At 43.6% G+C, this 72089-nt stretch overlaps 1 long non-coding RNA gene across 1 annotated transcript; it reads right to left on the reverse strand.

Moving 5' to 3' along the window:
* Nucleotides 1–35366: 35366 nt before the first annotated feature.
* Nucleotides 35367–36998, reverse strand: LOC147971114 (uncharacterized). The gene is made up of 2 exons (XR_015603287.1): nt 36382–36998; nt 35367–36227 (listed from the first exon to the last, which is right to left on the reverse strand). It is a non-coding gene; the product is annotated as an uncharacterized LOC147971114 (long non-coding RNA).
* Between the last annotated feature and the right edge of the window lie 35091 nt (nt 36999–72089).

Here is a 72089-nt window from a genome sequence, read left to right on the forward strand (position 1 = left end):
ATCTTGCCATTGAGAAAAGCGCTCTTCACATCCATTTGATACAGAAGAATGTTATGATGATTTGCATAGGCCAGGAGTATGCGTATGGCTTCAAGCCTAGCCACAGGAGCAAATGTTTCATCGAAGTCAATCCATTCAACTTGAGTGTATCCTTGAGCAACGAGACGAGCTTTGTTTCTGACAACTTGACCATGCTCATCTTGCTTGTTGCGATATATCCATTTAGTGCCTATTATATTGTGCTTACGAGGATCGGGACGCTTAACCAGTTCCCATACATTATTCAGCTCAAACTGTTGAAGCTCTTCTTGCATAGCTTGAATCCATTCAGGTTCCATGAAGGCTTCATCAACTTTCTTGGGTTCAGATATTGAGACGAATGCGAAGTGCGCACAGAAATTTGCTAGCTGTGTTGCCCTTGAATGAGTGAGTGGACCAGGTGCATTAATGCTATCAATTATTCTCTCAATCTGTACTTCATTTGCAACACGAGGATGAACAGGACGAAGATTTTGCTCTTGCTGATCATTGTCATCGTTAGAAGGATTGTCTTCAGGCTGAGCATTGTCTTCAGGTTGATCAGGTGCGGAGATGATAAGTTCCTCTTCAGGCCGAGCTTCAAATGGTATGATTTCTCTAGTTCCCATAAGTTTGATTGATTCACTGGATGGAACTTCATCTAGCACATTTGGTAGGTGCTCTCTTTGCGAGCCGTTAGTCTCATAGAACCGCACATCCACAGTTTCAACCACTTTATAGTGAAATAGGTTGAAGACTCTGGAGGAGTTTGAATCCTTTCCATATCCAAGCATAAAACCTTCATGTGCTTTCGGTGCAAATTTTGAAGTGTGATGTGGATCCTTGATCCAGCACCTGGCACCAAATACTCTGAAGTAACTGACATTTGGCTTCTTGCTAGTAAGGAGCTCATAGGATTTCTTGTTCAGAAGCTTGTGAAGATAAACACGGTTGATGATATGGCATGCAGTATCAATGGCTTCAGGCCAGAACTTTCTTGTAGTCTTGTATTCATCAAGCATCGCCCGGGCCATCTCAATAAGTGTTCTATTCTTGCGTTCCACGACGCCATTCTGCTGCGGCATGTACGGAGCTGAGAATTCATGTGTGATGCCCAAAGTATCAAGATACGTATCTAGGCTAGTGTTCTTGAATTCAGTGCCATTGTCACTTCTGATGTGCTTGATCTTGATGCCATAGTTGTTCATGGCTCGATTGGCGAAGCGTCTGAAGACATCCTGCACTTCAGTCTTGTAGAGGATTATATGCACCCAAGTATATCTTGAATAATCATCAACAATGACAAAGCCGTAGAGACAAGCAGTAGTAGTAAGATTTGATTAATGAGTGGGACCGAAAAGGTCCATGTGGAGCAGTTCGAAGGGTTGAGTTGTTGTCATGATTGTCTTGGAGGGATGCTTGGCCCTCGTCATCTTTCCTGCTTCACAGGCACCGCATAAGTGATCCTTCTTGAACTTGACGCCCTCGATGCCTATGACATGCTTCTTTCTTGCAAGAGTGTGCAAGTTCCTCATGCCAGCATGCCCTAGCCTCCGATGCCAGAGCTAGCATTCTGAAGCTTTTGCTAGAAGACATACGCCAAGTTGTGGTCCTGCTGAGAAATCTACCACGTACAAATCATCTTCCCGATACCCTTCAAACACTAGAGACTTGTCAGATTCCATTAGAACAAGGAAACGATATTTTCCAAACATCACAATCATGTTTAAATCGCAAAGCATTGAGACAGACATTAAGTTGAAACCAAGGGATTCAACAAGCATGACTTTATCCATGTGTTGATCCCTTAAGATTGCAACTCTACCTAGACCCAATACCTTGCTTTTACCAGCGTCAGCAAATGTGATGTGACTTTTGTCAGATGGACGTAAGGTTGAGTCCATAAGAAGACTTCGCTTGCCAGTCATGTGATTAGTACACCCACTATCAATAATCCATTCTGAAGCAGCTGGTGTCGTACCCTACAGTGCAGATAGGGGGATAGGCTTCACAAAGAGAATTGTGAAGCATAAACATTTGACGAGGAAGTGGATTATGAAAGCTTAGATCGAGGTTAGGACTGATAGGGCAAGTAGCAAGCGACTCAGGAACAAAATACATAATAAGACCATTTGGGAATTTGATCTTGCGCCCTACAAGATGTTTAAGGTCCCCAGCAATAGCTTCAGACGATTTTGGTTTTCGGCTGGAGACCTTTCCCTGCAAAAGAGAGTTAAGCTTTCTTAGCCACCCACATCTTCAAGGGTGGCTTCGAAGCAATGAGTCTAAGTGCAGCATCTGAGAACTTTGGCTTTGGAGCCCTAGCAAAAAGTCTTGCAGGTGGACAATAGTAGTCATAAGAATAAGCAGAGTAGATCTTGGTCTTATGAACATGGCGGTTTGATGAAACGCGCTCATATTCATAGGCCTGAGTATGGCTTCCCTGCAAAACATTTGCATTAGTGCGACTCAGGTGAGTCCTTTGTCTGTATGAAGCCTTTGGACCATATGAAGCCTGTGGTCTGGGGTTTGTCTTCTTCACTTGTGGTGTCACGACGACATTCACAGGAAGATTCTCCAAACACCTTTTAGGCACCCAGACTTTCTTCATAGGCGGCCCATTCCTGCAGTTAGTACCAATATACCTGGCAAACACTTCACCATTCTGATTCTTAAACAGTTTATAGTTTGCATCAAAGGATTCATCAATAACAATGGGATTAGCACAAGTGAAGCCAGATAGGGTGGATGGATCCACTGAAGGTTTCTTTGCATCAACCCATGTGGTTTTGGGGTACTGCTCAGGTTTCCAGTAAGAGCCATCAGCATTCATTTTCCTTTCGAACCCAACACCCTCTTTCCTAGGGTTTCAGTTCAGGATCTGCCTTTTGAGAACATCACATAGTGTCTGATGCCCTTTGAGACTTTTGAACATCCCTGTTTCAAGCAATGTCTTCAACCTAGCATTCTCATTAGCAATAGATGTGGCATCCTCAGCAGAGGGGTTAGTTACCACATCAGTAGTTGAAGATATTGCAACAGTAGCAGTAGTAGAACATTCAGCAACAGAAGTAGCGTTATCACGCTCAATGCATTTAAGACATGGTGGTCCAAATCCTTCCTGAGCGGAACTGATCTGTTTGGCGCGAAGTGACTCATTTTCCTTTTGAAGATCTTCATGAGCCGCTCTCAATTTCTCAAGATCTTGCTTCGTTTGAAGATAATCATAGGAAAGCTTTTCATGAGTTGTTGAGAGCGTTTCATGACGACTTTCAAGTTCCTTGTACTTAACATGAAGATTTTTTATGTCTTCAATTAAGGACTGAGATCGAGTCATTTCAGCGTCTAACAAGTCATCGCTTTTGTCTAATAGTTTTTGAATATGTTCCATAGCTTTCTGTTGTTCAGTTGCAATTTTAGCAAGTGTTTTGTAGCTGGGTTTGGAACCACAATCAGAGTCATCTTCACTTGATGTTTGATAGTGAGTGGTGCGTGAGTTTACCTTGGCACCGTGTGCCATGAAGCAGTAGGTGGGAGTGGAGTTGTCCTTGTCATTAGCATCGGCATTGGTGACGAAGTTATTGTCTTCAGTGTTGAAGATGGACTTGGCAATGTAGGCTGTAGCCAGACTTGCAACGCTAGAATCGGACTCCTCCTCAGACTCCACCTCTGCCTCCTCAGAAGTAGACTCCTCCTCTGAATCCATTTCCTTGCCAACAAACGCGCGGGCCTTGCCAGTTGAGCTCTTCTTGTGTGATGAAGACCTTGAGGAAGACTTGGAAGAAGACTTTGAGTATTTCTTCTTCTTCTTATTCTTGTCGTCAGAATCATATTCCTTGCTCTTCTTCTTCTTGTTGTTCTCATTGTCCCACTGCGGACACTCAGAGATGTAGTGACCAGGTTTCTTGCACTTGTGGCATGTTCTCTTCTTGTTGTCATGAGCAGAAGCTTCATCATTTCTTGAGCTGGATCGTGAAGACTTTTTGAAGTCTTTCTTCTTGGTGAATCTCTGGAACTTCTTCACAAGCATAGCAAGCTCCTTTCCAATGTCTTCAGGATCATCAGAACTGCAGTCAGATTCTTCATCAGATGAGGAAACAGCTTTTGCCTTTAAGGCGCGAGTTCGCCCATAGTTGGGACCATAGATGTCTCTTTTCTCAGAAAGCTGAAACTCATGTGTGTTGAGCCTTTCAAGTATGTCAGACGTATCGAGTTTCTTGAAGTCAGGACGTTCTTGAATCATTAGGGCTAGGGTGTCAAACGAGGTGTCAAGTGATCTCCGGAGTGTCTTGACGATTTCATGCTTGGTGATCTCAGTAGCGCTGAGAGCTCGAAGCTCATTTGTGATGTCAGTGAGGCATTCAAACGTGAGCTGGACATTCTCATTGTCATTTCTCTTGAAGCGGTTGAAGAAGTTGCGAAGGACACTAATTCTTTGATCTCTCTGGGTTGAGACGCCTTCGTTGACCTTGGAGAGCCAGTCCCAGACTTCCTTGGATGTTTCCAGAGCACTCACACGGCCATACTGTCCTTTGGTCAGATGACCATAGATGATGTTCTTGGCAGTGGAATCCAGTTGAACGAACTTCTTGACATCAGCAGCGGTGACACCTTCTCCAGCCTTGGGAACGCCATTCTTGACAACATACCAGAGGTCGACATCAATGACTTCAAGATGCATGCACATATTATTCTTCCAGTAGGGATATTCAGTTCCATCAAAGACGGGGCACACAGCGGAGACTTTAATTATCCCTGCAGTTGACATAGCTAAAACTCCAGGTGGTTAAACCGAATCACATAGAACAAGGGAGTACCTTGCTCTGATACCAATTGAAAGTGCTAGTGATCGACTAGAGGGGGTGAATAGGCGATTTTTATGAAAGTCTTCAAAACATGGAAGTTTCGAAGACAAACGATAGAAATAAACTTATTACCATGCAGCGGAAGGTAAGCAAGCCATAGTCAAGTATTCAATGAAGTGAAAGCACAATGACTAATAGCAGCTAGGCAGTATAGATCAGGTAGGAAGATAGTGTGAAGCCAATCAGGACAATCAGTTACTCATTGAAGACAAAAGATAATGCAATCATACAATGACTTCACCAGGGCCAACAGTAAGTAAAGGAAAGGGAAGGATGAAACCAGTGACTCGTTGAAGACAATGATTTGTTGGACCAGTTCCAGTTGCTATAACAATTGTATGTCTGGTTAGGGAGGCTGAGATTCAACTCAGAAGACCGTGTCTTCACCTTATTCCCCTTGAGCTAAGGACACCCAGTCCTCGCTCAATCACTCTGGTAAGTCTTCAAGGTAGACTTCCAAACCTTCACAGACTTTGTTCACCGGCGATCCACAATGACTCTTGAATGCTCAGAACGCGACGCCTAACCGGCTGGAGGATTTACAGTCCTCAAGGGTAATAAGTCTTCAGATCACACAGACAAGAAGACTTAAGTGATGCCTAACACTCTTTGGCTCTGGGTGGTTAGGGCTTTATCCTCGCAAGGAATTCTCTCTCAAAGGATTCGAGGTGGGTTGCTCTCAAATGACAAAAGTCGTACACTAACTCTGAGCAGCCAACCGTTTATGGTTGTAGGCGGTGGGCTATTTATAGCCACTAGGCAACCCGACCTGATTTGTTCGAAATGACCCTAAGTCACTAAGGAACTGACACGTGTTCCAACGGCCTGATTTCAAACACACACAACAACTTTACTTGGGCTACAAGCAAAGCTGACTTATCCAACTCTGAATAAGATTTCCTCTCATGGTCTTCACTCGAAGACATAGGATTTTGGTTAAGCATCACTTCAGTCATTCTGACTGGTTCTCTTGGACCCCACTTAACATTACGGTGGTTCCTATGACTCAACAAAGAAAAAACAAAGAATGATGAAACTGCTAAGTCTTCGCGCTCCATAGTCTTCACGCAATGTCTTCTCTTGTCATAGTCTTCAATGTGAATGTCTTCACATACCACCTTTGACTTCAATGTCTTCATACATTTTTAGGGGTCATCTCTGGTAGGAAAACCGAATCAATGAGGGACTTCTACCTGTGTTATCCTGCAATTCTCACAAACACATTAGTCCCTCAACCAGGTTTGTCGTCAATACTCCAAAACCAACTAGTGGTGGCACTAGATGCACTTACAATTTGACTAAAAAAACATAGTATGACGACACATGGAATACGTACAGAAAATGGATAGGTATGGCATATACTCATATATGATGCTTAAACTAAGCAGATGGTGTAACAAAGTAGAAGTAATGCAAGAGGTCAGATGCAAAATATGTGCGACCAATACAACCTTGCCAAGTTAGAACATGCACCTTGATGGGTGAATAAGATAGGCCATCCTCCACCATGCCAAGTTTGTTAGCTAGTGGATCGTTCCGCAATATTCCTCTCGTGCGCCCATTCTCATATTCATTTTGATAATGTTCAATACCTGACATGCATGAAAACATAAAAACAAGTGAGATTATCTTTGTAATGCAGAAGTGATTCTAACCCAATACTTCCTCCCTGTAAACCCCTTTGTGCTATCTCTACAATTCATCTAAGAGGTGCCATGCATGCTGTAATTTGGTGTGTGCATTAATATAATGTGGCCTACTACTCAAAATATGAGAGCTCCAGAAGTGATGATACTTCACAGATGACAGCTTCAACATATAGTAAAGAAGAACAAGTTGACCTGACCTGTCAGATTCGAAATATACTAAGGGAGAATAACTCGACCTGACCAGTCGACCGCAAGAGAAGAGGATCATCTTAAAGAAGAGCAGAAGAGCAAGCAGATTGAAGATATTACAAGTCTTTATATACAATGTCGGTTGGGCACCCATGATGAACCAGAGCGCACAGAGAAATACTATTCCTTCCGGTCTCTCCATATGTGGCTCACATGCATTTCGAAACAAAGTAGGAACATTTAGCTGACCAATTAAACATCTCTCAGTTTTACTAATATCAGCATAATATCATATTTGAATTTGTAAAACTAAGTTTGTTTAGCTCGATGGCTGGAGCAGTGCTATTACGACACGAACCACGTAGGTTGATCGTGGTCATCATAAAATAGGGAAACCGTAAGCATGATGAGTATAGTGTTGACCGTGGCAGTGGGATGGCAGATCTGAAGCTGCAAACCGCGCAAACGGTAGTTAGCAACTGATATTTGCTTTGAAATAACAACTAAGATTTGGTATGAACAAGAAAGTACAGTCAACAAGCGAGAAAGAAATGCAATTCTATTGTCTCTCTATATGTCACGACATGCATTTGGAAACTCAAGTGGGACCTTTAGCTAACCAATTAAATGTGTCTGTTAACTAATATCAGTATCATATCACAATCATATTTGAACAACAAAGCTTTGGAATTTTGAGTGTTGTGTTGTTTAGCTTGAAGGGTGGAGTAATGCTAGTATGACAGAAAGCACCTACGCAGATCATAGTAGAGTAGATAAAAGGGGAAAACCCTAAGCATCAAGAGTAAAATCAGGAAAGTGGAACTAGCTGTACTAGTGGGTGGCGCACATGCTTTTCGAAATGAATATAGGAACATTAGGTGACCAATTAAACATTCTCTGTTTTAGTAATATGAGCATCATATCAGATTTGTATTTCAACATGTAAACTTTGGAATTATGAGTGGCATGTTGTTTCGCTGGATGTGTTGAGGTCTTGAGGAGCAGTGCTAGCACGACACGAAGCAGGGAAGCACCTACGATGATGGTAGTGAATATAAAGGGGGAAACCATAAGCTTTACGAGTATAGTGACCATGACATGGCGGATCTGAAGGTGCAAACCAGACAAAGCTACTTCGCAACCAATGTTTGCATTCAACTAGCCACTACAATTTGGTACGGACAAGAAAAGTACAGTAAACAATTTAAGATCTTTTTTCCGGGTGAGATCAATAACTTAAGCACATATGGAAGAGTACCACCTCTCTTGCGACGCCGTGTAGGCCCCTACTGATACGTTGAGGGTGCTGCGGGTGCGATGGCTGTCGGCGGCGAGGAAGAAGACATTAGGTGGAAGACGGCCGGGTTGGGGGATAAATCATGTTGTCGTGGACGAGGTGGTCGTATGAGCGGCCACGACAAAGTGGACGACGGCACTGATGAAGCGAGACGACGCGATGCAAGGATCTTGGTCTGGCGCCGTGGATGAGAGACGTCCATCTCTTGAAGTGGATGACGGGGTAGGGGTAGCGGCTCCGGCAAGGTGGAGGATGGGGTGGCGGACGGAGGAGGCTGGCCGCAGTGGGGAGGTTGTCGTGGCACCGATGATGTATGAATGGGGAAATGGAGGGGGAGCTTGGATCTCAAACTTTGGGACGCGCTTGTCTGAAATGTGGGAAAGTTACGAACTTATGCCCTGTTTAAAATTTCGGACATCATGTCGGTTGGGGATAGGACGGTAATCTCGCATCTCCCAAATATTTGCCGATAACGATTTCGGGCGAGGAGAGGGTGTTTTGCCACCCACGGTTGGCGCCCATGATGTATGAACGGGGATGACAGGTAGGGCAGTTGTGTCACGTTTGAGGGAAGTTACACATCTGCCCCTATTTAAAATATTAGCCTACATCGATTTCGGACGAGGAGAGTTTGTTTTGCCGCCCACCGTGGATGAATGGGGAAATGGAGGGAGAGACACATGTCTTTGGGACGAGCTTGAATCAAATGTGATTTGCCGCCCTTGTTTGGCGCCCACCGTGTCTGAATGGGCTCAAAGGCCGTCGTGTCACGTATGATTGAAGTTACTAGTCTACCCCTATCGACAACAGTGTAAATCCGGTCGATAAGGATGTCAACTGTCAGGGGTAGACGGTAATTTCCATCTCGCAAACACTTGCTTCGGGCAGCCCACAAATGATAGAGGGTGTTTAGCCGCTTCGTTCAAAACTTGGGAAAATTAGCATTCACGTTTGCCCTGGGCCCTGGCAACTAAATCCAAATCCAATTTTTATTCGATTACGAATATCCAAAGATAATTCTACGTTTTGTTATTTATTTATTCAAAACCACAACAAAGATTTATTCCACCTTTATATATGATTATGATTTAGAAATTTCGTGATCTTCAAATTCAGTAGGTTGGATACCCTTTGAGTCAAACAGTTATTTCATCCAATAGAATATGCTCACACGAAAAACAGTTCACCTTATGTCAATCACACAAGTACTGAGGATTACCTCGCCTAAAAAATTCGGATCATTACAACACATGGACAACATAGGGGGTCTTACAACATAATCCATTCAAAGACATGACACAACATGCAAGTACAATAATCTAATGACAATTTCAACTGCTCTCTAAAGAAGAACTGGGATTACCCTAGGCTTCAGATAGCAGAAGTAGCAGGACCTCCTCCGTCTTCGAATGAAACATTCTTACTTCCTCCAATTCTTGGGTTGCTTGCATAATGCGTGCAGCTAATTGCATAATTTCCAGCTTCAAGATTGAGATTACCTCATTCATGGCAGCCACACCATCTCTTTCTGCCTCTAGTAGAGCCTCAAGAAATATAATATCTGTGCTCAGACTGCTCTCCGGCGGTGTTGCCTCTGAACTGCTACCATCTGGTAACATGGATGGCACACTGCTTCCACAAATAGATTCTGGGGTTGTACATTGTGTCCTAGTGTGAATGGCATCCTGAAAGGTTTCCGCTGGAAATAAGTAAGAGATAGTTATCACATGATCCAGGCAGTAAGCTTACATGGTAAACGACATACGAATTATTGCCGAGCATGGAAAGATATATTTAAACAGCCGAAAAGAAATTAAAATGGTATGATGAAACTAGGGATGTAAGTGGCAAATAAACGACATCCGCCAGCCCCATCTAGTTAGTTTTTGCTAGCTCCCTGGTTCATTTTCCTTAAAAACAAAAACTCTTTTGACCTATCATACCAGTAGTGGACTTTAATCGAGATTAAACAGGACCTAGTTGACATCCCTAGTTGGAAGGGAGTGTACCACCGCTATATTTAAGTTGCCAAGGCATCTAAGCAGTTGAAATAATCTGAGAAAGCACTTAACAGTGTGGCCTCATATAAACTACGAAGACAGTCTTGTGATGAAGTTCAGAGGAAAAGTTAAGGACTCAAATGAACTAGGCATGCATTTCTTTACGATAGTACAACAGGCACTGCTGACATATTGGCCAACTCAGGTATAGCGTAACAAGTAACAAACAAGCATTCGAAGCAAGCAATACAGCAAAGTAGACAACTGAATTATTTGTTATTCTGTAGGATTACAGGTTGAGGGCACAAGCCAAGAAAGCAGCCCACACGCATTACATTTCACATGTACTAAAACACAATGGCTTACCATATGTTGCCGTGAAGCCTCACTACTGTTGCAATGTTCTTTGAAGATATCGTCAGCATCTCATGGTTGCAAATCTACTTGTTGTAGTTTATTCTGCACCCTCTATTTAGGTAAAATTAATTTTAATCGCATGCACTGGTTCGAACGGATCATCAATGGTTCATCTAAACTAATGAAAGAAGGGTGTGTGCATACACGACAATATATCTGCTTCCCTCTATTTTTATGCTTGTTCGAGGTGCCAGCCCCAAAAGAACAAATATTTTGCTTGATGGGGTTGGCAGCTCCATAATTAATAGAAGCATCAAATTGGTCATGCAACTTGGGGAGATCAAGAACACACAAAAAAGTAATGAACAGAGGCTCGTGGCAGTGATGTAGTAGCTACCATCAGAAAAGTAGGGTAAAACAAACAAAAACCAGCAGAACCACATGCTAGTTTGCTGATGTGTAATTAAGCATAGAGAACATGAAGCAGTCTAATGGAACCAACATGTGGCATCAGAACAACACCATTATCATAAATATAGCATGCAAGAAGTAAAATGTAGGCAGTGATATCTAGGAAGTACAGTAATACTTAGGACAAAACTAAAGCATGTTAACTATATGTGCACTGGTATGTAATTTAGCACATGTAACATGTTCACTACCAGAAGTATGGCCCTACAGGTGCAAGCAGAATAACACATCTCATGAAAACTGAATGATGCCCTGAAGAAATTCAAAGGTGCGGTGCTTATGCTAAGAAAGTGAACGTAGGCGCCGTCCGTTGGATAATAGTACCTGATTCTCGGTGGTGTATGGGTATCGTTGGCATACTTGATAGCTAAGGATCGTCGATGGTGCTCGTGTTGCGGTTGAGTTTGGGCCGGCTGTCGCTGTCGCTGAAGCGGCTCCGGTGCTACGGTTGCGGCGCCTGTCGACATACAAGAAAGCTCATCTATGGTAAGTGAACAGTTGCACGATAAAGAGAAAATCCAAAGGAGTATAGATCGAAATAACCTGATGAGGCTGCGGCGTCGGTAAAGCAGGGCCGGTGGAGTTGAATATGGCGTCCGTGGAGCGGGTCCGGTGTAGTGGACGAAGGCTTCGGCGGGCGCGTTATACAGTGCTTTCGGTGAGGCGGATCTGTTGCGGCAGACGAGGGCTTGTATGAAGGGCCAGTGAGGGGACAGACGAGGGAGTCAATGAAGGGCCTACACTGTGGTGGACGAGGGTGCTGGTTAAGCAGATCCGGTGTGGTTGGCCATGATGGCGGTCAAGGAGATCTGGAGCGGTGTACAAGCCAGTCGCTAAAGCGGCTCCGGTAAAGTGGTGAGTTGGCAATTGGGGGTTCCAAGGTGCGGAAGGTAGATCCGTCGGGGTGTGAGGTCCACCGCTGCGGCGGAGGACTAGATTCGGCGGCTTGCCGTGGTTGGGGGGCGGGTCGGGGAGGGGAAGGGGAGGGGCTCTGGGGAACAATGTTGGGGGCAAAGAAAGGAAAACAATGGAGTTACCAAAGCATCCCTTTTCCGTTCATGTGGCAGGGGTAAAACAGGAATATCGGAGGGCTAAACTTTCGAGCACGAGATATTTCGATGTGAGCGGGAAGTTTGAAATCTTTTGGCGCCTGAAATTATATTCTGCTCTTGTATGGCCGACTATGATATCATGGTCGAGAATTTGTTTGTTTTGGACGCAAAAAAAGTGCAGGTTTTGAAAATCAATGTCTCCAACTCGAAACTTAGAGTGTCCATTCAATTCAAATATGGATCATTGAGCTACTAGAAGCAAATACCATCATATGGTCCAATTCAAATGAAATTCCAAATGTGTTTATCCTAAATACGATGAAAAAAGCAAAAATGTGTATGTGTATGAATAAAGTGGATTATTATAAAGTTTGAACATGCCCGTATGTGTATATCTCTAGGTTTGATATATGAATTTGAAATCACGAAATCCCGGTTTAAAAATGTACCTCCGTTTAAATGAATTACAAAAGCTAATGATGGAGTCGAATTCCAAAATTCCAATCTTAGGTTTGTAATTCTGGTACATCAAAGTATATCACGCATGTTCAAAAGTATCGTTATCTCATAGTCCAAACTGTGAAACAAATTGATCAACCTTGAGTGCACACACTATCGACCATGTATATCTCAATTACGCTAAAGTCCCTCATATATAGACACCTCACTCCTTATCTGAAGCACCCCCCCCTCGTCGCCCAACCCCCCCCCCCACACACACACAGAGAAGTCGTTGTCTCCCCCAAACACCAACACACGAGCACATTAACACCCCTCTCTCTTCTAAAGTGTGGATCCCAATATAGGTCTCTATCACTTTATCTCTTGGGCATGCACACATCTCTTCCCCCACTCTCTAGCTAGGTCTCCCGGCATCTCTCTTTCACAAGCACACGCACTATGTAGAGTGTATCTTTCCCATACACATAAAACGTCGCCCCCAAATGTCTATCTCCCTAGTTATGTGGTTCTCGCACACTCACCTCACACACCACCCCCACTGCAAAACAAGCACACTTTGTCTCCTTGTGCACCACTCTCCTCTTTCTATCTCTCCCACATGCGGAGCCGCCCCAGCTCCTCCCTGTGTACATATATGTCGTGACTCTTTCCATAGCTCCATAATGTATCATCGTTCTCGATCTCGCACATTGTTCTCTACACCATCTATTCTAGATCTCTCATGAAGTCCCTATCACACACACGATGACTCGCTTCCCTTGCATCTCCGTACATAGGCCAATTTCAAATAACATCAACATTGTCTCCCTATCTATATGCCATTTATGCCCACAAACGCCCCCTCTCTCGCCCCCTCTCTTCCTCTCTCCCTCTCTCCGCCGCTAGCTCTCTCTCTCTCTCTCAGTCGCTCTCACACCCCTCTCCCACACACAATCGATGTCTCTTCCAAATAGTCTGCTCCCCCCGCCCGCACCCATGTTATCCCGCTACTACACATGTCACACCATTCCCCCTTCCCTTATACTAGGTTTACATCATTAGTGGTCTCTCTACTCCACATACACACACTCCCTCTCACACACAAACGCGCGCACAAACACACACAGATACGCACAAACACCCATTAATCTGGATCCTCATCTCTCCCCATGTCCGCATGTGTATCTCGCACACTCACTCTCTAATTATGTATATGTGTCTCCACGTTACACAACACAAAGCCCCATGTACATGTCTCTCTCTATCCTCCACACACATAGACACAAAGAATCTGTTATCATTGCCTCAGTCTCTATACATATCACACACGCACTCTCTCTCTCTCTCTCTCTCGCAAACACGCTCAACAAGGGTTTCCCCGTGAATAACTTACTGTCTATTCATCAACAGTCGTGGTAGTACGGCGAACACGAGACGTGAAAAAGAATAAATCTACACGTGCTTAGACCACCTAGTATGACTACTAGGACTAGATCAAGCCAAAAAGCGCGCCGCCGTCACCTCCTCCTTATCGGCAACGGGAAAACCTTTGTTTTACACAGTTTAGAAGTCATTGTGCTAAGGCCTCACATGCTGAGGCGTTGAATAGAATGTAGATGCTAGTTTACGGAAAGAAGTATCGATAATACGTTTGTATCTCCATACTTATATTTCTTCTATTATAAAAAACCGAGTTGGTGATGATGGTACGCGTGCCATCTTGCAATATGGACCGTCCGATCTATATCTGACTGATGGAAATTAACCTAAAAGATACCCGCACCCCTCTCCACATTTGCAGACAAGGCCTTCCCTCGTTCATCCTTATCTCAAACAACCTCATTTGTTGAGCAATTAAGAAAGGAAGCCTCTGGAACAAACTGGCCTAGTGGCCGCTGCCGGCGTCATCAACCCCCATGCCTCCGCTCAGTCCGACCACCAATCACCACGACGCCCCACTCCTCATCACCTTATCTCCTATTTACCGAGATATCATTAGTATTTACACATGGGATTACTCCCGCATGGGTCAATCACAACGAGTGTTTTTATAAAAAAATGCATCTTGATGTTCCGTGCAATGCACGGATCTTGCTAGTACTCCTACAGAAGACTAAGTTGGTGATGATGGTGTGTCTCCCATCCATCGTTTGTGGCCATTAGATCTACATCTAACGACTGTGAGGTAAGTTGTTGCCTTTTCTCACAAACATCCCACTTGTCTACCAATTTGCAGAAAAACCCATAATTAGTATCTTAAAACCAACCACATCCCTCCCTGACCTCACCAAAACAGCCTAAGGAATATATTCTAATTGAAACATAATATATCTCTAGTGATATATGTATATCAAAATTAGAGTGTTTTGTATCAAGTTTGTGAATAAGTATTATTCTAATTATGATTCGTTGCAACACACATGAGCATTGCTAGTATTTCCAACCATGCAAAAAAATTCCCTAGTTTTCCATAGTTTCGAGTTTTCCATCAAGATATTAATTAGTCACTCATGGTTGATATTTACTTTCAATCATGTACACATATGCACTATTGAACTAGCCTTGCTTATTGGGTTCCAACGCTTAACTTTCACTCCTACTTACATTATGTAGAGTATTTAACAAAAAACTACCACTTTCAACCAGCCCTAGGAAGAATCTATTGTACAAAAAATAGCAAAAACATACCCAAAATTTCTTAATCCATGCCAAAAACTACTACCTACCGATTAGGTTAGTTTAAACCCATTTATGACAGGGTTGGCCCACACGTCCCTGCTGACGAGGCAGCTTAAACCAACACATTTTGTTTGACCATTTACACGAGGGACCCATATCTGACCTTCTATCCTATTATTCCCCCTCAAATCATTATTTTTCCTGAACATTACTTCAAACAGTACTGACGCGTGTTCCTCGGTGGCACCGGTGATGAGCGAGTTGGCCGCCGCTCCACCGGACGGGCCGAACGCGGCGCTGGCCTCCACATGGGTTGGCAGGCTGGCCCGAGCATGACTCACGAGCGAGCAAGCTGCCGCGCTGGCCTTCGCTCAAGCCAGATGGCCGACCTTAGCGCGGCGCGCGCGAGCAAGCCGCCGCGCCGCCGTGCCAATCTAGCTTGCAAACATTGCAGACAAGCAGCTGGACGGAGCTATCTTGGCTAGCTAGTGGTCGCGAGCGCCGGACGGAGCTGGCATCCGGGCTGGCGCAAGATGGGCTCCGCATCGCCGGCGGTTTTGACCTTGCCTTCTGCCGGCAGCGGTAGCTGCGTCCTGTGGCCGAGGATGACTAGGTGGACGGGCCGGAGGTAGGAGGTCACTTGGGGATTTTTGTGCAGACTGACATGTAGGTCCCACAAGTCATAACGCCCGGTCAAATGGAAGGCATTAACTTAATGGGCGACATGGGCCCTGTTTGGATACTCTAAGTCAGAGGTTAGATTCTAACCCTGAACTAACTCTAACCAAAGTGGTGTTTGGATGGCAGGGTTAGATTGACAACAAATGTATCCAAACAGGGCCATGGGTTGAAACGTGCCTATAACGGCACTTTGTAGAGTAGTCGTTTCTTGGTAGGGCTGGTTGGTAAGAGCATGTACAATGGTTGATAAGGTAGTCTTATCTTAAGTCTGCCACATATGCAAGCGGTAGTAGTTTCTTGGCATTATTAGTGGTTTCTTGCATTATTAGGGGTTTCTTGTAAGGCTACTCATAGTGGGGAGTATGATATGCTAGTAACATGCGTATGATACTAGTGTATGATACTATCTCCATAGTGCATAGTATCACAAACTAGTATCATAGATGACATATTTATTGCCATGCATGACACAAAGTAGCATAGCATTTAACATGATACGGTATCTACCTATGTTACTCTAACACTCTCTCTCTTCTTTAATTATGTGCCACATAAGCATGTTTGCTAGTCCCAAGTGCATGTTATCACTTATGTTACCCCCACTATGGCCAGCCTAAGGAACAATGTACTACTAGCGACAAAAGGCGATTCTAGGTTGTGTTGTACTCCAACGAGTACTACTACTGGTCGCGGGAGTGTATACCTCGTTTTGTGGGTTCGATCCCGGCCGAACGCACGGCGGCCTTTTTTTTAAATAGTAACTTCGCTGCGAGCCAATATTTTACACTGGTAGTTTGAGTTTTGAAGTCAAATGGACGTGCGGCACCACAATTTGGGTGCACTGGATAGCCTAGCCATGTGAACGGGTTTTCCTTCCCAGCATCTCGTGGCTCGTGTGCTCGCCCTAGCCGCACCTCGCTTGCAGCTTCCTCATCAGCTAGTAGCATATTTAAACTAGCGCCTCCCAATTAAGCCCGAGGAGCCGAAAAAGCCTGGCGGGGCATTGGGAACTGTGCAATATGGCTCTGTACGTAAAGTTCTCTACTACTACTTTGTAGCTTGTGGTGTTGCATGCATGGACTTTACTCCATTATCGGCTCTACTATAAAAGAAATTCCTCTTGACATGTTTTTTTGAAACGGTGGCAAAAGCTTTGCTTCATCTCATTCATAAAGAAGGAACTACTAACAAAGTTCGACGAGATCCATTACACCTCCACAAATGGAAGCGAAAAGCCTAGTCTCGCTGTATCAAATAACTCAAATGTCCTGCCCCCGCGGTAATTGTCGCTGATAAACAGGCTACTAGTGTGTGCGTGAGAGGAGCGGCTGAGTAGGCTAGCTACGTGAGAGGAGCGGCTGAATAGAGCACCGAGAGTACCCACTAGGCCACTACGCAGGTGTACTTTCCCTGCATTGATAGTACAGCGATGGTTCTAGAGAACAGTAGTACCCTCCACTTCCAACTGTAGCTCCTTGGCCCTGAGATTCAAGAGTTCAAAACTGGTGCACTATACTAGAAGTACAATACATAGCACTACTAGTACCCTCGCAGTACTAGTTGAGAAAGTAGTACTAGTACTGCTACAGTATGAGTACGTACTCCTCCGTCACGTAATGTAAGACGTTTTTTGACACTAGTTGGCGTGTACAAAAAATAGCAAAAACATACCCAAAATTTCTTAATCCACGCCAAAAACTACTAGCTTACTATGATCTCAGTTGGAAGGGACGAGGCCCTGCGGTTACTACACTCATATCTCCTCCTCGCCAGTTCCCCTCCCACCGAAGAGAAGGCAGTTCGTCGCTGCTCCCATGGATTCGCCAGGCGGTTCTCCTCCTCGTCGGGGCTGAGAGACCTTGGACGACAATCCTCTGGGAGAAATCACACACCGCTCCGACGTCCTCACCGCCGCAAGACTCGGTGCTTCCTGCACCAACTATTTCAAGACGGTGCTTAAAATGGCTTGGGAAAAGGCCATGCTTGTTGGTCTTCCATGCGTCCTCGAGGAGAAGGTTCTTCTATGGGACAATCCTTCGAACAGTCCACCGCTCCCTGGCCATGGTTGCACGTTGACTCTGCTAGAGTTGCCGACGTTGAGAGGTGGGTCGAATTTTGTACGATGAGCAGGTCAATAATGGAGTTTGATCATGTAGTACTTAGTTATTCCATTTCCATCCCGTAATTTCTCCGCTGCCCACCGTCTTATATATAGGTCTGGGTCGGTGCCAACGAAGATTGCTTGCATTTGGCTTGCATACCTCCGGCCGGATACCACCATCATTTTGCACAACATCCACAGCAATGCGGCTATTCCAGTAGACCCCTTCTCCACCATTGGGATCAGCCTTCCGGACTGGGTGGGCTTGAATATGTATGATGATGCCTACATGAGATTGAAGAAGATAGCAATTGCGTACCGGTCGACAAAGCGATGCGGCTAGGACGATTACTATCTCATCGCGGTGTTCGACATAAGGATTGCCATCAATGCAAGAGGCAGTAACGGTAGAGACTGGCGCATGTTGGTGGCGGCGGATTTGTACCCCTACATGTTCGAAGACGTCGTGCGCCATCAAGGCCGCAACTTTGCGGTGACAAGCCATGGGACTTGTTTCATCTAGTTGCCATCTTATGGTACGGGAGATTACAAACGGAATGCACAAACCATAATTTGCATCCCTAACGGTACTTCATTATTTTGCAGGCACCAGTCATCCCGCGATCAAAATAAGATCGCCGATCCTGGATGTGCATTTGCATCTGCGATTCAGTCTAACCTGGAACCTTGTAGCTGACTTTGGCATATTGGGATAAACTATCTTAGCAGTCGTTACCCATGGTACCACTGATGTGCAACATGGTCACGCAATCTACCACGATCGGACCGTCACCATCTACCCAGGTATTCCATTTTTTAACCCTCTCGCCTTCTCTTTCATTGTTGTACAAGTACTCTACTTACGTACTAGTAGGCGTACTTTTTACCTTGGAGGACGCGTATGGCTAGCTAGGCCTTTGAAGACTTGAACCCACTAGCTGCCACCATTTTTGTTTTTCCATGTCTTATTGTCTCATCCATGTAGCCAACAGTGGCTATATATAATAAGCCGGTTATTTTACTTCCTCTATACCAGAGTAGTACTATTTGCTGCACAGTATTACTGACCGCCATATTTGAGCACAACATTATTATGCATGGACCTTGACTATGTACGTCACCATGTGTCCAGATCTGAGATGCCGTGTGTACCAGATGAACGGCGCCGAGTTCGACCCCTGTGATGCTACGTGGGTGCCGAGGAACACTCTTGGAGAGTACTCGCTTTTCATTGGGGACAGCTACCCCATTGTGAAGTGGATTCCACCTTCCGTGCACAACACGGAAGGCCTGCCGTTCATGAAGCATGGTTGTGTCTTCAGGGCGCACCGCCGGATGAACGACATGCTGGGACACGCTATCCCTAATTTTGAAGGAAATATGCCCTAGAGGCAATAATAAAGTTATTATTTATTTCCTTATACATGATAAATGTTTATTATTCATGCTAGAATTGTATTAACCGGAAACATAATACATGTGTGAATACATAGACAAACAGTATGTCACTAGTATGCCTCTACTTGACTAGCTCGTTGAATCAAAGATGGTTAAGTTTCCTAGCCATAGACATGAGTTGTCATTTGATTAACGGGGTCACATCATTAGAGAATGATGTGACTGACTTGACCCATTCCATTAGCATAGCACTTGATCGTTTAGTTTGTTGCTATTGCTTTCTTCATGACTCATACATGTTCCTATGACTATGAGATTATGCAACTCCCGTTTACCAGAGGAATACTTTGTGTGCTACCAAATGTCACAACGTAACTGGGTGATTATAAAGGTGCTCTACAAGTGTCTCCGAAGGTACTTGTTGGGTTGGCGTATTTTGTGATTAGGATTTGTCACTCCGATTGTCGGAGAGGTATCTTTGGGCCCACTCGGTAATGCACATCACTATAAGCCTTGCAAGCATTGCAACTAATGAGTTAGTTGCGGGATGATGTGTTACAGAACGAGTAAAGAGACTTGCCGGTAATGATATTGAACTAGGTGGATACCGAGGATCGAATCTCGGGCAAGTAACATACTGATGACAAAGGGAACAACATATGTTGTTATGCGGTCTGACCAAAAAAGATCTTCATAGAATATGTGGGAACCAATATGAGCATCCAGGTTCCGCTATTGTTTATTGACCGGAGACTTGTCTCGGTCATGTCTACATAGTTCTCGAACCCGTAGGGTCCGCAGCATTAAAGTTCGATGACAGTTATATTATGAGTTTATTTGTTTTGATGTACCGAAGGAGTTCGGAGTCCCGGATGAGATCGGGGACATGACGAGGAGTCTCGAAATGGTCGAGATGTAAAGATCGATATATTGGACGACTATATTCGGACATTAGAAAGGTTCCGAGTGATTCGGGTATTTTCGGGAGTACCGGGGAGTTACGGGAATTCGCATTGGGCCTTAATGGGCCATACGGGAAAGGAGAGAAAGGCCTCAAAGGGTGATCGCACCCCTCCCCATGGGCTGGTCCGAATTGGACTAGGGAGGGGGGGCGCCCCCTTCCTTCCTTCTCCTTTTCCCTTCCTTTCCTTCTCTCCTACTCCTACTACTTGGAAGGGATCCTAGTTCTACTAGGAAAGGGGGGAATCCTACTCCCGGTGGGAGTAGGACTCCCCTAGGACGCGCCATAGAGAGGGCCGGCCCCTCCCCTCCTCCACTCCTTTATATATGTGGCCAGGGGGCACCCCATAGACAGAACAAGTTGATCCTCGTGATCGTTCCTTAGCCGTGTGCGGTGCCCCCTTCCACCATATTCCACCTTGGTCATATCGTAGCGGTGCTTAGGCGAAGCCCTGCGTCGGTAGAACATCATCACCGTCATCACGCTGTCGTGCTAACGAAACTCTCCCTCAACGTTTTGCTGGATCGGAACTCGAGGGACGTCACCGAGTTGAACGTGTGTAGAACTCGTAGGTGCCGTACGTTCGGTACTTGGATCGGTCGGATCGGGAAGACGTACGACTACTTCCTCTACATTGTGTCAACACTTCCGTTGCCAGTCTACGAGGGTACGTAGACAACACTCTCCCCTCTCGTTGCTATGCATCACCATGATCTTGCGTGTGCGTAGTAAATTTTTTGAAATTACTACGTTCCCCAAAAGTGGCATCCGAGCCAGGTTTTATGCGTAGATGTAATATGCACGAGTAGAACACAAGTGAGTTGTGGGCGATATAAGTCATACTGCTTACCAGCATGTCACACTTTGGTTCGGCGGTATTGTTGGATGAAGCGGACCGGACCGACATTACGCGTACGCTTAGCGAGACTGGTTCTACCGACGTGCTTTGCACATAGGTGGCTGGCGGGTGTCAGTTTCTCCAACTTTAGTTGAACCGAGTGTGGCTACACCCGGTCCTTGCGAAGGTCAAAATAGCACCAACTTGACAAACTATCGTTGTGGTTTTGATGCGTAGGTAAGAACGGTTCTTGCTCAGCCCGTAGCAGCCACATAAAACTTGAAACAACAAAGTAGAGGACGTCTAACTTGTTTTTGCAGGGCATGTTGTGATGTGATATGGTCAAGACGTGATGAGATATAAGTTGTTGTATGAGATGATCATGTTTTGTTGAAGTTATCGGCAACAGGCAAAAGCCTTATGGTTATCTCTCTATTGCATAAGATGCAAGCACCAAATAATTGCTTTACTTTATCGCTATGCGATGGCAATAGTTGCAAGAGAAATTGTTGGCGAGACAACCATGTGACGACACATTGATATAGATCAAGATGACGGAGATCATGGTGTCATGCCGGTGACGATGGAGATCATGACGATACTTTGGAGATGGAGATCAAAGGCACAAGATGATGATGGCCATATCATGTCACATATTTTGATTGCATGTGATGTTTATCTTTTATACATCTTATTTTGCTTAGTTCGACGGTAGCTTTATAAGATTATCTCTCACTAATTATCAAGGTACAAGTGTTTTCCCTGAGTATGCACCGTTGCGAAAGTTCTTCGTGCTGAGACACCACGTGATCATCGGGTGTGATAGGCTCTACGTTCAAATACAAACGGGTGCAAAACAGTTGCACACGCGGAATACTCAGGTTAAACTTGACCAGCCTAGCATATAACAGATATGGCCTCGGAACATAGAGACCGAAAGGTCGAGCGTGAATCATATAGTAGATATGATCAACATAGTGATGTTCACCGTTGAAACTACTCCATCTCACGTGATGATCGGACATGGTTTAGTTGATATGGATCACGTGATCACTTAGAAGATTAGAGGGATGTCTGTCTAAGTGGGAGTTCTTAAGTAATATGATTAATTGAACTTTAATTTATCATGAACTTAGTCATGGTAGTATTAGCATATCTATGTTGTAGATCAATAGCTCGCGATGTTGCTCCCAGTTTATTGTGTTCCTAGAGAAAAATTATGTTGAAAAATGTTAGTAGCAATCATGCGGATTGGATCCGTGATCTGAGGATTATCCTCATTGCTGCACAGAAGAATTATGTCTTTGATGCACCGCTAGGTGACAGACCTATTGCAGGAGTAGATGCAGACGTTATGAACGTTTGGCTAGCTCAATATGATGACTACTTGATAGTTTAGTGCACCATGCTTAACGGCTTAGAATCGGGACTTCAAAGACGTTTTGAATGTCATGGACCATATGAGATGTTCCAGGAGTTGAAGTTAATATTTCAAGAAAATACCCGAGTTGAGACATATGAAGTCTCCAACAAGTTCTATAGCTAAAAAGATGGAGGAGAATAGCTCAAGTAGTGAGCATGTGCTCAGATTGTCTGGGGTACTACAATCGCTTGAATCAAGTGGGAGTTAATCTTCCAGATAAAATAGTGATTGACAGAATTCTCTAGTCACCATCACCAAGTTAGTAGAACTTCGTGATGAACTATAATATGCAAGGGATAACGAAAACGATTCCCAAGCTCTTCGTGATGCTGAAATCGACGAAGATAGAAATCAATAAAAGCATCAAGTGTTGATGGTAAACAAAACCACTAGTTTCAAGTAAAGGGACAAAGGGAAGAAAGGGGAACTTCAAGAAGAACGGCAAGCAAGTTGCTGCTCAAGTGAAAAACCCAAGTCTGGACCTAAGCCTGAAACTGAGTGCTTCTACTGCAAAGGGACTGGTCTCTGGAAGCGGAACTACCCCAAGTAATTGGCGGATAAGAAGGATGGCAAAGTGAACATAGGTATATTTGATATACATGTTATTGATGTGTACTTTACTAGTGTTTATAGCAACCCCTCAGTATTTGATACTAGTTTAGTTGCTAAGAATAGTAAATCGAAACGGGAGTTGCAGAATGAACAGAGACTAGTTAAGGGTGAAGTGACGATGTGTATTGGAAATGGTTCCAAGATTGATATGATCATCATCGCACACTCCCTATACTTTCGGGATTAGTGTTAAACCTAAAATAAATGTTATTTAGTGTTTGCGTTGAGCATGAATATGATTGGATCATGTTTATTGCAATACAGTTATTCATGTAAGTTAGAGAATAATTGTTGTTCTGTTTACATGAATAAAACCTTCTATGGTCATACACCCAATGAAAATGGTTTGTTGGATCTCGATCATGGTGATACACATTTTCATAATATTGAAGCCAAAAGATGCAAAGTTAATAATGATAGTGCGACTTATTTGTGGCAATGCCGTTTAGGTCATATTGGTGTAAAGCGCATGAAGAGAAATCCATGCTGATGGGCTTTTGGAATCACTTGATTATGAATCAGTTGATGCTTGCGAACCATGCCTCATGGGCAAGATGACTAAGACTCCGTTCTCCGGAACAATGGAGCGAGCAAAAGATTTGTTGGAAATCATACATATTGATGTATGTGGTCTGATGAATATTGAGGCTCACGGCAGGTATCATTATTTTCTGATCTTCACAGATGATTTGAGCAGATATGAGTATATCTACTTGATGAAACACAAGTTTGAAACATTTGAAAAGTTCAAAGAATCTCAGAGTGAAGTGGAGAATCATCGTAACAAAAATAAAAGTTTCTACGATATGATCGCAGAAGTAAAATATTTGAGTTACGAGTTTGTCCTTCAATTAAAACAATGTGAAATAGTTTCACTACTCACGCCACCTGGAACACCACAGTGTAATGGTGTGTCCGAACGTCGTAACCGTACTTTATTAGATATGGTGCGATCTATGATGTCTCTTACCGATCTACCACTATCTTTTAGGGGTTATGCATTAGAGTCAGCTGCATTCACGTTAAATAGGGCACTATCTAAATCCGTTGAGACGACACCGTATGAACTATGGTTTGGCAAGAAACCTAAGCTGTTGTTTCTTAAAGTTTGAGGTTGCAATGCTTATGTGAAAAAGCTTCAACCTGATAAGCTCAAACCCAAATCGGAGAAGTGCGTCTTCATGGGATACCCAAAAGAAAATGTTGGGTACACCTTCTATCACAGATCCGAAGGCAAGATATTCGTTGCTCAGAATGGATCCTTTCTAGAGAAGGAGTTTCTCTCGAAAGAAGTGAGTGGGAGGAAAGTAGAACTTGATAAGGTAATTATACCTGCTCCCTTATTGGAAAGTAGTTCATCACAGAAATATGTTCCTGTGACTACTACACCAATTAGTGAGGAAGCTAATGATGATGATCATGTAACTTCAGATCAAGTTCCTACCGAACCTCGTAGGTAAACCAGAGTGAGATCCGCACCAGAGTGGTACGGTAATCCTGTTCTGGAGGTCGTGTTACTTGACCATGACGAGCCTACGAACTATGAGGAAGCGATGATGAGCCCAGATTCCGTGAAATGGCTTGAGGCCATGAAATCTGAGATGAGATCCATGTATGAGAACAAAGTATGGACTTTGACTGACTTGCCCATTGATCGGCGAGCCATTGATATTAAATGGATCTTCAAGAGGAAGACGGACGCTAATAGTAGTGTTACTATCTACAAAGCTAGAATTGTCGCAAAAAGGTTTTCGACAAGTTCAAGGTGTTGACTACGATGAGAGTTTCTCACTCGTATCTATGCTTAAGTCTGTCCAAATCATGTTAGCAATTGCTGCATTTTATGAAATCTGGCAAATGGATAAACAAAACTGCATTCTTTAATGGATTTATTAAAGAAGAGTTGTATATGATGCAACCAGAAGGTTTTGTCAATCCTAAAGGTACTAACAAAATATGCAAGCTCCAGCGATCCATCTATGGACTGGTGCAAGCATCTCGGAGTTGGAATATACGCTTTGATAAGTTGATCAAAGCATATAGTTTTATACAGACTTGTGGTGAAGCCTGTATTTACAAGAAAGTGAGTGGAAGCACTACAACATTTCTGATAAGTATATGTGAATGACATATTGTTGATCGGAGATAATGTAGAATTATTCTACAAAGCATAAAGGAATGTTTGAAAGGAGTTTTTCAAAGAAATACCTCGGTGAAGCTGCTTAGATATTGAGCATCAAGATCTATAGAGATAGATCAAGATGCTTGATAAGTTTTTCAATGAGTACGTACCTTGACAAGATTTTGAAGTAGTTCAAAATGGAACAGTCAAAGAAGGAGTTCTTGCCTATGTTACAAGGTGTGAAGTTGAGTAAGACTCAAAACCCAACCACGATAGAAGATAGAGAGAGAATGAAAGTCATTCCCTATGCCTCAGCCATAGGTTCTATAAAGTATGTCATGCTGTGTACCAGGCCTATTGTATACCCTGCCCTGAGTTTGGCAAGGGAGTGCAATAGTGATCTAGGAGTACATCACTTGACATTGGTCAAAATTATCCTTAGTGGAATAAGGATATGTTTCTCGATTATGGATGTGACAAAAGGTTCGTCGTAAAGGGTTACGTCGATGCAAGTTTTGACACTGATTCAGATGACTCAATGTCTCAATCTGGATACATATTGAAAGTGGGAGCAATTAGCTAGAGTAGCTCCGTGCAGAGCATTGTTGACATAGAAATTTGCAAAATACATACGGATCTGAATGTGGCAGACCCATTGACTAAACTTCCCTCACAAGCAAAACATGATCACACCTTAGTACTCTTTGTGTATTAATCACATAGCGATGTGAACTAGATTATTGACTCTAGTAAACCCTTTGGGTGTAGGTCACATGACGATGTGAACTATGGGTGTTAATCACATGGTGATGTGAACTATTGATGTTAAATCACATGATGATGTGAACTAGATTATTGACTCTAGTGCAAGTGGGAGACTGAAGGAAATATGCCCTAGAGGCAATAATAAAGTTATTATTTATTTCCTTATATCATGATAAATGTTATTATTCATGCTAGAATTGTATTAACCGGAAACATAATACATGTGTGAATACATAGACAAACAGTATCTCACTAGTATGCCTCTACTTGACTAGCTCGTTGAATCAAAGATGGTTAAGTTTCCTAGCCATAGACATGAGTTGTCATTTGATTAACGGGGTCACATCATTAGAGAATGATGTGATTGACTTGACCCATTCCGTTAGCATAGCACTTGATCATTTAGTTTGTTGCTATTGCTTTCTTCATGACTTATACATGTTCCTATGACTATGAGATTATGCAACTCCCGTTTACCAGAGGAATACTTTGTGTGCTACCAAACGTCACAACGTAACTGGGTGATTATAAAGGTGCTCTACAGGTGTCTCCAAAGGTACTTGTTGGGTTGGCGTATTTCGAGATTAGGATTTGTCACTCCGATTGTCGGAGAGGTATCTCTGGGCCCACTCGGTAATGCACATCACTATAAGCCTTGCAAGCATTGCAACTAATGAGTTAGTTGTGGGATGATGTGTTCCGGAGCGAGTAAAGAGACTTGCCGGTAATGAGATTGAACTAGGTGGATACCGACGATCGAATCTTGGGCAAGTAACATACCGATGACAAAGGGAACAACGTATGTTGTTATGCAGTCTGACCGATATAGATCTTCGTAGAATATGTGGGAACCAATATGAGCATCCCGGTTCTGCTATTGGTTATTGACCGGAGACGTGTCTCGGTCATGTCTACATAGTTCTCGAACCCGTAGGGTCCGCACGCTTAAAGTTTGATGACAGTTATATTATGAGTTTATTTTTTTTGATGTACCGAAGGAGTTCGGAGTCCCGGATGAGATCGGGGAAATGACGAGGAGTCTCGAAATGGTCGAGACGTAAAGATCGATATATTGGACAACTATATTCGGACATCGGAAAGGTTCTGAGTGATTCGGGTATTTTCGGGAGTACCGGGGGGTTAAGGGAATTCGCATTGGGCCTTAATGGGCCATACGGGAAAGGAGAGAAAGGCCTCAAAGGGTGGCCGCACCCCTCCCCATGGGCTGGTCCGAATTGGACTAGGGAGGGGGGCACCCCCTTCCTTCCTTCTCCTTTTCCCTTCCTTTCCTTCTCTCCTACTCCTACTACTTGGAAGGGATCCTAGTTCTACTAGGAAAGGGGGGAATCCTACTCCCGGTGGGAGTAGGACTCCCCTAGGGCGCGCCATAGAGAGGGCCGGCCCCTCCCCTCCTCCACTCCTTTATATACGTGGCCAGGGGGCACCCCATAGACAGAACAAGTTGATCCTCGTGATCGTTCCTTAGCCGTGTGCGGTGCCCCCTTCCACCATATTCCACCTCGGTCATATCGTAGCGGTGCTTAGGCGAAGCCCTGCGTAGGTAGAACATCATCACCGTCATCATGCCGTCGTGCTGACGAAACTCTCCCTCAACGTTTTCTGGATCGGAACTCGAGGGACGTCACCGAGTTGAACGTGTGCAGAACTCGGAGGTGCCGTACGTTCGGTACTTGGATCGGTCGGATCGGGAAGACGTACGACTACTTCCTCTACGTTGTGTCAACACTTCCATTGCCGGTCTACGAGGGTACGTAGACAACACTCTACCCTCTCGTTGCTATGCATCACCATGATCTTGCGTGTGCGTAGGAATTTTTTTGAAATTACTAAGTTCCCCCAACAAATTTATGCTGCTTCAGCTTGGATGAGTCTCCATCGTATGGAACGTGACTAGAAAGCTGCGACAATGATTCCCGTTGCCCACCGCTATGGATCGTGCCATCCATGAAGAACACCTGGGACTGGAACCTGGAGGAGGACATGTAGCCCATCTATAACGTGTAAGTGGAGTATGGTAAATTGTGAACGGTAGCGCTGTGAATATATGTAGACTAGTCGTGGACAAATTTATCACATGAATTGGAGATGAACTTGTGTGGCATACTAGCATTTGTCCATTACTAGTAAATGTGTTATGTGTACGTGCAACTTGTGTGGTTGTTGCACGGGCTCCAACACGCTCTTTGAGGGAAAAAAAGGTGGCACAGCTTTCGATCTACGTGACATGGCGGCATCATACAGTAGCATCATTCGCTATAGTTGTAGTACGCTCCTACTAGGACGACAACTCCTATAAAACCTTGTGCTTGGCTCTTTGCCTCTTCGGGAGGTTCAACAGTTCGTACTCATGTGAACCTTGCACTTGGCTCTTCGCCTCTTTGGAAGGTCCAACAATGAAGATACTACAGTACACATTATGCTTCTAGCAATCTGACACAGATTGAACTGTTGCAAGTCCACCTCGAGGGCGAGGGAGAGGGCGCTGTAGTCAAAACCCTCTCCTCGTCCTGCGAACCACCGCGCGCGTGGGCGAGGGAGAGGCGTAGTAAGCAAGCTTCTCCTCGTTTGGCGAGTTGACGGGACACATCAAAGCAGTACTAGTACTAGTCCATACTGCGTCCTTTCCGGTTAATATGGCTTAATTTGAAACGAGAAAAATACACTGGCGGTCAACGTGTGTAACAATGCGCTCTTTACGGTCACTATATATAGTTTTGCGGTGGTTATACGATCACTAGCTCATCGTAGAGCATCATATTGCACCCTACTGACCGGCCACATAGTAGACGTGGCACTTTGTTGACTGGTTAAATTGTCACCTGGTTCCTGGGTCCCACCTGTCAGTTGGCGAGCAAAGAAATCTGCTAAAAACAAAGAGTGTAGTACATCTACACTTCCAATGCATTTAGCCTTTAATATAAATCAATATTGATTGACTAAAGCACCAACTTGTGATCTAGGTATAGGCTACATGTCTATCCTTAATTACAGCATGCAACGACCTTCATTTAATCTTCTTCTATCAATGGTCGCATGCACACATAAGTCTGCTACTTTTGGGCGTTAATTATGCCCTGGTCAATGTGTAAATCTCTAAATGTACAGTCTTTCACGGACGTGGAGCAGGTTGAGCATGTGAGCATGAGCGTGTGTGTTGCCTCGTGTGCTGTGTGCCGCATGGGTGCGTGAGTGTTGCGTGCGCCCATGTGTACTGTGAGTGTTGCATGCATGCATGCATGCATGGGGCTTACTCCCTCCCATTGACATGTTCATATTTCAAGCTTCCTCTGTTCCCTCCATATGGTGATACTCCATCTATTCCCAAATACGGAGTAAAATCCTCCCTCTATTCCCAAATACGGAGTATTTGTCTTTCTAGAGATTTCAACAAGTGACTACGTACGAAGCAAAATGAGTGAAGTGAGCATAGAGGCATAGGGATAATGTAGAAAGGAAGTCTTCGCGATCCATTATTCCCCATCTCGGTCAGAGAGAACTATTCAACTAGTCTTCACAGTGAAGTGACAATACACGCTGCAGCAGATGGGACACTTAATTAATAAGCTGAATCAGCATGTTGGTGTTACTAAATCAGCCTTACCCAGTACTGCCATCATGTTTGCCAGTAGAGCACGCTTCTGTCCTCCATTAACCGACATATGGGCCCTCTTGTGGTAGACCCACATGTCATCGGTGTAACTATTTACACTCTGAAGGATGGTATATCCTGGTAGTAGTAGTAGAATTGAGATTTAATGCACTTTCTTCCCCGTCTTCCATTCTTCTTCCTCCTCTCTTCTTCTGCTTCCTATCTTCCCCATCGTCGGCTGCACACCATTTCCCCCCGCTCACTGCTCGCCCGCCCGCGCTATCTTCCTTGGTAGCTCACGCGTACCATATCCCCCCGCTCACTGCTCGGCCACGCGAGGAGAAGCTTCCTCGCTCGCCCGCCCGAATTCACTTCCCCGCTGGCTCGCAGGCACCGAAAACCCCAATGGCAGAACTGACTGACACGCAGAGCCGCAATTGCAATTCCGTCCCCGATGTTCTCTTGGAGCAGATCTGTAATCGTATGGATCTACTCAGAACCATCCGTCTGGCCGCATGCTCGGTGTCTTTGTACCGTCTACTCATCTGCAACCGGCCGGCTCTTTTCAAGACACCCTTCTTGCTGATGCCCGATCCTCGCAGGTGGCCTAGACACCGACTTGACGATCCTACGGAGGTTGTCGTGGTGCCCCTCGACATGCTACCACTACCCGTCCACCTGTCCTTCATGCGCGACCACTACTGGGCGGGCATGAAGGCCAACTGGATCGTCCTCATCAACCAATCCGGTAGTCCATGGCGTCTCGTGGATATCTACACCCAGCGAGAGATCACCCTTCCATCTTTGGATACCGCCGCCATCGAGCCTCGCGGCCCGCCGGACACTCCTGCCTACTACGCACACACGTCGAGATTTTGGCTCGACCTCTGTTTGCTGAAGGTTGTAATCTGCGAAGTGCCCACACCATCAGAAGACTACATGGATTGCAAGCTCATTGTCGTGTTCAACGTGGGAGTATTTCTGGAATCCGGTCGCCATACATGGTTATGGCTCATCGTCGATCCTCTTTACCCAACACTTCTATCTGATGCTATAGTGCATGATGGCATCGTTTATGCGGTCGACACACAGATTGGCTGCCTATACTAGTGGAATCTATCGTCGTGTAATTGTTCTATCTCATCTCATCTTTACCGTAAGAATATGACTGCCTGTTCATTGTTACAAATTTAGAAGTCTATAACCACATCATTGCTATATGTTCCTCTCATTTCCAAGATTTTTATGACCACACATATTATTGTCATATCTGTTTTCCTCTCATTGTTACATGATGTTTGAACCATGATATATTGCTAGAATATGAAATCCATCAATCCTCCTTTTCTAAAAAAATTAAAATAAAATAAAATAAAAGAATATGAAAGCCATTGGCTTATTTTTTTAACTTGGGGTATGATTATGACCACGACATTGGAATTCTCTGTCTATGATATGTGTCACTATTATAATAATCTTAATTTCACACATACTCTAAACATGATTGTTTATTTTTGTCCTTTTGGTCTCTAATTCGAATTGTTGCAGCAGACGCAAATGCGCTGGCCTTCATGATTCCAGGACCTGGAATCATACCAGTCGATGGGTGGTGGTTTATCGCTCGTTCAGCTGACGGTGGTCATTTGATGCTCATTTGCACGTACCAAATTGACCAAACCATTTCAACAAACCACATGCAGTACAATGCCTGGGGAATTCGTGACATTGATGGCTATGGTTGCTTCGTGTTTGAGCAAGATCCCAGCTTCGTTTGGCCAGGCGTATTCAATTGGAGGCGGGTTTACAGCCTCGGCAACCACTCCCTGTTCCTCGGGCTCAATTTTCGATCATCCAACTAATCATCGATCATAACACCGGTGATGATTACCGTGCTATGCAACTTCCATTCGCCAAGGAGACTGTGTTTACACATCATACCATGGGTTTCATAAATCACCATATCCAGAGATTTGTCGACACAGCTTGTTGCCAGATAATCTTCAGTGTGTGAAAGGCATCAAGCTTCCATGCGATGGATGGCTTTTGCAAACCCGACATGCGGCGATGTGGTTCATGCCAACAGCAAATATGCACAACTTGAATTGTACTGATATGTAGACTGAGCCATGTATTCTGCTGCTGTAGCACGACCCTCTTTTGTTGGATATTATGTACCGTTGTTAGTTTGAAGCACTCCTCTGGTTTGAAGGATAGATACCTTTCTGGGATCAAGTGCATCCTAACTCACCTGTGCAGGATGTACTGATAATGATGATGGATATGTTGTGCAGTATATATATATACACACACATAAACACTATTCTGATCACGGGATCAGAATAATGTTCTAATCACAACATATACTTCCTGAGTTACATGCCTGAACTTCCCTCTATAGGAACCTGACCTTCGGGCTATCTTCTGAACCGTGTCTCCCCACGGTAATTTTTCTGATTAGTCGTGTTCTATATGATGCTAGTGTAATCTAGAAACATTTTTTAGCAACTAAATACCCATTTTAAATAGGAATCTCGCTCGTTGGCGGATTTTTCTCTCGACTCGTGATGAAATTGCGTTTTTTGTAATTTTACTGCCTCAGTTGTTTGACCTGAACTTCCCTGTGTGCTAGGTTGAACTTCCGCCGACATTGCCCAAATGGGGCTTGCTATATACCGTTGGAAAGCTATGAACACCTGTATCATGACACAAGTTAATTTTTTGGCAAAATGTAAGCGGTTTAAGAGCATTTTTTAAAACCGTTTTGTCTTCATACAAAAAAAGTGAATCGTATTTTCGATCATATTTTTAAACCATTTATCGGAATGAGGGAAATAATATGGCGTTGGAAAGCTGCTGCAAAACCACTCCTTCCACATATTGAAAGTTTTCTCTAATTCCCTACGGTTATAGAGTAATTCGGAAAATCATATAATTTCGCAAACGAAACACCCGAGTTCGTATTTTCGATGCCATTTCTAAATGGATAATCCAATTGAGGCAAATAATATGGCATCGGAAAGCTTATGAAAATGTGCTACTTTTTCATGTCAAAAGTTTTTTCTAGTTTTGAACGGTTTAAAAGTAATTTAGAAAACGATACAAGTTCCACTGAGTTCGTATTTTCGAGCTTATTTTTTAACCGTATGTCCAGATGCAGCAAATGACATGGCGTTGGAAAGATTGAAGAAATGCGAAACTTTTTTGTATATATTGTTTCTCCTAATTCATTACGGTTTTAGGTCAGTTTTGAAAATGGCTAAAAACATATTTTTGCCGTAATTTCTACAAACTTTATCGGAATGGGGCAAATAATATACCGCTGAAAAGCTATGGAAAATTCAAAACTTTTTCATGTTGATGATTTTCTCTGAATCGTCGCGGTTTTCAAGTAATTTTGAAAACGGCGAGATCATGCGTTCTGCCTTTATCACGAAACAGATTCTTCAAAAATGCACCACGTGAACAACTTGAACTTCTCAGTGTGTGTGCTTGAACTTCACTCTGTTTTTCGCGGGATTTTCTTTGCTCGTAGGTCTCCATCCACTGCTCGTAGCTCTCCATCCACTCACCGGAATTGAGCAAGTGATATACTGGTGGAAAGTTGCTGTAAGCACGTAACTTTCCCGTGTTGATCGTTTTTTCATACTCGCTATGATTTTAAAAGTTTTTCATCTGAAATTCATTCAGCGTAGTAGTTGAACTTCGTGCAGTTTTCACGTTGAACTTCTGTGATGTATTTTCGTTTGTAATTTTCTTATCCATTTGTTAATGTTACACAAACGATACTCATTTTTGTACAAACCCCTCCCACAATTTTTTTAACTTTCTTCGACCGAGGAGTTGCACTTATAACAACAGAACTTTTAGTCTTTGCTTTTTTATTCTTTTTTTAATACAAAATGCACACCGTGTAGTACGTGAACTTCTAGCAGTTATTAGTCGAACTTCTCTCGGTTACGTGAAAATATCTGAGTTTTTTATAAATATTTATCTGATTTCTTAATCCTTTTTTATGAAATTTTGAAGCGCTCTATTTTTAAAACCTGAACCTCTTCTTATTTTATTTTTGAACTTCTTGTTTCCATTTTCTTTAATAACGAGAAAAATCCGAGTTTTCTATAATCATCGAACTTCTTCATCCTTTTAATATGGACTTCCTGGTTTTATTTCTTAATTACTTTTTATGAAATTTTGAAGTGTTATATTTTTAAAAGTTGAACTTCTTGTTTTTTATTTTTAAACTTCTTGTTTCCATTCTTTAATAACGAGGAAAATCTGAGTTTTCTATAATCATCAAACTTCTCCATCTTTTTAGTATGGACTTCCTGGTTTATTTCTTAATCCTATTTTATTAAATTTTGAAGTGTTATATTTTTAAAAGTTGAACTTATTGTATTTTATTTTTAAACTTCTTGTTTCCATTTATTTAATAACGAGGAAAATCTGAGTTTTCTATAATCATCGAACTTCTATATCGAACCGCTCTAACTTTTTTATTTGAATTTATTTTATGTATTTTTATAAATATGAAAATTGTAGTTTTGTTAGAAACATCAATCTTCTCTGTTATTTTGAAAAAAATTATTTCTTTTATTCTTTAGTAACCAAATTTTTTTGAGTTTTTAATTAAATATCAAACTTCTCCATGTTTTTCAAATTGAACTTCTTGGTTTTATTCTTCAGTAACGAGAAAAACTAAGTTTTTAATGTACATTGAATTACTCTGTTTTTAAAATTGAACTTCTTTGTTTAATCTTTAGCACGAGGGAAATCCGAATTTAAAAAAAGGAAAATCTTTTTAAAACTTTTTTTGTTGTTTTCTTATTTTAATTTGAACTTATTAGTTATTCTTTAGAACGATAATGTGAGATTTTTATCAAATTTGAACTTCTTTGTTATTTTAATTTGAACTTCTTAGTTTTATTCTTTAGTAAGAGGAAAATCGAGTTTTCTTAACTTCTTTGTTTTAAAATTTTGAACTTCTTTTTTTTAATAATGTGAAAAATGTGATTTTTTTATAGAAATCAAACTTCACCATTTTTAAATTTGAACTTCTTAGTTTATTGGTTAGTAAAGGGGAAAATGCTTTTTTTATATAAACAATGATACTACGCCATTATTTTAATTTGAACTGCTAGTTTTTATAGAATGGGAAAAATCAGTTTTTATACAATCTTTTGAAATGCTCTTCTTTTTAATTTGAACTTCTCTGATATTTTTGCAAACGGGGAAAATGCGTTATAAAGATTTTTAAACTACTTTTTTTAACTTCTTGCTCAAAAAATTTTAACTTCCAAATTTGTCTTTATGATATTAAAAACTTCATTTTTTTAACGTTGACCTGCTATGGTTATTAAATTTGAACTTTTTACAGAAATTTGTTGTGATATTTTATGCATTTTTTGCTTTTTGGTGGAATGGGATAGGCGGTCCCTTTTTTCATTTGATCATTTTTCTTCTGTATGTGGTACACGTGAACTTCGAAATTTCTGAACCATGAACTTCGTGTGCTACTAATTTTTTTCATGAAACTCCATAGTTTTTATTCTTTGAATTCCATGATCTTTTTGCATTTTTTGGTTTGAACTTCGATGTTCATTATACCTGAACTTTCAAAATCACACCCTTTTTATACACATTTTTCCTTGAATCCAACATGTGCAAAACAATAGAAAAATTTAGGTCAATTCTCATAAGCAATGAAATATGTTTTTAAAATAGCATCAAACAATTTTTATAACACTTTTACTTTTTTTATTATTGTGGAAAATCAACGAGCGCCAAATATAACTGAAACTGTAAGCATATATCATTGACAAGTAACATTGGAAGGAATCTAAAAAACTATTTGAACATATCATACAATATAAGATTACAGCTGTACACTTTTTTGAGGATTCTTTTTTGATGGAGCACAAGATCACTAATGAAATATAATGTTTCATGCAATCTTTTTTCTTGTTTTTTTGCGGATTCATGAATAAAAATCTTGTGAGGAATTATCTTTGAAACCCCACGATCAGTAAGTAGATGAACTTCTAAAGTATACCGTTGTTGAACTGCAAAAAAGGTGGCTCCAGGTGCCTGATGACGAATTAAACCACGGGCGGGGCTCCATAGATCTATTATGAAGGTCACTGCTGGCACCCCATGAAGGTCAGATGTCGGGGATGGTGTAGATCTGCATCGACGGCGCCCGGTTGGCCGTATTGGTCGAGGAGCAGGGCCTTCGGATGATGTAGCTGATGGCAACAACACCACCGGGTGTCGGAAACCGTCATAGGAAACGATGTCCGTGCCACGCATGTGGGTTGGGGACAGCGAGATCACCAGGATCCAGGAGCTCGCTGTCTGTAGTCGGTGGCTTCTTGTTGCAGAGATTGGGGAGAGGAACGTGTCCTGCATCGCCGGCACGCCCCTAAGGTGCTCGCTGGATCCAAAGCTAAGGCGAGATCCACAGACGACTTCGGGGATGGGCGGTCGGCGGTGGGAGGTGGCTCTCCGTCGATGCCGGGTGTGCCATCCAACTGCAGGATGAGTCCTCCTCTACCTGCGATCACAAGACAGCCGCCTGCACCCAGCGGTGCTCGCGCAACATGGAGGCGATGGGGATGTTGGGTGCCAGATCCTGGCCGCGAGCAGCAGCGCCCAGGCGTACGTGGGTTACAGCGTCGGAGATTGCGTGCAGGGTGTCCAATCTGCAAGCACGTATAGCATGTAGATTCAGAATTCAGATAATGGTCTTACACTTTTTCCGACGTCCAAATACATATGTGCAATTCTAGCCTAGAGCAAGGGCACAGGAAGAGGCGACCGCCATGGCTGCGGCGCTGGTAGGTAGAGCGGTGTGACCTGCAACAGGAAGACTCCCTGAACTGCATCTGGATTTGGCACGGGCGAACGTAGCAATGGGTGGCTGGTTTCCCTCACGGGTGGGGCAGGCAGTGGCTATAGGGGAAGCACGCAGGTCGCGTGGTGAGGGAGGGTAGACGGTCGGCGGGAGCGGGCCAGGCGCGCCAGACGATGGGGCGCTGGGCCTCACGACAGATCATCGATGAGGTCCTGGCAAATAGTAGCAAGATCTGTTTCGGCAGCGACGGTGGTGGAGGATGGCACACAGAGGAGGGGTGGCCCGTTGGAAGCAGGGGAGAGAGGCCATTGCCGGAGTGGAAGGAGGGGGGAGGTAGGTCGTGGCCGGGGTGGAAGCAGGGGCGGAGGCCGGCGAGGGGGTGGAAGCAGGGTAAGGGAGCCCAGCGCGGGGTGGAAGCACGGGGAGGGAGGTGGCGCCGCGGCGGAAGCATGGGGTGGGAGGCTGTTGTCGCGGTGGAAGCACGGGGACAGAGGCTGGCGGTGCTGCGGAAGAACAGAGAGAGAGGCCGACGGCGCAATGGATGGAAGGGAATCTGAAGGTTAGGGAAGGAGTGGGTGAGTGCGGCCCTGTTTCTTTTCTCTGTCGTATCGGTTCGGCTGGGTTCAGGAACATCCGATCGCTCCTATATATATATAACGCGCCGTGATCCAAATAGTTATTCTAATCCCAGGATTAGAATAGTGCTACCCTATATTTGTATGTATATGTATATATCACTTAGGCTTCAAGTGCATGCGTACTTGTTAGTTAAACCTATGGTTAAAATGTGACACTAAATACAACTAGTAAGTAGTACAGTAGCAGTACTAGTATACGTTGGTCAAATTATTCATCATGTCCACACATTGAATTGACGTGACAACACGCTGCGCGTGAGGTGACACAAGAATCTCGGCGGCGTGTTGTGGTATTCTGGACTTCAGATTCAGAGTACCACTTATCTGTCGAAATCTTTCATCATTCACTTAAAACAGTCGATTGATCATACATTGAGTACCATATAACTGGAATTAACCCATGCAAGTCGAAGAAGGATTGGCCGGTGCTGCCGGCTGGCGTCAAGTTTGATCCCACGGATTAGGAGCTGATCGAGCACCTTGAGGCCTAAGCAAGCATTTCTTCCAGCGCAATTCCTGGGCGTTCAAAAGGGGCACGTGGACGCGTCGCAAGATACAGTCGGAGTGCGGCATGCACGCGATGTGGCACAACACCGGCAATACCTTGCTGGTGATGGTCAACGGCCGGCAGACGGGCAGCAAAAAGGTTTTGGTGCTGCACACCAACAAGAACTTCGACCAGCAGAGGACCAACTGGGTGATGCACCAGTACTACCTCGGGGACCTAGAGCAAGAGAAGGAGCGGGAGTTGGTCCTCTGCAAGATTTTCTACCAGACGAACACTAGGGCCAGGACTAAAAAGATTATAAGTTAGTTTGGTATTGGTACTTGTACTACCTTGTCGTCCGCAATTTGGTATTGTTGTTAACGATCTTTTGGTACGAACTTAGCATTTAATTCCAACCATCATGCCGAGGGTCGACGTGGATATAAAGCTGAATCATTTGTTTCGAAACGAATTTTCAGGCACCTGATTTTTATTTGATGGGTAGCATAAGCACCTGCCGTTCGAAGTCCCAGTTCTCCAAATTTTTCGAAACAAGTGCATGCTCTTATTATCACGATGAAAAAACAATATCCCTGCTGCATCCCTGTTATCAGTCTGTACTTGCAGAATTCTATCATTTATTGAGCAAGTATATTTTTTTCAGGTCGAGCAAGTTTCAACTGGGCTGTAGACTGCCTAGGCTTGGTTTTGTTTTTAATAGGCCCAGCCCATGACGACAATGGGGCACAAAGATCCAGCAGTTATCTACTGGCCTCTGGCCCGCCAACGTTAGTTATATTTTGTCTTACAACATCCGTAGGCACTTTTTTATTGAATCAAACACACAGTCGAGTTCTATTTTCCTCTTGAAACGCAATTTCTACATCCATTTTCTAATCTCTACCTATAGTTTTACTAGTTCATATACACGTATCATTATATTGAAAGTACATAAAATTCCCTTTTCATATTTACATCGTTATTTTTGTTGTTGTTTTCCCTCCCAGCGATGATTTTTTTTACCACTGGTTTTCCCTTAAACCAACTCAATTGTCCCACGTCTTATTTTCTTACAAAAACAAAACGATTTTTTTCGACAAATCAATAAGTTCTTAAAAAATGTTTATCATTTCGAGATTACAAAAGTTCGGAATCCACCGAAATATGCAAAATAAGGCTGAACTTTTTAACCGTGGTCCTAGGCAGAAAATGGGTTGTAATAAATTACTTAAGAATTAGCAAATGGGCTCTATATTGTCTGCCACAGATTTGGAGGCTAACTTGTGGGCCTACTAAGTTCATGCGTACACAAGGTTTATCAAAAAAGAAAATTAGTCAACAATCAACTCTACCAGCGTCAAACCGTTAGATGTCAATCTAACGACAATCGCGCTTCTTCAGTCTCTGATCTTCCTGCCCCAGCCGCCCAACCCAGCGCCGTCGGAACCGCCTCCACCCACCTCCCGTGGCCGGCTGCGCTGCCGGGCAGGCCTCATGGCCCCATCATATACTCGCATACCTGGCCTGTCTATCCCTCTACTCACCCACACCTCCTGTTATTTTCCGGCGATGGCAGCCGAACCAGTCAACCCTCGTACTCTCCACCACGTGGGCAGCCATTGCCGTGTCTTCCCCGGCTTCGTGTCGTTCCCTTTGTAGGCCTCACCGTCGTCCACCGCCCTGGTGCTCTCAGCACAGCATGGTCAACATGGTCAACGAACAACATCCATCGGAAGTGGACTGTACGTGGAGAGGCTGACAGCTGGGTCCACGGCCGCACACAAGGAAATGCCTCCTTATTACGCGCAAAATAATGATTCCTCCACATGACATCTGGGACCCGCCAGAAGGACCTCTGTATTTCGCAAAAAAAACGTTCCCTCCGCTGACAGATCGGACCCACCAACTATATCTTCGCACGCAAGGAAGTGCCTCCTTATTGCACACAAAAAAATGAATACCCCCTGCCAGCTGGGACCCACCATAGTGGGAGGCTGACTTATGGGCCTACTAAGTTGACGGGGACGGAGGGCTTTTTCAAGTTAGTCAATATGAACGATTCTAGCTCCAGTGACCGTACGATGTCCATCCAACGGCCTTAGTGCTTCTTCAACCTCTGGTCTTCTTGCTCCAGCCGCCCAAAGCAGCGCCGGTCGTGCCGCCTACTCCTGCCTCCCGTGGCTGGCTGTGCTGCCGCGGAGGCCTCACCGCCCTCATACTACTCCCACCGCTAGCCAGGCCATCCCTCTAGTCACCCACACCCCCTGTTATTCTGCGGCGACGACAGCCTCACACCGCAGCCGAACCAGTGAACCCTCGTACTCCCTCCGCGTGGGCATCCACTACCACGTCTTCCCCAGCTCCGCGTCGTCCCCTTCCTACACCTCGCCGTCGTCCACCGCCTTGGTGCTCTCGGCGCGGTGTGGTCAATGTGGTCAACGACCGACTTCCATCAGAAGAGTACTGTACGTGGAGAGGCTGACAGCTGGGTCCACGGCCACAACCCAGTTTTTTTGTGATTTGCCAAGTAAGTCGCTTTCTCAGGCCTGTTGGGCTGCAAATCTTTCAAGACGAGGAGAGCTTCAGTCGGCTAGCCGAGAAAATGGCCTATCAGTAATGAGAAATGGGTTGTACATTTTTAAAACACATCAAACCGGCAATTAGTTTCAAATTTCTTTTTTCATTTCGAGATTTTAAATTGCATTGATTTTTATGCGTGGACAATTTGTTGGATTTTATATTGATATACATTTATTTTTAAAATCAGTTTGAATGTGACTCGAAATTTTGGGATTAAAAACAGTTCAGACCGTACCAAAATATGCAAAATTTTGTATAATTTTTTAACCGTGGCCACAATATGGGCTGTAATGCTAACAAAAAGAATATGGGCTCCAAAAAACCTTAAGAATTAGCAAATGGGCTGTAAATTATTAGAAATAATGGCAGACGGGTTGTATCATGTTTTCCACAGATTTGAGGCTTTCCTAAAAAAGAAGGTTGATGCACAAGCAGTGACTGTTGGATGTCCATCCAACGGCCGTCGTGCTTCTTCAATCTCTGCTCTTCCTGCTCCAGCCGCTCAAATAAGCGCCGGCGGGACTGCCTGCTCCCTCCTCCCCGCAGCCGGCTATGCTACCACGCATGCCTCACCGCCCCACCGTACTCCCATCGCTGGCCTAGCCATCCCTCTACTCACCCACACCTGCTGTTATTCTCCGGTGACGGCAGACGAACCAGTAAACCCTCATACAGTCGTACTCCCCTCCGCGTGGGAAACAACTGCCGAGTCTTCCCTGCCTCCGTGTCGTTCCCTTCCTAGGCCTCGCCGTCGTCCACCGCCCTGGTGCTCTCGGCGCGTCCTGGTCAACGTGGTCAATGACCGACATGCATCTGAAGTGGACTGTACGTTGAGAGGCTGACAGCTAGGTCCACGGCCACACGCAAGGAAATGCCTCCTTATTACGCGCAAAATAATGATTCCTCCACCTGACATCTGGGACCCACTGAAAGGGCCTCTGTATTTCACAAAAAAACGTTACCGCCGCTGACAGCTTGGACCCACCAGCTATATCTTCGCACGCAAGGAAGTGCCTCTTTATTATGCACAAAAAATGAATACTCCCCCTGCTAGCTGGGACCCAGTATAGTGGCAGGCTGACTTGTGGGCCTACTAAGTTGACGGGGATGGAGGGCTTTGTCAACTTAGTCAATATGCACGTTCTAGCTCCACTGACCGTACGATGTCCCCAACGGCCGTAGTGCTTCTTCAACCTCTGGTCTTCTTGCTCTAGCTGCCCAAACCAGCGCCGGTCGTGCCTCGTGCTCCTGCCTCCCATGGCCGGCTGCGATGCGGCGGAGGCCTCACCGCCCCCTACTACTCCCACCGCTAGCCCGGCCATCCCTCTACTCACCCACACCCCCTGGTATTCTGCAGCGACGACAGCCTCACACCGCAGCGAACCAGTGAACCCTCATACTCTACGTGTGGGCATCCACTGCCGCGTCTTCCCTCACTCCGTGTCGCCCCTTCCTAGGCCTCGCCGTCGTCCACCGCCCTGGTGCTCTCGGCGCGGCGTGGTCAACGTGGTCAAGGAACGGCTTCCATCAGACGTGAACTGTACGTGTAGAGGCTGACAGCTGGGTCCACGGCCACAGCAAGGAAGTGCCTCCTTATTACGTGTAAAATAAATATTCCTCTACCTGACAGCGGGGACCCACCAGACAAGCCACCGTATTTCGCGAAAAAAATGTTTCCCCCTAACTGCTGAGACCCACCAGCTACATCTTCGCACGCAAGGAAGTGCGTCCGGGCAAAAAAAATTCGCTCCCCTGACTACTGGGACCCACCAGCTACATCTTCGCACGCAAGGAAGTGCCTGACAGTCGGGACCCACCTGGTCGAAGCGTACATAGCGTTGTCATTCTGGTCGCGAACGTGTACGTACATACTGGTCGATGTAGAGGCGCGCGCGTGTCGTAGTAGAGGCACTCACGTGTCGTAGTAGAGGCGCGCACGTAGCATGTACACGTACGTACAGCAGCCAGTGTGCAAGAAAGAAAATACGGCCACGTACGTACATACGGGCAGGGTCTCAAACGCCTACTCACGCAAACGTACGGCCAGGTCTCGTGTACATGGCTGGGTCGGAACGGAGAAACAGCATCATCATCATGTTCATGGGGAGCCAACTAGCTGGGTCAAAATGGAATGCGTCGTCGTGTTCATCGGGAGGGCTTGGACGGAACAGCCGATGGAAACGAGGCCTGGCGTACCGCAGAACGAAGGAAATGGCCTTGTGTTCGACCAGCCACGTTCGAAACGGGATCCTATTCATCGGGAGGGGTCTGGCATACCGCAAAACGGATGAAACGGACCTCCTACGGTCGAAACGGGGGTCCTGTTGATCGGGGGGTGTGGCGTACCGCAAAACAGAGGAAACAGACTTGTGTTGGAGCGCTACGGTCGAAATGGGGGTCTTGTTCATCGGGAGGGGTGTGGCGTACCGCAAAACGGGACTCCACGGGATACTTTTCATCTCCACCGTCGACCCCCTCCAGCCTCCACGGGCTACTGTTCATCCACCGTCGACCTCCTCCAGCTTCCACCTACGACTGTTCATCCACGGGCTCCTGTTCATCCAGCCTCCACCGCGCGCTACTCCACCGGCTACTGTTCAACCAGCCCTCTCCACAGGCTCCTGTTCAACCACCCCTCCACGGGCTACTGTTCATCCAGCCCTCCACTGTCTACTATTCATCCTTCCCTCCACGGGGTGGTCCTGTTCATCCTGCCCTCCACGGGGTCCTGTTCATCCAGCCCCAACCGGCTCGATCGATCGGGGTCCTATTCATCCAGAGGCAACACCACGGGGTCCTGTTCATCCACCCCCACCAGGAACTGTTCATCCAAACCACCCAGCAACGCTCACTGTTCATCCAGAGGCAGCATCGATTGGCTTTAGTTAGCAGCAGTAGCGAAGGAATCGCTCGATCGGGTTCAGTTAACAGCCATCGATCGATCGCTCGGGTTCAGTAACGCATAGCCTGCAGTGCAATCGCTCGGGTTCAGTTAGAGCCCAATGCATGGCACCCACGCGCGTGCGTGTACGACAGAAACGCGCATCGCTCGGCCCAGGCCACCCACCGTAACCGGGAACACCCCGATATTTTCCTCGCCCTCGCTTCTACCACGGTTTTTTTCGTCATCGATGGCCCAAAGAATGTCATGCAGCTGCGTCTCCGGCCCGCCCAGGAAGAAAAGCCCATTTTGTGTCATGATTTTTTGTCATAGAAGTAGGACCCCACCACATCTATGATGATACCGGGTTTTGTCACAATTATCATCATAGAAGTGTCATAAGTATGACAGAAAAAAATACGTTCGGCCCAAAATGTCACGGATGTGTCTTTTTTTGTAGTGGTTTGACGTTCGAAAGCCTACAAAGTTCACGAAGGAGAACTATACAAGAAAAGTACTACCGGGGTCCTTCAATGATGTATCTCCGAAGACGAAGGACGATAGCTCTTGGCTGAAATACACGCTGGTCTTGGCGGCCATCATGCCGCAGCCCAGGCCCTTGTAAGTAAAGCCTTCCACACTGGTCTCTTTTGGCCCACAGTCCGGGCAGATGCACAAGAGCTTGTGCAGCGCTGCGTTGGATGCTAGCTTTTCGCTAACCAAAGCCATATGCCGCCCACTGCCCTCCGAACAATCCCCATTACTTGGCCCTTAGCGATCCGGGGGCTCGATATGGTTGCACCTTGAAAGTGCAACTATCCCTAGGTGGTTTTGGTAATTCATAACAACATATAGCTCATTGAGCTAATGCTATTCCAAGATGATTATTTCAGGAAAGCTCAATGATTGGCATGGCATGGATGTGAAAGTGGAACCCTCAAAATGCTAAGGACAATGGATTGGCTCAAGCTCAAAAGCTCAAGACTCTTCATTTTATATTTTAGTGATCCAAGATCACATTGAGTCCATAGGACAAGCCAATACTATCAAGGAGGGCTGAGGTGTTGCTTAATGAGCCTCTTGCTTCATGTGCTTAATGATATGCTCCAAAACCCTCAACTACTTTCCCATATCCACATATGAGCTAAACTCTAAGCCAAACTCGGTCCTGCTGATTTTTCCTATCCGGCGCCACCGAGTTTCAATTGTCATTAGCCACTGCCAAACCCTAGCAATTCGGTTCTACCGATAAGGATCTTGGTCCCACCGAGATGGGGTTGCAAACTCTCTGTTTCCCTTTCGTAACTTTTCGGTCCCACCGAAAGAGCGAATCGGTCCCACCGAGATTGCAATGTAAACTCAGTGTTTCCCCTTTGTAACTTTTCGGTCTCACCGAGTTCCACTCGGTCCCACCGAAAGAGCAAATCGGTCCCACCGAGTTTGCCTGACCAACTCTCTGGTTAGCTAATTACCAAACTCGGTCTCACCGAGTTTGTGTAATCGGTCTCACCGAGATTACGTTATGCCCAAATCCTAACCGAATCGGTCCTACCGAGTTGCATGTCAGTCCCACCGAAATTCCTAACGGTCACTAGGTTTACATTTTCGGTCAGACCGAGTTTATTTATTCGGTCCCACCGAGATTGGAAAACTGTGTAACGGTTGGATTTTGTGTGGAGGCTATATATATACCCCTCCACCTCCTTCTCATTCGATGAGAGAGCCATCAGAACACACACATCATTCCAACTCATATGTTCTGAGAGAAAACCACCTACTCATGTGTTGAGACCAAGACATTCCATTCCTACCATATGAATCTTGATCTCTAGCCTTCCCAAGTTGCTTTCCACTCAAATCTTCTTTCCACCAAATCCAAATCGTATGAGAGAGAGTTGAGTGTTGGGGAGACTATCATTTGAAGCACAAGAGCAAGGAGTTCATTACCTACACACCATTTGTTACTTCTTGGAGAGTGGTGTCTCCTAGATTGGCTAGGTGTCACTTGGGAGCCTCCGACAAGATTGTGGAGTTGAACCAAGGAGTTTTTAAGGGCAAGGAGATCGCCTACTTCGTGAAGATCTACCACTAGTGAGGCAAGTCCTTCGTGGGCGATGGCCATGGTGGGATAGACAAGGTTGCTTCTTCGTGGACCCTTTGTGGGTGGTTGCTTCTTCGTGGACCCTTCGTGGGTGGAGCCCTTCGTGGACTCGCGCAACCGTGCCCTTGGGTGGAGCCCTGTGTGGACTCGCGCAACCGTTACCCTTCGTGGGTTGAAGTCTCCATCAACGTGGATGTAGGATAGCACCACCTATCCGGACCACGGGAAAAACATTCGTGTCTCCAATAGCGTTTGAATTCTCCAAACCCTTCCCTTTATATTCTTGCAAGTTGCATGCTTTACTTTCCGCTGCCAATATACTCTTTGCATGCTTGCTTGAATTATGTGATGATTGCTTGACTTGTCCTAAAATAGCTAAAATCTGCCAAGAACTAAAATTGGGAAAAGGTTAAGTCTTTATTTGGTCAAGTAGTCTAATCACCCCCCCCCCTCTAGACATACTTTCTATCCTACAAGTGGTATCAGAGCCTTGGTCTCCATTTGCTTGATCTCCATAGCTTTTGGTGGTCATAGCCTTGGTTTCACAACCTAGGAGAGTATGGCGTCTAGCGAGGGAAATTATCACCGTAGAGGTCCTTACTTTGATGGTACTAATTTTGCTAGTTGGAAGCATAAAATGAAAATGCATATTATTGGACATAACCCCGCCGTTTGGGCTATTGTGTGTGTTGGTTTGCAAGGTGACTTCTTTGATGGGAAAGAACCAAACCGTGAAGCTACCGCGGATGAGTTGAAGATGTTGCAATACAATGCTCAAGCTTGTGATATTCTCTTCAACGGATTGTGCCCCGAAGAATTCAACAAAATCAGCCGCCTTGAGAATGCAAAGGAAATTTGGGACACTTTGATTGATATGCACGAAGGTACCGACTCCGTCAAGGAATCCAAGTTGGATGTGCTTCAAAGCCAACTTGACAAGTTCAAGATGAAGGATGGTGAAGGTGTCGCCGAAATGTACTCTAGGCTTGCTCTCATCACAAATGAGATTGCCGGCTTAGGAAGTGAAGAAATGACCGATAAATTCATCATCAAGAAGATCCTAAGAGCCTTGGATGGAAAATATGATACCGTGTGCACATTGATCCAAATGATGCCCAATTACAAAGATCTCAAGCCAACGGAAGTGATTGGAAGAATTGTTGCTCATGAGATGTCACTTAAGGATAAAGAGGAACTTCACAACAAATCAAGTGGTGCCTACAAAGCCTCATGTGAAGCCCATACATCATCAAGTGAGAAACAATACTTCAATGAAGAATTGAGCTTAATGGTGAAGAACTTCAACAAGTTCTACAAGAGTAGAAGCAAATATAGAAGCTCCAAGTCAAGGTCCTACAATGACAAAAGATCTTCTAGTCGAGAGTGAAACTGTTACAATTGTGGAAGACCCGGACACTATTCCAATGAGTGTACGGCTCCCTACAAGAGAAGAGAAGATTCTCCAAAAGGAGGAAGCAAAGGATCACCACCAAGAGAGAGAAGGAGTAGAGATGATCGTTATGAACGAAGATACTCACGGAGAAGCAAGGATTCGGAAAGGAAGGAAAAATCATCAAGGAGCTATACAAGACGAAGACATCAAGCTCATGTTGGTGAATGGGTATCCGGCTCCGACTCCGACAGCCACTCCGAGAGAAGTTATCACTCCGACTCCGAAGATACTCAAGATGAAGGTGTTGCCGGTCTAGCACTTGTGTCAACCAACTCCTATGACATATTTGACTCACCAAATGAAGGAATTGGAAGATGCTTCATGGCCAAAGGTCCTAAGGTAACACACCCTGAGTATGTTGATTTCAATAGTGATGAAGATGACTTGTTAGGTGATGATTTGCTTGGTGACAACTCTAGTGATGAATACTATGATGAAAGACCAATTAATCATGCTAATCAAGATAAAACGAATGACAATGATAAGGAAAAGATTGAGGCTCTAACTAAAGAACTAAAAACTCTTAAGTTAGCTCATGACACTATCTTCGAAGATCACCGAGAACTTTTAAGAGCTCATGAGAAACTACGCTTTGAAAAGCTCAATCTTGAGCAAGAGCATGAGTTCTTAAAGGCAATCAATGATGATCTCCACAAGAAAAGTTCTTCTTACATTGCCAAGCGTTTACTCTTATCCACTTACATGCCTCAAGTCAAATCTAACAAGAAAGATTCCTCCTCTAGTAGTAACAATGATCATGCTAAATCCAATATTGTTGCTTCTAGTAGTTCTCTTGATTCCACTAATGATTCTCTTAGCCAAGTTAAACTTGAGCAAGAAAATAGCTTATTGAAGGGAATTATAGAGAAAGGAGTGTACAAGAGCCTTGCCGGGAGTAAGCAATTCGAGGAAATTGTGCGCAAGCAAGGAATGCACCGGAAGAATCCAGGTGTTGGTTTTGAACGAAAGTTCAATGCCAATGGAGTTGAATGGGAAGAAGATCAATACCCCAAGACGAAGTTTGTCCCTCAACAAGAGAAGTATACTTCTTTCAAGGGGACACAAGCTCAAGATGATCTTCCACCACAAGACTACGAGAAAAAAGGCAAGGACAAGCTTCAAGAGGAAATTGATGCATTTAAAGAAGCTCCAAAGACCTTAGTCAAGTGGATTCCCAAGACTACTTCAAGTTCCACTTCATCAAGTACGACTACAACTCCAAGGATTCCCATCAAGATGATGTGGATCCAAAAGAAGAAGAACTAGAGAGTTCTTGAGGGTGACTCCGCCAACATACTTCACTCTTATCATTTTGGCAAGAACAAGTGCAATCAACTTCCACATCTTGCACTAGTTCAAGGAGTCACAAACCCTCTTGTTGGTAAGACAAGGGACAAGGTAACCTAAAAGTTTTCATGGACATCATCTTTTGTGTGCATCACTCTATGTCTATGGATATCCTTGTTTGTTCCTTGTGGGACTAACCCATGTAGGTATTGAAAGTGCAACTCACTCAAATGGATAGCTCCAAGAGATCTACATCAACATTGAGCATCCACATCTTCAATATCTACATGAAGTCATCATCGACAAAACCCAAGGTTAGTTCATCCCTCTTAGGGGGGATATCACATCTAGGGGGAGCTTTACTCTAAGACTTGAGCTAAAGCAACTCTAAAGATGTGAACAAAATAATGCTTTATGTAAAAGTGGTAACCCCACTTGAGCTTAAACGATGAGTATGACCTACGATCAAGTGTTCTCACTTGACTCCTAAGTCAATATACTCATATATAGATGACCTAGTCATCGCAAATTGCTTGATAGATGCTAGAATTGGTTGTGCATGCTTTGCCACATATTTCATTTGCTATCTTATTGTGTGAGCATGTTGGTTGCATATTTTACTCATTCAAGGACATCCACTTGTTGTTTTGATTGTTTGGCTTTTTCTTCTTTTGCCAAGTGGATGGACAAGAATGCCTAAGAACCTCCTCTAGATATCTATGATTTTCTCGTCTCAAACTCTATTCATGCTGCATCACAAAATTTGATCAAGTCAGATTCGAACCACTCTGTGTGAGGAGCGCTCGGAGTCCCCGATTTGTCATAGACTTAAACTTCCAAAACCTCTTTATGAATCTCGGTCTGACCGATACTCCATTTTCGGTTCTACCGAGTTCATTAAGTTGATCTAGGTTTTTGATCTCGGTGCAACCGATTTGAACTTTTCGGTCACACCGAGTTGCAATAACTGCACACAGTTTTGCATCTCGGTGCCACCGAGTTGTTCCACTCGGTCACACCGACAGGGTCGGGCTATATATAGTGACGGGCAGAATTTTGGAAATTTCTCCGAAACCACCTCGCCTGCGCGATAGCCTGCTCTGCCCTCGAGGTCTCTGGATCGTCTTCTCGCCGCCAGCAGCCTCCTGTCGCTGGTCTCCGCCGCCGTCAACGGATTTCTGCCCCGCCGTTGCCGCCGTAGCGAGTCTCCACCAAACTAGGGTATGGACTCGATCTTTGTGCTATTCTCCACTCCGATTCCTAGCACATTGTGATGATCATGATTCTTGCCACGATTGAAACACTCCTATCCAGTCAATGAACTCGTAGATTAGGCTTAATTCGAAAATTTTAGGGGTAGGTTTCCGCCGAAACCATCTCGGACCCACCGAGTTGAAAAACTCGGTCCCATCGATCTGGCTTTTGCCATTGCACAAGTGAAACTCGGTCTGACCGAGAATAACTTATCGGTGTGACCGATTTTGGAATTCTGTGAAACCCTAGCAGTCTCGGTGCCACCGAACTGTGACTCGGTCTGACCGAGTTCACCAGTTCTGGTGCCAAAACTGCTTCGGTGTCACCGAGTTTGAAAATCGGTAGATCCGAGATGCTTTCTGTGGAAAACTAAAACTAAGTTTTTGAATTAATCTTTTGCAAAAATCTCTGCTTTTTGTGATGCTCATCCACTCTATCTTATCCATGATCTATTCACAGGGTCAGCAGTCAGTTTGCAACATGTCTGATCAAAGTGACAGCCAGAATGTGTCTAAGCAGCAAGTTGTGATGAGTGAGGGCACTAGCCCCTCAAGTTCTTCTGATGATGGCAGCAGGAGCACCCCCAGCAATCTGCCTAAGGCTGCCACACGTCAAAGGAAGAAGAGAACGTCTGATTCTGAGGATGAAGACTATGTGGCAGAGGAAGAGGCCACTTCCAAGAGGGTTGAGCCAGCTCAAGGCTCAAAGCCAGGCCTGAAAATCAAGAGGCCAGCAGGCAGGCAGCCCATGTCAAAAGCTAGAGCATCAACTGAGAAGCCTGCTCCCATTGAGCCCGTTGCAGCTGAGGGCAAGAAGAGGAAAGAGAGAGTGAAAAAGACTGTTGCTAGAGTGCTTGGGAAGGCCTCCATCATGGTAGAAGAGGATGAGGAAGAAGAGGCAGCTGCACCAGCGCCCAAGGCAGCCAAACTCATGGGAGATGCTATAAGGACAGGAACAGCTGCATCCAAGCCCAAGGAAGCACCTAAGGCTGCATCTAAGCCTAAGAGTGCACCAAAGAGGAACACACGAAGCATCCCAGCTGCAGAAAAGAACAAGGCCCCAGTGCCTGAAGCTATCGAAGAAGAGGAAGAGAGTGTCCTTAGGAAGCTCAAGCCCAAGATCCCAGACCACAACGATGCTCATCCTGTGGCTGAGGATATGAAGCTCAGGAGAGATTCAGGGCTGAGGAAATGGAGAGAAGCAGATCCGTATGCTTCTAGGAGAAGGACTGCCATGGATTACAGATTTCATACTAAGGAGCAGCAAGATTTCTATGAGACTGTTTTGCTTGATAAGAAGCCAATCGTTTGTGACATGAGATGGGTCGACTGGACCTATATCAAGGAGAATGAAGAGCACTACCCAGGAGTTCAGGACAGCTTCAGAGCGTGTGGAGTAGAGGACTTTGTTGGGCAGAAGCTCACAAAGTGGAACGAGGAACTCATCATGCAGTTCTACTCCACAGCTCACTTCTATCCGGATGGCAGGATTACATGGATGTCTGAGGGTACAAGGTACCAATCTACAGTGGCTGAGTGGGCACAGATCATCAATGCCCCAGAAGAGTAAGATGAGGACTTGGATATCTATGCCAAGAAAAAGATGGATCACAACTCCATGTCCAACATGTACAAGGAGATCCCGAATGAAGCGCTCGACACGTTCAAGTTTGGCTCAGTGCACTATCTGCTCTCAGGATTGCCTACGATCAATTGGATACTAAGGCACACTTTACTGCCCAAGTCTGGAGATCACAAGATGATCAGAGGCCACGCGATCAACCTGCTTCATGTCTTTGACGTGCCTCAGAAATTTAAGGTGATGAGCCTCATAGTTGAAACGATCAAAAGGACTGCGGCAGATCAAAAGAGGAGCTGTGGATATGCCCCTCAGATTCAGGAGCTCATCAACTCCAAGATGGGCACGGGCGTATATCTGTTGGATAAGGAACACCTGCCCATCCGTCCAGATTTTGAGAACAATGAAGTTGTGATGACAGAGAATGAGCCATCGTCTGCACAAGCTTATGCAAAGAAGGAGAAGGCGAGGAAGGAGAAAGCTGCCAGGATGCCTACTCAAGCAGAGGCATCTGAATACTTCTTGAAGACCAAACAAGAGCAGCTTGGTTACTTGATTGCGTCCACCCTGCGGATTGAGCAGAGTCTAGCCACCCTGACTCAGAACCAGGCGAGTTTAGAGAGGATCATGGAACAGAGGTTCTATGACTTGGACATCAAGGTAACAGAAGTTCAGTCTGCAGTGGAGCAGCTCCAGGAGGACATGAATGAGAGGAGAGGCAGGACCACGACTCATGCGTTTGCGAGGGTGCCACGAGGTCTGAGGTCGTCTGCACTGCCAGTTGCTGACACCAGAGCTACAACGTCTGCACCAGCCACAGCCTCAGCTCCAGCGTCTACCTCAGCTCCAACTCCAGCGACTACTTCCACATCTACAGAAGCCTTCGTCCTTGGAGTGATTCGGACTCCACCACCACCTGAAGATCAAGCCTGAGCGTCGATCTAGTGCTATGCATTTTCTAGGAACTTTTTGGTAACTTGTTGCCAAAGGGGGAGAGGATGTATAGATCATAGGCTTCGAGAGAGAGAGAGTTTCTTTTCTCTCTTGCTTTATTTGGTGGTCTTTTCGAACCTTTTTCTGCTTTTGAGTGCTTGATACTATGTCATTATTTGTGAGACATCGATGATCATGTGTTTGATCATAAGCTACACTTAATGTTTGCTTAATGCTTGCTTAAATGTTATCATGCTATCTATCGTTTGTGATCATTCACTATTCTTGGTGATGAGTGCATGTATTTCATTCTTATCATTTTGAGCGCTCCACCAAGATGTATGTGACATGGAAGAATAACCCATGACTCTAACTCTTTATGCATTTGCAGTCCAAAGCAAATTTTAAATATGCACAAATTTAGGGGGAGCTCTTACTTATCACATACTTCTCAAAGCGACGATACTTCATGCTTATTATCATTTGTCGAAGCTTTGATCTATATGTTGTCATCAATTACCAAAAAGGGGGAGATTGAAAGTGCAACTATCCCTAGGTGGTTTTGGTAATTCATAACAACATATAGCTCATTGAGCTAATGCTATTCCAAGATGATTATTTCTGGAAAGCTCAATGATTGGCATGGCATGGATGTGAAAGTGGAACCCTCAAAATGCTAAGGACAATGGATTGGTTCAAGCTCAAAAGCTCAAGACTCTTCGTTTTATATTTTAGTGATCCAAGATCACATTGAGTCCATAGGAAAAGCCAATACTATCAAGGAGGGATGAGGTGTTGCTTAATGAGCCTCTTGCTTCATGTGCTTAATGATATGCTCCAAAACCCTCAACTACTTTCCCATATCCACATATGAGCTAAACTCTAAGCCAAACTCGGTCCTACTGATTTTTCCTATCCGGCGCCACCGAGTTTCAATTGTCATTAGCCACTGCCAAACCCTAGAAATTCGGTTCTACCGATAAGGATCTCGGTCCCACCGAGATGGGGTTGCAAACTCTCTGTTTCCCTTTCGTAACTTTTCGGTCCCACCGAAAGAGCGAATCGGTCCCACCGAGATTGCAATGTAAACTCAGTGTTTCCCCTTTGTAACTTTTCGGTCTCACCGAGTTCCACTCGGTCCCACCGAAAGAGCAAATCGGTCCCACCGAGTTTGCCTGACCAACTCTCTGGTTAGCTAATTACCAAACTCGGTCTCACCGATTTTGTGTAATCGGTCTCACCGAGATTACGTTATGCCCAAACCCTAACCGAATCGGTCCTACCGAGTTGCATGTCAGTCCCACCGAAATTCCTAACGGTCACTAGGTTTACATTTTCGGTCAGACCGAGTTTATTTATTCGGTCCCACCGAGATTGGAAAACTGTGTGACGGTTGGATTTTGTGTGGAGGCTATATATATACCCCTCCACCTCCTTCTCATTCGATGAGAGAGCCATCAGAACACACACATCATTCCAACTCATATGTTCTGAGAGAAAACCACCTACTCATGTGTTGAGACCAAGACATTCCATTCCTACCATATGAATCTTGATCTCTAGCCTTCCCAAGTTGCTTTCCACTCAAATCTTCTTTCCACCAAATCCAAATCGTATGAGAGAGAGTTGAGTGTTGGGGAGACTATCATTTGAAGCACAAGAGCAAGGAGTTCATTACCTACACACCATTTGTTACTTCTTGGAGAGTGGTGTCTCCTAGATTGGCTAGGTGTCACTTGGGAGCCTCCGACAAGATTGTGGAGTTGAACCAAGGAGTTTGTAAGGGCAAGGAGATCGCCTACTTCATGAAGATCTACCGCTAGTGAGGCAAGTCCTTCGTGGGCGATGGCCATGGTGGGATAGACAAGGTTGCTTCTTCGTGGACCCTTTGTGGGTGGTTGCTTCTTCGTGGACCCTTCGTGGGTGGAGCCCTTCGTGGACTCGCGCAACCGTGCCCTTGGGTGGAGCCCTGTGTGGACTCGCGCAACCGTTACCCTTCGTGGGTTGAAGTCTCCATCAACGTGGATGTAGGATAGCACCACCTATCCGAACCACGGGAAAAACATTCGTGTCTCCAATAGCGTTTGAATTCTCCAAACCCTTCCCTTTATATTCTTGCAAGTTGCATGCTTTATTTTCCGCTGCCAATATACTCTTTGCATGCTTGCTTGAATTATGTGATGATTGCTTGACTTGTCCTAAAATAGCTAAAATCTGCCAAGAACTAAAATTGGGAAAAGGTTAAGTCTTTATTTGGTCAAGTAGTCTAATCACCCCCCCCCCTCTAGAAATACTTTTGATCCTACACACCTCTTAAAGGGGGAAGCCATAAGAAGAAATACTTGTTGGTAATGGTAGACAAGTCCACAAAGTGGATAGAAGCCAAACCAGTTAAAACGGCTGAAGCCGGACCGGCGATAGACTTCATATCCGGCGTCGTACACCGTTACGGTGTCCCACATAGTATTATTACTAACAATGGCTCTAAATTTATAGCCGACGAGGTGAAAACTTGGTGCACCAACTTGGGCATCAAGCTTGATTAGGCCTCCGTATACCACCCTAAGACAAATGGTCAGGTCGAACGAGCTAACGGCATGATAATGAGCGGCATCAAACCCAGACTAGTGTGATCTCTGCAAGAATCAGACAAACATTGGGTCGAGGAACTCGATTCCGTACTCTGGGGGCTGCGGACCACGCCCAATCGCGTGACCGGATATACACCCTTTTTCATGGTGTACAGTGCAGAGGCAGTCTTGCCTTGCGACATTATTCATGACTCACCTCGAGTACGCATTTATGAAGAGAGAGAAGCCGAGCTCGATCGACAGGACGACCTGGATGACCTGGAGGAGGAGCGCGATGTTGCGAAGGCTCGTTCCGCATTCTATCAACAGCAGGCTTGGCGATACCAAAGCAGAGAAGTACGGGCAAAGACCTACAATGTCGGTGAACTAGTTTTACGCCTACCAGAAAATAAAAAGGACAAGCTCAAGCCCAAATGGGAGGGTCCCTTCATTATAGATGAAGTTCTCACTGGAGGATCCTATCGTCTTCGCAATGCTTTGAACAATCGCTTGGAGCCAAATCCATGGAATGCCGCAAGGCTCCGAAGATTCTATGCCTAACTCCGCATGTATACCTTTTTCTCGTTCTGTCTTTTCTCCTTTTTACAGTTTTCCCCTTTTTGCCTCGTTTCTATACGACTTCTAGTTCGTGTTCAGATAAACTGTACACCTGAAGGGTAGACATCCTCCAATGTACTTACCCCACAATACCTGGGGGCTTCTTTTCACAAGAAGCTTATTCTTGTTATTATTTTTCGAGCATCAAGCTCACCATATATATATATGTGTGTCATCTATCCATATATGTCTTTTCTTCACCATTATATGCACCTTTATGACTTAAGTTTTTGCCAAGCTGGGTTGCCTAGCGCCTGTGCTTATGCCCTACATTCCCGTTTGTTTGGCTAGGGCATAAAGGGAGCACCTCTACAATTGTTACAGCCGGGTAATCCGGACATGTACCTCAGATGGGTGAAGCCGAAAGCTAGCGTTCTTAAGGGAATGATTGGTCGGTGAGTAAGTACGAACTGCCCTCGTGGCGGTACAAAACCCCAGATATAAACGCGTATTGTAATTTTTCAGCATCACAGCTTCAGTATGCACAAAGAACTGCATACTAGCCTAGGGAAAGGAACCCTTAACGGAACTATTCTCTCTGGAAGATGTTTCTTACAATAAAATGTAATATAACATAACTCCTCGAATACAACTTGTCTGTTCAAGCAATGATGACCGGAGTGCCTGGTTTCCGAACATACTTTGGTGTTTACCTATGGTATAGTATTCAGAAACACTCCTAACCTCGGGTTTTCGGAGGTCAAAGTAGAAAGTCTGCCTTGACAATCATTTTACAAATTCGGCTGGAGACAAGTTTGTTGACAAAAGTACATTTCTACTTAGACTCAAAAACTTCTTCTTCCTCTAGACCCTCTAATAGGCTGTCTTGTTTACAATCTTGTTGCGAGAACTTGGCGGCCACCTTCACTTGGTCGTACACCAGGCTGACCAGAATTTTCTGTCCATCGGATCCTCGAGGTCCGACCCGGGCCATATGATTGGGATCAGGTCCGGTGTACCGTGTTTTTACCATGGCCCAGGCTTCCCAAGCACCTTATCGGCATGCCAATATCTTCCATAGCCCAAAACGGCGCCGAGCTCCCTTGAGTAAATTCACAAGGTCCTCCATACTTCCTGGAGGAGAATCGGTTGGCCATAAAGCCTTAGCAATACTCCCCATCGCCTTCTGTGCTCGCTCATGCACCTTGGACAGCTCTTGTAGCCAGTCGCCTTGAAATCCGGACACCTCTTCTTTGGGCCGCCCAGTCAACACACCTACAGACATAAAACTTGTTAGGATTCGCATCAGCCAACTATATGACAATAAGTTCAAAGGCATAATGAATATGCCGCCTCTCAGCTTTTTGTTCTCCTTCAAGGCGTCTGCTAGTTGGGCTCGCACATCTTTCAGCTCTTCACCGAGCTGGGTGTTGGCGTCCTGCAGCTTGTTCTTCTCGCGCCTGGTCTGTGTCAGTACACATTCACCAGTGGCCTCTTGCTTTTCAGCATGTTCTTTGTCCGCCTGCACGACCTTCAGTTTCTCTTCTAGCTGCGTCGCCGATCCTGCCATTGTAAAATGAAACTGTCCTCATTTTCATACACATGACTGGCACATGATTATTTTTTCGGACGAAAGGGAACATTACCAATCCGTGCCTCCTGGGACTTCTCCAATTCGCCAGTAGTAGCAGTCAGCTGGGTCCGACACTGCTCCAGCTCCCGCGATAGTATGTTGTTCTTCTCCGTGAGTATATGACTACACATCGATCCTTAAAATCAGTTGCTTCAAATGTTTTCAAGTCTCGGGGGCTACTGGTATATGGCTATTAAATCTACACGAAATGATCTTACCCGCTTATCCTTTGAAAGCTGGCGAGTGGCCCCTGAAAAACCATCCTGAGCAGCTCGGACGTATGCGTCCGCTGAACTAAAGGCATTAAATGCCTCTTTAGTAAAAGTAGGATCGCCCATAGCTCCCCTCCGGTGCCAATGGTTCATCACCCTCTCCACCTCGGAGTTGGTAAAGGATACATTATCTGAATCGTCGGAGAGGGGACTGTCTGGCACGGCACCCGTACCGACTCTAGCCCTAGAGGCAGGGTCCGGGGTAACTCGGATTCTAGTAACAAGTGACAGTAAATTTCAGCACACTACATAAATTTTTCCTTACCAAATTCCACCTACCAAAGGAGCTTCACTCCCCGGCAACGGCGCCAGAAAAGAGTCTTGATGACCCACAAGTATAGGGGATCTACCGTAGTCCTTTCGATAAGTAAGAGTGTCGAACCCAACGAGGAGCAGAAGGAAATGATAAGCGGTTTTCAGCAAGGTATTCTCTGCAAGCACTGAAATTATATGTAATAGATAGTTTTGTGGTAAGATAATTTGTAAAGAGCAACAAGTAACAAAAGTAAATAAAGCGCAGCAAGGTGGCCCAATCCTTTTTGTAGCAAAGGACAAGCCTGGACAAACTCTTATATAGAAGAAAGCGCTCCCGAGGACACATGGGAATTATCGTCAAGCTAGTTTTCATCACAATCATATGATTCGCGTTCGGTACTTTGATAATTTGATATGTGGGTGGACCGGTGCTTGGGTGATGTCCTTAATTGGACAAACATCCCACTTATGATTAACCCCCATTGCAAGCATCCACAACTACAACAGAAGTATTAAGGTAAACCTAATCATAGCATGAAACATATGGATCCAAATCAGCCCCTTACGAAGCAACGCATAAACTAGGGTTTAAGCTTCTGTCATTCTAGCAACCCATCCTCTACTTATTACTTCCCAATGCCTCCCTCTAGGCCCAAACAATGGTGAAGTGCCATGTAGTCGACGTTCACATGACACCACTAGAGGGATGGCAACATACATCTCATCAAAATATCGAACAAATACCAAATTCACATAACTACTAATAGCAAGACTTCTCCCATGTCCTCAGGAACAAACGTAACTACTCACAAAGCATATTCATGTTCATAATCAGAGGGGTATTAATATGCATAATGGATCTGAACATATGATCTTCCACCAAGTAAACCAACTAGCATCAACTACAAGGAGTAATCAACACTACTAGCAACCTACAGGTACCAATCCCAGACTTCGAGACAAGAATTGGATACAAGAGATGAACTAGGGTTTGAGAGGAGATGGTGCTGGTGAAGATGTTGATGGAGATTGGGCCCCTCCCGATGAGAGGAGCGTTGGTGCTGACAATGCTGATGATTTCCCCCTCCCAGAGGGAAGTGTCCCCGGTAGAACAGCTCCGCCAGAGCCCTAGATTGGTTTCGCCAAGGTTCCGCCTCGTGGCGGCGGAGTCTCGTCCCGAAAGATTGCTTATGATTTTTTCCTCAATGAAAGACTCCATATAGTAGAAGATGGGCATCGGAGGGCCACCAGGGGGCCCACGAGGCAGGGGCGCGCCCAGGGGGGTAGGGCGAGCCCCCCACCCTCGTGGCTAGTGAGTGGCCCCCTCTGGTACTTCTTGCGCTCAGTATTTTTTATATATTCTGGAAATAACTTCCGTGAAGTTTCAGGACTTTTGGAGCTGTAAAGAACAGGTCTCTAATATTTGCTCCTTTTCCAGCCCAGAATCCCAGCTGTCGGCATTCTCCCTCTTTATGTAAACCTTGTAAAATAAGAGAGAATAGGCATAAGTATTATGACATAATGTGTAATAACAGCTCATAATGCAATAAATATCGATATAAAAGCATGATGCAAAATGGACGTATCAACTCCCCCAAGCTTAGACCTCGCTTGTCCTCAAGCGAAAGCCGAAATCAAAAAATATGTCCACATGTTTAGAGATAAAGGTGTCGATAAAAATAAAATACGGACATGAGGGCATCATGATCATTCTTAGAACAGCAACATATATATATTGGCATATGATCTCTTATGCTAAAGTAACAATTCAATCACAATTTCAAGTATGAATCATAAACTTCATTGAGAACCAACAAACTCTAATCTTAGTCATTGAGGCAATTGCAATTTATCATAACATAGGAAAGAGTCAATATAAGAGCTTTTCAATAAGTCCACATACTCAACCATCTTTTAGTCTTTCACAATTGCTAGCACTCACACAATATTTATGGGTATGAAGTTTTAATCGGACACAGAGAAAGATAGGGGCTTATAATTTTGCCTCCCAACATTTTACGTCAAGGGTAATGTCAACAATAATTGTTCATGAAGACTCACATCCAATTAGCTATATATATCAGGATCTTTCCAACATATTGTGCTTGCCAAAGGATAAAATGTAAAAGGAAAGGTGAAGATCACCATGACTCTTATATAAGGTAGAAGATAAAAGTAAAAGATAGGCCCTTCGCAGAGGGAAGCAGTGGTTGTCATGTGCTTTTATAGTTGGATGCACAAAATCTTAATGCGAAAGAACGTCACTTTATATTGCCACTTGTGATATGGACCTTTATTATGCAGTCAGTCGCTTTTATTTCTTCCATATCACAAGATCGTATAAAGCTTATTTTCTCCCACACTAATAAGTCTTACATATTTATAGAGCATTTTTTATTGCTTGCACCGATGAAAACTTACTTGAAGGATCTTACTCAATCCATAGGTAGATATGGTGGATTCTCATGGCAAAACTGGGTTTAGGGATATTTGGGAGCACAAGTAGTATCTCTACTTGGTGCAAAGAATTTGGCTAGCATGAGGGGGAAAGGCAAGCTCAATCATGTTGGATGATCCATGACAATATAATTTATCTCAGATGTAAGAAAACATAACCCATTACGTTGTCTTCCTTATCCACTGTCAACTCTTTAGCATGTCATATTTTAATGAGTGCTCACAATCATAAAAGATGTCCAAAATAGTGTATTTATATGTGAAGACCTCTCTTTCTTTATTACTTCCTATTAATTGCAACGATGACCAAAACTATGTTTGTCAACTCTCAACAACTTTTATTCATCATACTCTTTATATGTGAGCTCATTACTCTCCATAAGATCCATATGATCTCTTTTATTTCTTTTTATTCTTTCTCTTTTCTTTTATTCACTCAAAATCATGGCAAAATAATCAAACCCTTGACTCAACACTAATCTTTACTATATAGCTCACGGACTCGATTACATAGAGGGATCATAAAGCAAAACTCAAAACTAGATCATACCAAAAACTTTATTCTACTAGATCAAGGTATTATCAAAAGGATCTAAGTAAGAAAAATGGTAAAGATAAAAGTGATGGTGATACGATACCGAGGCACTCCCCCAAGCTTGGCAGTTTCCAAGGGGAGTGTCCATACCCGATGCTCAGTTCTTCTTTGTTGGTGAAGAAGGTGATGGTTTTGTTGATGGCGTAGGCTTCTTCCTTAATTTGCGCTTGAGGACAGAATTTTGGTCCCTTAGGTAATCGATCTCCTGCTCTAGGCTCAGTATCTTTTTGCATAGTTCCTGCTTGTTTTCCTGCAAGAGGCAAAAAGGGATAAACTCGATCTTAGGTTTCTTTACTCTATCCGGGAGGCTTGACTTTTTGAACTCCACATGCATGTCCCCAGGTTGAGGTAATGGGACTTCATCTTCTTATGAGCTCATCTCCTCCCTTCCCTTGGGTTCATAGTCCTCTTCTTCTTCCGTAGTCCAACCACAATGCTCCACATCCCCATAGACCTTAGGATCTGCAAGGTAATCAGCCACATAACTTTCTCCTTCCAAATCCTGGGACGACATGTTGCTCTAATCTACAGCAGGACAACTCGAAACAAAGACAGGAGATATTTGCATGATACAGATGTCAAAACCTTCGGTATATTAAATAATGAATTTTCACTGACCAAAATACGTAACATGCAAGAAAATGGAGTCCGGAGAGCGCACGAGGTGCTCACGAGGCAGGGGGCGCGCCTGGGGGGTAGGGCACTCCCTCCACCCTCGTGAAGTCCTCGTGTCCTTCCCGGACTGCTTCTTATTTTTCTATTTTTCTAAATATTCCAAAACAGAGAAAAATTGCCATTAGAACTGTTTTGGAGTCGGTTTACTTACCGTACCACATACCTATTCCTTTTCGGAGTCTGAAACATTCCGGAAAGTGTCCCTTATGTATTCCTCTGGGGTTACAGCTTCAATAACATTGGTTTCAACATTTATAGGATTACATGAGATATAATGTTTGATTATTTGACCGTTCACCACCTTCGAAAATGTGCCTTCGAAGTTGTTGATTTTATGGCGCCGGAATGATAGACCTCCACGATAATGTAAGGACCTTCCCATTCAGAGAGAAGTTTTCCTGCAAAAAATCTTAAGCGAGAGTTGTATAACAATACATAATCACCTACATTAAACTCACGCTTTTGTATCCTTTTGTCGTGCCATCTTTTAACTTTTTCTTTAAACAATTTGGCATTCTCATAGGCTTGGGTTCTCGATTCATCAAGTGAGCTAATGTCAAATAACCTATTCTCACCAGCAAGTTTGAAATCATAATTGAGCTCTTTAATAGCCCAATAAGCCTTATGATCTAGTTCGAGAGGTAAGTGACATGCTTTTCCATAAACCATTTTATACGGAGACATGCCCATAGGATTTTTATATGCAGTTCTATAGGCCCATAATGCATCATGAAGTTTCTTGAACCAATTCTTTCTAGATCTATTAACAGTCTTTTGCAAAATTAATTTGAGTTCTCTATTACTCAATTCTACTTGACCACTAGACTGTGGGTGATAAGGAGATGCAATTCTATGGTTAACATCATACTTAGCAAGCATTTTACGGAAAGCACCATGAATAAAATGTGGACCACCATCAGTCATTAAATATCTAGGGACTCCAAACCTCAGAAAAATAACTTCTTTAAGCATCTTAATAGAGGTGTTATGATCAGCACTACTAGTTGGAATAGCTTCTACCCACTTAGTAACGTAATCAACGGCAACTAAAATATGTGTATATCCATTAGAGGCAGGAAACGATCCCATATAATCAAAGCCCCAAAAATAAAATGGTTCAATAACAAGTGAATAATTCATAGGCATTTCTTGACGTCTACTAATATTACCAATTCTTTGACATCCATCACAAGATAAGACAAACTTACGAGCATCCTTGAAGAGAGTAGGCCAATAAAAACCGGATTGCAATACCTTATGTGCAGTTCTATCTCCAGCGTGGTGTCCTCCATAAGCTTCGGAGTGACACTTGCGTAGGATCTGATCCTGTTCATGCTCAGGTACACAACTCCTAATAACACCATCTACTCCTTCTTTATAAAGATGTGGGTCATCCCAAAAGTAATGTCTTAAATCATAGAAAACCTTTTTCTTTTGCTGGTATGTGAAACTAGGTGGTATAAATTTAGCAACAATGTAATTAGCATAACCATCATACCATGGAGCAGTATGAGAAGCATTTATGACATTTAATTGTTCATCAGGAAAGCTATCATCAATAGGTAGTGGGTCATCAAGAACATTTTCTAACCTAGACAAGTTATCTGCAACGGGGTTCTCAGCTCCCTTTCTATCAATAATATGCAAATCAAATTCTTGTAGCAAGAGAACCCATCTAATAAGTCTAGGTTTAGCATCTTTCTTTTCCATAAGATATTTAATAGCAGCATGATCAGTGTGAATAGTTACTTTAGAATCAACAATATAAGGTCTGAACTTATCACAAGCAACTACAACTGCTAAAAATTCTTTTTCAGTAGTAGCATAATTTCTCTGGGCATTGTCTAGAGTTTTACTATCATATTGAATAACATTTAATTTCTTATCGACTCTTTGCCCTAGAATAGCACCCTACAGCATAATCTCTAGCATCACACATAATTTCAAAAGGTAAATTCCAATCAGGTGGCTGAATGATAGGTGCAGAGATTAATGCTTTCTTAAGTATTTTAAATGCTTCTACACAATCATCATCAAAGACGAATGGTATATATTTTTGTAATAAATTAGTCAGAGGCCGAGAAATTTTTGAGAAGTCCTTAATGAACCTCCTATAAAAGCCGGCATGACCAAGGAAACTTCTTATACCTTTGATGTCCTTGGGACACGTTATCTTTTTAATAGCATCAACTTTAGCTTTATCAACTTCAATGCCCCTTTCAGAAATTTTATGCCCCAAGACAATACCTTCATTAACCATAAAGTGGCACTTCTCCCAATTCAAGACAAGGTTAGTTTCTTCACATCTCTGCAAAACTCGGTCAAGGTTGCTTAAGCAATCATCAAAAGAGGATCCATAAATGGATAAATCGTCCATGAAAACCTCACAAATCTTTTCACAAAAGTCAGAGAATATAGCCATCATGCATCTTTGAAAGGTAGCAGGTGCATTACATAAACCAAAAGGCATACGTCTATAAGCAAAAGTACCGAAAGGGCAAGTAAAAGTGGTCTTTGATTGATCATCAGCTGACATAGGTATTTGAGAGAAACCAAAATAACCATCTAGAAAGCAAAAATGTGTATGTTTGGATAATCTTTCTAGCATTTGATCAATGAAAGGTAAGGCGTAATGATCTTTTTTAGTAGCCTTATTTAATTTGCGGAAATCAATTACCATCCTATAACCTGTAATAATTCTTTGCGGAATCAATTCATCTTTATCATTAGGAACGACAGTAATACCTCCCTTCTTAGGAACACAATAGACAGGACTTACCCACTGACTATCAGCAACGGGATAAATTATACCTGCCTCAAGGAGCTTTAGTATTTCTTTTCTTACCACTTCTTTCATCTTAGGATTCAGTCGTCGTTGGTGATCAATAACTGGTTTGGCATCTTTCTCCAAATTTATTTTGTGTTGACATAGAGTGGGACTAATGCCCTTAAGATCATCAAGAGTATATCCAATAGCAGCACGGTGCTTCTTCAGAGTTTTCAATAATTCTTCTTCCTCCTTGTCTGAAAGGTTAGCACTAATAATAATAGGATATATCTTCTTTTCATCAAGATAAGCATATTTAAGAGTATCAGGCAATGGTTTAAGCTCAAACACGGGATCACCCTTGGGTGGAGGAGGATCCCCTAAGATTTCAACAGGCAAGTTGTGTTTTAGAATAGGTCCATGTTTAAAGAACACTTCATCTATTTCCCTTCTTTCATTCATAAACATATCATTTTCATGGTCTAGCAAATATTGTTCTAAAGGATCACTAGGAGGTACGGCAATAGAAGCAAGACAAATAATTTCATCTTTACTAGGCAATTTGTCTTCACGGTGTTGTCTGCGAAATTTAGAAAAGTTGAACTCATGAGACATATCACCTAAACCAATAGTAACAACATCCTTTTCGTAGTCTATCCTAGCATTAACAGTGTTTAAGAAGGGTCTACCAAATATAATAGGACAAAAGCTATCTTGTGGGGAACCAAGAACAAGAAAATCAGCAGGATATTTAGTTTTCCCACACAAGACTTCAACATCTCTAACAATCCCAATTGGCAAGTTTAGTTGTGACATCAATATGTTCTAACTCAGCAGGTGCAATATCATGCATAATTTCTTTGTATAAGTCAATAGGTATTGCACTAGCACTAGCACCCATATCACACAAGCCATAATAACAATGATCTCCTATTTTAACAGAAATAACGGGCATGCCTACCATAGATCTATGTTTATCTTTAGCACAAGGTTTAGCAATTCTAGCAGTTTCATCACAGAAATAAAATAACATGACCATCAATATTATCAGCCAACAAATCCTTAACAATAGCAATATTAGGTTCAACTTTAACTTGCTCAGGAGGTGTATAGGTTCTAATATTGCTTTTACAAACCACATTTGAAGCTTTAATATGAACTTTTATCCTAACAGGAAAAGGTGGTTTCTCAACATAAGTAGTAGGAACAATAGGATCATTATAAGTGATAGTCTTTTCTTCAACTTTAATAGGTGCAACTACTTTTACTTCTATGGGAGGATGATATTTAAACCACTTCTCCTTAGGAAGATCAACATGAGTAGCAAAAGATTCACAGAAAGAAGCTACTATCTCAGAGTCAAGTCCATATTTAGTGCTAAATTTATGGAAAACATCGGTATCCATAAAAGATTTAACACAATCAAACTTAGGTGTCATACCTAACTCCTTACCTTCGTCGAGATCCCAATCTTCAGAGTTGCGTTTAATTCTTTCCAATAAATCCCATTTGAGTTCAATAGTCTTCATCATAAAAGAGCCAGCACAAGAAGTATCGAGCATGGTGAGATTGTTGTCAGAAAGCCGAGCATAAAAATTTTGAATAATCATTTCTCTTGAGAGCTCATGATTGGGGCATGAATATAACATTGATTTAAGCCCCCCCCCCCAAGCTTGAGAGATGCTTTATCCTTCGCGAGGCCAAAAATTATATATATATAATTGCGATCACGATGAACAAGATGCATAGGATAAAACTTCTAATGAAATTCCAATTTCAATCGTTTGTAGTTCCATGATCCCATATCATCACATAGCCTATACCATATCAATGCATCTCCCTTCAAAGATAAAGGGAATACCTTCTTGTTGATAACATCATCGGGCATACCTGCAAGCTTAAATAATCCACAAACTTCATCCACATATATTAGGTGATCATCAAGATGTAATGTTCCATCTCCTGCAAAAGGATTAGCTAGAAGTTTTTCTATCATATTCGAAGGAATTTTAAAGTAGACATTTTCATTTTCAGTAGGTTCAGTAGGTTGAGTAGGTTGAGGAGCAACTCTTTGATCTACTGGTCGAGGTGAAGATGCCCCGAACAAGCCCTTCAAAGGATTACTTTCCATAGTAACAAGTGACAGTAAATTTCAGCACACTACATAAATTTTTCCTTACCAAATTCCACCTACCAAAGGAGCTTCACTCCCCGGCAACGGCGCCAGAAAAGAGTCTTGATGACCCACAAGTATAGGGGATCTACCGTAGTCCTTTCGATAAGTAAGAGTGTCGAACCCAACGAGGAGCAGAAGGAAATGATAAGCGGTTTTCAGCAAGGTATTCTCTGCAAGCACTGAAATTATAGGTAATAGATAGTTTTGTGATAAGATAATTTGTAACGAGCAACAAGTAACAAAAGTAAATAAAGTGCAGCAAGGTGGCCCAATCCTTTTTGTAGCAAAGGACAAGCCTGAACAAACTCTTATATAGAAGAAAGCGCTCTCGAGGACACATGGGAATTATCGTCAAGCTAGTTTTCATCACGATCATATGATTCGCGTTCGGTACTTTGATAAATTGATATGTGGGTGGACCGGTGCTTGGGTGATGTCCTTAATTGCACAAACATCCCACTTATGATTAACCCCCATTGCAAGCATCCACAACTACAATAGAAGTATTAAGGTAAACCTAACCATAGCATGAAACATATGGATCCAAATCAGCCCCTTACGAAGCAACGCATAAACTAGGGTTTAAGCTTCTGTCACTCTAGAAACCCATCATCTACTTATTACTTCCCAATGCCTCCCTCTAGGCCCAAACAATGGTGAAGTGTCATGTAGTCGATGTTCACATGACACCACTAGAGGGATGACAACATACATCTCATCAAAATATCGAACGAATACCAAATTCACATGACTACTAATAGCAAGACTTCTCCCATGTCCTCAGGAACAAACGTAACTACTCACAAAGCATATTCATATTCATAATCAGAGGGGTATTAATATGCATAATGGATCTGAACATATGATCTTCCACCAAGTAAACCAACTAGCATCAACTACAAGGAGTAATCAACACTACTAGCAACCTACACGTACCAATCCCAGACTTAGAGACAAGAATTGGATATAAGAGATTAACTAGGGTTTGAGAGGAGATGGTGCTGGTGAAAATATTGATGGAGATTGGCCCCCTCCCGGTGAGAGGAGTGTTGGTGATGATGATGGCGATGATTTCCCCATCCCGGAGGGAAGTGTCCCCGGCAGAACAGCTCCGCCAGAGCCCAAGATTGGTTCCGCCTCGTGGCGGCGGAGTCTCATCCCGAAAGCTTGCTTATGATTTTTTTCCTCAACTAAAGACTCCATATAGCAGAAGATGGGCATCGGAGGGCCACCAGGGGGCCCACGACGCAGGGGGGTGCCCAGGGGGGTAGGGCGCGCCCCCCACCCTCGTGGCTGGTGAGTAGCCCCCCTCTGGTACCTCTTGCGCTCAGTATTTTTTATATATTCTGGAAATAATTTCCGTGAAGTTTTAGGACTTTTGGAGCTGTGCAGAATAGGTCTCTAATATTTGCTCCTTTTCTAGCCCAGAACCGCACCTGCCGGCATTCTCCCTCTTTATGTAAACCTTGTAAAATAAGAGAGAATAGGCATCAGTACTTTACATAATGTGTAATAACAGCCCATAATGCAATAAATATCGATTTGAAAGCAAGATGCAAAATGGACGTATTAGGGTTGTAGATCCCTGCAGTAACCTTTCTCCATTCCTGGTAAAAATGGTCGGGTTAAGATTGACTAATTACGACTCAGGAAGAAGATTAAGTGAGGTGTTGGATTGAAAGCTGATACGTTTCCAACGTATCTATAATTTTTTGTTGTTCCATGCTATATTATATTCTGTTTTGGACATTATTATACAGTTTTATATTATTTTTGGGACTAACCTATTAACCGGAGGCCCAGCCCAGAATTGCTGTTTTTTTGCCTATTTTAGGGTTTCGCAGAAAAAGAATATCAAACGGAGTCCAAATAGAATGAAACCTTCGGGAACGTGATTTTCGGAACGAACATAATCCAGAGGACTTGGACCCTATGTCAAGACATCAACCTAGAGGCCATGATGTAGGGGGCGCGCCTACACCCCATGGGCGCGCCCTCCACCCTCGTGGGCCCCCTATTGCTCCACCGACGTACTCCTTCCTCCTATATATACCTACGTACCCCCAAACTACCAGATACGGATCCAAAACCCTAATTCCACCGCCGTAACTTTCTGTATCTACGAGATACCATCTAGGGGCCTGTTCCGGAGCTCTGCCGGAGGGGGCATCGATCACGGAGGGCTTCTACATCAACCCCATAGCCCTTCCAATGAAGTGTGAGTAGTTTACCTCATACCTACGGGTCCATAGTTATTAGCTAGATGGCTTCTTCTCTCTTTTTGGATCTCAATACAAAGTTCTCCCCCTCTCTTGTGGAGAGCTATTCTATGTAATCTTCTTTTGTGGTGTGTTTGTTGAGACCGATGAATTGTGGGTTTATGATCAAGTTTATCTATGAACAATATTTGAATCTTCTCTGAATTCTTTTATGTATGATTGGTTATCTTTGCAAGTCTCTTTGAATTATCAGTTTGGTTTGGCCTACTAGATTGATCTTTCTTGCAATGGGAGAAGTGCTTAGCTTTGGGTTCAATCTTGCGGTGTCCTTTCCCAGTGACAGTAGGGGCAGCAAGGCATGTATTGTATTGTTGCCATCAAGGATGACAAGATGGGGTTTATTTCATATTGCATGAGTTTATCCCTCTACATCATGTCATCTTGCTTAAAGAGTTACTCTGTTCTCTTGAACTTAATACTCTAGATGCATGCTGGATAGCGGTCGATGTGTGGAGTAATAGTAGTAGATGCAGGCAGGAGTCGGTCTACTTGTCTCGGACGTGATGCCTATATACATGATCATACCTAGATATTCTCATAATTATGCTCAATTCTGTCAATTGCTCAATAGTAATTTGTTTACCCGCCGTGAATACTTATGCTCTTGAGAGAAGCCACTTGTGAAACCAATGGCCCCCGGGGTCTATGTTCTATCGTATTAATCTTCCAATACTTAGTTATTTTTGTTGACTTTTATTTTACTTTGCATCTTTATCATAGAAATACCAAAAATATTATCTTATCATATCTATCATATCTCACTCTCGTAAGTGACCGTATAGGGATTCACAACCCCTTATCGCGTTGGTTGCGAGGATTTATTTGTGCGTGTAGGTACGAGGGACTCATGCATGGCCTCCTACTGGATTGATACCTTGGTTCTCAAAAACTGAGGGAAATACTTACGCTACTTTGCTGCACCACCCTTTCCTCTTCAAGGGAAAACCAACGCAAGTGCTCAAGAGGTAGCAAGAAGTATTTCTGGCGCCGTTGCCGGGGAGGTCTACGCAAAAGTCAACATACCAAGTACCTATCACAACCCTTATCTCCCGCATTACATTATTTGCCATTTGCCTCTTGTTTTCCTCTCCCCCTCTTCACCCTTGCCGTTTTATTCGCCCTCTCTCTCTCTCTATCCTCCCTCTCTTTCTCTATTTGCCTCTTTTTGCCCGTTCCTCGTTTGCTTGTGTGTTGGATTGCTTGCTTGTCACGATGGCTCAAGATAACACTAAATTGTGTGACTTTACCAATACCAACAACAATGATTTTACTAGCACTCCGATTGCTCCTCTTACCGATGCTGAATCTTGTGAAATTAATGATGCCTTGCTGAATCTTCTCATGAAAGATCCGTTTTCCGGCCTTCCTAGTGAAGATGTCGCTACCCATCTAAATAGCTTGGTTGATTTGTGTGATATGCAAAAGAAGAAAGATGTGGATAATTATAATGTTAAATTGAAGCTATTTCCTTTTTCGCTTAGAGATCGTGCTAAAGCTTGGTTTTCATCTTTTCCTAAAAATAGTATTGATTCATGGAATAAGTGCAAAGATGCTTTTATCTCTAAGTATTTTCCTCCCGCCAAGATCACCTCTCATAGAAACGATATTATGAATTTTAAGCAACTTGATCATGAACATGTTGCACAAGCTTGGGAGAGGATGAAATTAATGATACGTAATTGCCCTACGCATGGTTTGAATTTGTGGATGATTATACAAAAAATTTATGTCGGATTGAATTTTGCTTCTAGAAATATTTTAGATTAGGCCGCCGGAGGCACTTTTATGGAAATCACTTTAGGAGAAGCTTCTAAACTCCTAGATAATATTATGGTTAATTATTCTCAATGGCACACTGAAAGATCCACTAATAAGAAAGTGCATGCGATAGAAGAAATTAATGTTTTGAGTGGAAAGATGGATGAACTTATGAAATTATTTGCTAATGAAAGTGTTTCTTCTGATCCTAATGATATGCCTTTGGCTACTTTGATTGAGAATAATAACGAATCTATGGATGTGAATTTTGTTGGTAGGAATAATTTTGGTAACAACGCATATAGAGGAACTTTAACCCTAGGTCGTATCCTAGTAATTCCTCTAATAATTATGGTAATTCCTACAACAATTCTTATGGAAATTATAATAAGATGCCCTATGATTTTGAATCTTATATTAAAGAATTTTTATTACTTCGCAAAAGAATTTCAATGCTTTGATTGAAGAAAAATTGCTTAAGATTGATGAGTTGGCTAGGTACATTGATAGAATTTCTCTTTATGTTGATTCTTTGAAACTTAGATCTATTCCACCTAATCATGATATCAATGAGTCTCTCAAAGCCATGAGAATTTCCATTGATGAGTGCAAAGAAAGAACCGCTAGGATGCGTGCTAAGAAAGATTGCTTTATAAAAGCGTGTTCTTCTAGTTTCCGGGATAATAAAGATGAAGATCTAAAAGTTATTGATGTGTCCCCAATTAAATCTTTGTTTTGCAATATGAATCTTGATAATGATGGGACTGAATATGATCCACCTTTACCTAGATGGCGTTCCCAAAATTCGGAGTCTTTAGATCTTGATGCTAAAATTGTTAAAAGTGGGATTGAAGAAGTCAAAACTTTAAATATTGATGAACCCACTATTTTGGGTTTCAAAGAATTTAATTATGAAAATTGCTCTTTGATAGATTGTAGTTCCTTGTTGCAATCCATGCTAAATTCTCCTCATGCTTATAGTCAAAATAAAGCTTTTACTAAACATATCGTTGATGCTTTGATGCAATCTTATGAAGAAAAACTTGAGTTGGAAGTTTCTATCCTTAGAAAACTTTATGCTGAGTGGGAACCTACTATTAAAATTAAAATTAAAGATCATGAATGCTATGCTTTGTGTGATTTGGTTGCTAGTGTTTCCACGATTCCAAAGACTTTGTGTGATTTGTTAGGTTTCTGTGATTTTGATGATTGCTCTTTAAACTTGCACCTTGCGGATTCCACTAATAAGAAACCTATGGGAAGAATTAATGATGTTCTTATTGTTGCAAATAGGAATTATGTGCCTGTAGATTTTATTGTTCTTGACATAGATTGCAATCCTTCATGTCCTATTATTCTTGGTGGACCTTTCCTTAGAACGATTGGTGCAATTGTTGATATGAAGGAGGGGAATATTAAATTCCAATTTCCGTTAAGGAAAGTCACGGAACACTTCCCTAGAAAGAAAATTAAATTACCTTATGAATCTATTATGAGATCCACTTATGTATTGCCTACCAAAGATGGCAACACCTAGATCTATCCTTGCTTTTTATGCCTAGCTAGGGGCGTTAAATGATAGCGCTTGTTGGGAGGCATCCCAATTTTATTTTTATTACTTGCTTTTTGCTCCTGTTTATTAATAAATAATTTATCTAGACTCTGTTTTGGTTGTGTTTTTGTGTTTAATTAGTGTTTGTGCCAAGTAGAACCGTTGGGAAGACTTGGGGAAAGTCTTGTTAATCTTGTTGTAAAAAAACAGAAACTTTAGCGCTCACGAGAACTGCTGCCATTTTTATTTTCCAAGTGATATTTAGTTAATTATTTTTGCAGATGATTAATATAAAAATTCCTCAAGTCCAGAAATTTATTTTAGAATTTTTTGGGTTCCAGATTTTGCGTTAGCTACAGATTACTACCGACTGTTCTGTTTTTGACAGATTCTGTTTTTCGTGTGTTGTTTGCTTATTTTGATGAATCTATGGCTAGTAAAATAGTTTATAAACCATAGAGAAGTTGGAATACAGTAGGTTTAACACCATTATAAATAAATAATGAGTTCATTACAGTACCTTGAAGTGGTGTTTTTTTTTCTTTCGCTAACGGAGCTCACGAGATTTTCTACTTTAAGTTTTGTGTTGTGAAGTTTTCAAGTTTTGGGTAAAGATTTGATGGATTATGGAAGAAGGAGTGGCAATAGTGTCGGTGTACTAGAGTAGGGGTACCCTAGTATCCCGAACTTGTGCACGGGCAGTCGCAGCATCCCGCGGCAAGGCTTGCCGGGTGACCGCCAAGGTCCTCCATGGTTCCTTTGGAGCCATTCAAGAACAAAGTGTCCAAGCCAAGAAGACAAGACCCCGGCAAGAGGAGCTTGCCGGGAAGGCTAACAAAAGCATCCCAAGACCCCGGCAAGAGGAGCTTGCCGGGAAGGCCACCCAAGGCATTGCAAGGAACTTGCCGCGGCGCACCACGCGCCCCGGCAAGGCCCGGTGAGCGACAAGCTCCCGGACGCGACAAGACAAC

The sequence above is a fragment of the Triticum urartu genome, chromosome 5A (genome assembly GCF_056163025.1).
Source record: "Triticum urartu cultivar PI428250 chromosome 5A, HENAU_Tu73, whole genome shotgun sequence".
Lineage (NCBI taxonomy): Eukaryota > Viridiplantae > Streptophyta > Magnoliopsida > Poales > Poaceae > Triticum > Triticum urartu.